The 60948-nt window shown below is 37.2% G+C and overlaps 1 protein-coding gene and 1 long non-coding RNA gene across 2 annotated transcripts; both read right to left on the reverse strand.

Moving 5' to 3' along the window:
- Positions 1–31667: 31667 nt before the first annotated feature.
- LOC140236129 (uncharacterized) lies at positions 31668–33876 on the reverse strand. The gene is made up of 3 exons (XR_011901754.1): positions 33792–33876; positions 31824–32167; positions 31668–31777 (listed from the first exon to the last, which is right to left on the reverse strand). It is a non-coding gene; the product is annotated as an uncharacterized lncRNA (long non-coding RNA).
- A 722-nt stretch (positions 33877–34598) lies between these two features.
- Positions 34599–43443, reverse strand: LOC140235923 (retinol dehydrogenase 10-like). Its single transcript, XM_072315916.1, has 4 exons — positions 43227–43443; positions 42562–42670; positions 36242–36374; positions 34599–34859 (listed from the first exon to the last, which is right to left on the reverse strand). Exons 1-4 carry the CDS (start codon positions 43441–43443, stop codon positions 34599–34601), a joined length of 720 nt encoding a protein of 239 aa, XP_072172017.1.
- Between the last annotated feature and the right edge of the window lie 17505 nt (positions 43444–60948).

A 60948-nucleotide genomic window follows, 5' to 3' on the forward strand; every position in this document is an offset into this window, starting at 1 on the left:
CGTGGGTAGAGTAACTCATACTCTACATGACCATACATTTGAATTTTCACAAGGTCACCCATGGAGGGCGCTATTTACAAAAATATAAAGAAATACATAGGAAATATGCTAAAAACATGATTTTTCGGTACAATTTCTTTATCCCCATTATATATGTCTCATTATAGACCAATCATTTTCATATTTGCCACAAGTGATAAGCAAGTGGAATTTTATTATTTGTTATGTTTGAAATTTCTCAAGGTCATCACATGGGGGCGCTATTCATATCAACATAGTGATACATTATGAGACCTGAGATGAAATGTTTGGGATGGGTACATGTATAGTTATGACATTTCATATTTGCATAATAGTGGAATTTTGAGATTGCAAATTGATAATATGATAAACTAATGATATTAGAGGCATAACTTGGGTGAAGGAATCAAAATAACTCAAAATATAAGGGCAATCTGTAGAAAATATTATTGTTTTCAATTACATCTATTATATCTATTGTTTTATGCCTTTGTCATATAAAAACAAAGGAAATAATAAGAACAAAGGAAATTTTGCTTCTTCAACAAATTTCAGCCAAGAAATACCCATTTCATACACCGTAATGCTGTTAAATGAAATGGGAACAGAAAAAAGATGCAAAATCTGACTGACATGGTTGTCAGTTTATGGTTGCCATGGCAACCAGCAACATCAAATATAGCTAAATTATATATCAAAATGTTCGCAATAAGATCTTAGGAAAAGTCACCAAATTTGGTTGAAATCGGATTAAGGACGAAGGAGTGGCAAACGAAAATCTGGTAGGGGGGGGGGGGCACAATGTGCCCCCCCTTGGGCTTTATAGGGTTAAGACGTGGCATTCTTCTTTTTTTTTTTCATCTCCATCAAAACTTTTACAAGCACTTTTTTTTTCTCATAAGATATAAACACATACTGTTTCATATGTCAACATTACAAGATAAGATAAATGACATTTATGGACATGAAATAGATAGGGTGAAAAGAAAAGAAACACACACGAGAAATGTGAAGTTTAGAGAAGGGAAAAATTGGGAGGGGGGGGGTGCCGAAGAAGCAATACTTGTAGAGTGCATTCCCCCAAACAGAGTACGTGAAATTTTATCACGGTTGGAGAACAGAGAGAGAGAAAAAAGAATGTCGATAGTGAAGAGAAAAAAGAATGTCGATAGTGAAGAGAAAATGTATTGAGTCAACAGAGTGGCTAAGTTTTTTGGATAAAATTAGAGAAAATTCAAATTAAACGTTCCGGTATTTTTGCAATCATCGAGAAATCAGCAGAGAATTATTCTTTTTTTAATGAAAAATATACTTAATTATGACGTTCAAACGAGTTTTTGTAAAGACCTTTTTTTTTTTAAGGAGAGAAATTTTTAACTCGACTTTAAAACGATTCAAACTCTGGCTATTTTAAGCTATGCCTAAATCTATTCCAAAATTTCGTATCCAATCAAGCAACTCGTGAAGTCTTGAATTTATTGTTGACCATCAAAATGTGAGGATATGAATGTGAAAAAAAAGAACGTTTGAATCATCTGCAAACAAAAAAGAAGATAAAACATTAGGAACATGTTTCATATCATTTATACGTTATCAACAAAAGTGACACATTTTAAGTCATATGCAGCTGCATGTTGAAGATAACAAGAAATAATTATAATCAATGAGAAGGTAGCATTTCCTTTCACCTCCCATTTTAAGATTGTCTTAGTATTAGTTTCTTATTTTACGAGTTTCTATTTTCCTTGGTTGTTCACCTGCGCAAAATTGGGGTTGATAACAGAAATAATAATAACAATAATAATAATAATAATAATAATAATAATAATAATAACAATAATAATAATAATAATAATAATAATAATAATAATAATAATAATAACAATAATAATAATAAGGTCTTAATTACCCAGGGTAGCCTCTTCAGTGTTGCCACTGCTCTACCAGAGGGCCCTGCCATTATTATTACCCTAGCGTTGCCAGGTACCCATTTATACACCTGGGTCGAGAGGGACACAGTGGGTAAAACATCTTGTCCAAGGACGTAAGCACTTGGCGGGATTCGAACTCGGGTCCTCCGATCGGGAGTCCGGAGTTTTATCCACTATGCCACAGCGCCCCCACCTTAAGAAAGGTATATTCTATTTCCACCCTCCCAGCAGACAAGTAGACGGACTCAAGAAACCTGTACATGAGTTGGAAAAGTTGTTATGTACATGTTTTTGTTCTTGTTGTTCATATAATATTAAGTGACCGTGCATCACAAAACGAACAAAAAGTCGCATACAGTGATCTTATGTGAGGTGTGAAAATAGATGAAATGGGTCAACCTGACCAATCTTGAATTTTTCATATTTTTTGAAAGAGTAAGTCTTTTGCTATATTATATTTAAGTTTGGATCATAAAGAAAATAGGAACTTGTATTTTCAGCAGTTTTCTTGAACAATTTTTTGGTGGAATAGTGAAATTAGGTGTTTCTCATAGAACCCTCTTCTCATTCCTTAAAAACCCTGTCCATACTTTTCATTTTAACTCTTCATGTGCCATGATGGAAACACCCTTTGTGCCACATTATTCTGAGACACTAACGATTTCATGCTTCGAGAAAACATGTTTTTCAATTGTATGTAACTTCTTTAGATTTCTGTTTAGCTGGGGCAAATAGTGATTTAGGTTGTAGAGAATATGCCAAGCTTTGCTTTGATGTATTATTGTATGAAAAATCTATGATTGTTTTTCTTTCACATCACCAATAGTTGAATTACTGCAAAGGCTGACTTTTGCACACAAAATAATGACAGAAACTTAGAAATTACTCTCAAATTCAGTAGAGAACACCTGTTGATAGTCAATCACTACATGAAATGCAAGCTATTATGTGAGAGGTACGGAAGCGTGAGAAACGCTTTCATTGTACCGCGGCATTTGGCGATTTATCGATCGGATTAGGCGGATTAGCGCGTTTGAGCAGAATATGTGAAGTTGGCACGCCGTCGACAGAGTCGGACGTGCGAACGTGGTACATAAACTTTAGAAAAAATAATGCTACTGCATTGAAAGTTGGCAATAATCATCTACAGATTATGTTAACGTAGCATATTTAATTTCAGCTCAATCTGAATCTCTTTATTGTTGTTGCTTCGATGGTTAACATCCTGTCTTTTGTTAAATTCATCCCACAGCTTGCATGGCTTGGTAAAGCGCATGAAGATGATGAATAGACCTTGTACGTCAGAGGCTCTTTTTTTTTTCGTTCACACTTTTCAGAGAGTGTCCTTTCTTTCCAATATTTAGATAGGTTAGAAGAGTCCATTTAAATTGAGTTATGTATCATTTTAAAGCTTAGAGTCTCCTTTTTCAGAATCTGCTCTTAACTTAAGATCCATATCTGGCGACTTTTTGTTGGTTTTGTGATGCAGGGTCACATATGTGTTCTTGAAGGGGCAACCAAGTTTAGGTTTCTTCAATATAGGGGTACAAATCAACAACGAGAACAACAAAAACAAAACTTTTATTATACAGTACTCTCCGTGTAATCGGGCATCGCTTAAACGGGTACTCCATTTAATTGGGTAGTAATGTCAGAGTCAGTTCCAATGCACATTAAAATTACCTGATAATCGGGTTGCCTCATTGCATAAAAGGGTAAATAATTTTCTTCTTATCGAATTTCTACCCACATTTTATCACAGATATAACACTTTAAGAAATCATGTATGTCAAATTTTCTACAGCCAATCGCATTCTCTGCTTAATTTGCCAAGAAGACCGATTATTTGGGGAGTTATTAAACATGAAAATACATGTATGTGTACTGACTTGTAACACGAAAAAGAACATTACACATGTAGCTGGCACTCACAATTGCACAGAGACAGACAGACACCTACGCTCCTCCCTTGCTCCGCAACAACATTCACAATACGAGAAGCTTGCAACGAAAATCAGGCCATGCACCAGCTCCATATAATTTTGCTTTTCCCCAGTCACTTCTCGAAAAGTACGTGACTAGGGCACGCGAAGAGACGTGTTCATTTCGGAAAACGCCTGCGTGTTAGCGAGGAGTCTAATAGTCAAGCGACAAAGTTTAATGAAGACATATTTGTTCATAAAATTTGTCCATAAAGACGTATGGCACACAAAAGATTAAATGATCTTGAGGATTTATTAAGAGTGAATTCGATTTCAAACAATACTCATCTCCATTAAAACAAATACTTTCTCTGATTTGTCCCAGACCTTAGATTTTACAGTTTCAAATAATGTGATAAATGAAACAGTTGTAAAATTGATTGATTGGCTCAGTATCAGATCAGGGAAGGGGAATTCCCTCCTCCATCCCCCTTTTTTGTTTGTCCTTTCACTCCCGCAGAAAGGTTCGCCATATGCTTGTCATTCAAACGTTAGTTAACGTTAACCCTATAAAGCCCAAGCTATTTTGACCCTTCCCAGGCCCAAGGGGGGGGGGGGGGCACATTGTGCCCCCCTATATAACTTTGTTATTGTTTGATGTTTCATCGTCATATTTGGCACATGGGTAGAGCAACTCATACTCTACATGACCGCATACTTGAATTTTTTCAAGGTCACCCATAGAGGGCGCCATTCACCAAAATATAAAGAAATACATAGGAAATATGCTAAAATCATGATTTTTCTGTATAATTTCTTTATCCCCAGTTTATATGTCTGATCATGGACCAATATTTTTCATATTTGCCACAAATGATGTGTAAGTCAAAACTCATTTTTTGTTATGGTTGAAATTTCTCAAGGTCACCACATGGGGGCGCTATTCATAACAAAATAAAGAAATACATTATGAGACCTGTGATGTATTGTTTGGGATAGGTACATGCATAGTTATCATATTTCATATTCCCATAATATTGGAATTTTAAGTTTGCAGATTGATAATGTGATAAACAAATGATATTAGAGGTATTATGTGGGTGAATGAATCAAAATGACACAAAATAGAACAGCAATCTTTGGAAAATACTGTTATTTTCAAGTATCTCTATTATGTCTATTGTTTTATGCCGTTGTCATAGAAAAACAAAGGAAATAATAGGAAAAACATTTCAGGGCCATAATTACTTCACATTTTGCTTCTTCAGCAAATTTCAGCCAAGAAATGCCTATTTCATACATTATAATATTGTTAATTGGAATTGGGACAGAAAAATACGCAAAATCTGACTGACATGGTTGTCAGTTTATGGTTGCCATGGCAACCAGCAATATCAAATATAGCTAACTTATATATCAAAATGTTCGGAATAAGATTTTAGGAAAAGTCACCAAATTTGGTTAAGATTGGATTAAGGGCGAAGGAGTGGCGAATGAAAATCTGGTAGGGGGGGGGGCACAATGTGCCCCCCCCCCCCCTTTGGGCTTTATAGGGTTAAATGAACTGTTTTCAGGCTGCCTGGATTAAAATTACCAACATATTACATATTGTGCTAATTGGATGAATAAGCTTTAAATCATAATCTAAAGAAGGAAACATATGTGACCCTGCACCACAAAACCAACAAAAAAAAAAAAGTCGCCAGACATGGATTTTTTTTTTTTTTGGGGGGGGGGGGACAGATTCTGAAAGAGAAAGGGACAAAAAAACACAGGATGTAAACCAGCGGAGTAACAACAATGACGGGATTATCAGATTAAACTGAAATTGAGTATGTTCCATTAACACATTATGTTCATGATTAATGCCAACTTTCAAACCAGTAGCTTTATCCTTTCACAAGTTATTAGACTTGAAAGTGAAGAGTGTGTGAAGGATTTTAAGAAATACAAAGGGGCGTCTAAGAGATACCTGATCATTCTACTCTCCCCTAAAAAAGGGTTGTAGAAAAACTGCTAAAAACACACTTTCCCATTCATGTTATGATACCAAACTGATGAATAGTTTAGAAGAAGGATAGCTCTTTCAGAAAATATGAAAAACTCAAGATTGACTTGGTTGACCCATTTGACTTTTTTTGATTCCTCACGTAAAATCAATGGGTGCGACATTTTGTTCGTTTTGTGATGCGTAGTCACATATTGTCCAAGGCTAAATCAAGGGAAAGTCTTCTACCAAACAACTTTGTATTCGTTGTCATGTACCTGGTATATGATACCATCCACTGGACTAGTGTATGTATGTAAATTTGCTCATTATGCTACTTTTGGCATGTTTTGAATACTTACATCATTTTAAAATGGAAAGTGTTGTTATAAATCGATTTCTCTTCAAATAAAACCCTTAAACATTTTATCTGTGTTTTCCGGTATGTTGAATCAGAAGTAGCAATATATTGTATATTATGCTAATTAGCTGAATATGCTAATTAGACTTTCAAAGTTAAGTGCCGAAGACTGCTAGAAGTTGGTAACGAAGCATAGTTTACCGCACTATACATTATAAAACACAAATTAACAAAAAATCGTCTATACTTAACAACTTTTCAAGGTCATATGTATTATACATGGTACTGCACCATCTACTGGAGGGTGCACGTCACGAGACCGACACCCACGAGTCATACAGCCCACAAGTCATACAGCTCACAAGTCATACAGCCAAGGAGTCATACAGCTCATAAGTCATACAGCCCACCAGTTATACAGCCCACGAGTTCGACACTGAGTAAATTAAGCCCACGAGTTCGACATCATGTAAAATAAGCCCACGAGTTCAGCCTATGAGTTCGACATTACGCAAAAAAGGTTCACGAGACCGACACTAAGCAAAAAAAGCCCACGAGACCAACATTACACTTAAAAGGCTAACGAGACCGACACTAGGCAAAAGAGGTTCACGAGACCGACACTAGGCAAAGAAGGCCCACGAGACCGACAGAGTGAACAGCGCCAACTATAGACCAATTAATTGTATAGGGTGTCCAGATAATGGCATAACGAAGGTATAAGTGATGGAAAAGGAGAGTTGCTAGGGTAATACTCCGTCAATTGCCCTCCCTCATCCCCTGAAGGGTTCATAAGATCTTTAATTGTGTTTGCGTATGTGAGTGTTGTGAAAAAAAAATAAACAAAATTCAGTAAAAGTGCATGAGATGTTTCAACATTGCTTTCGAAAATGCCAAAACACCCTCGTTTCCATATCTGCAAGGCCCACAACAGTACACCTACTTCGAAAAAAAAATAAAATTATGTGGATATTCAAATCGACCAGCTAGAAATATACCCAGGTATGAAATGAAGTTCACTACAAAAACTTATTCATAAAATGGTCGATGTTGTAGTGCACACCGGCTTTACATGATATGGGGGGGGGGGGGGACTAATCATCTGCAAAGGTGTTGAAATAATAAAAAAAAGATACAGAAAATAATGTAATCGTCAATTAAGGCAGCGTTAAGAATTTGGAAAAAGAAGATGCATCCATGAATGTAACTCTTCTATTTCAAGAAAGATGTACTCTTTTGAGAAGAATAAATTTGCAAACACAAGCTACTGAAATCGAGGTGAATCGCTGCGATAAAAAAAAAAGTTTTCATCCGCAGAAATTCATATATTAAAGCTAAAGAGAAAATTACAAATTGAGCTCTAAACAGGCAGATATGATATCTAATAAGGCCTACTTAACTTGTGAAGCGAGCAAGAAAAGGGCGAAAAAAGTAGAAGTAAAGTCTAAGTAGAAATTAGTAATGCCTATTAAATATAGCATGATGGCATCTAAAAGTAAACGATTCATTATTCTTGTTCTCTATCACTTTTTCATTCTTCTTTTTTTTGGGGGGGTGGGGGGGGGGGGGTATTCCTATGAAGAGGACAATTCTATTACAAGAAAAAATGGTAACAATGTAGCTCCCCGTAGCGTGACTGCCCCCTAAAAGACACACGTGTAGAAATACATACTTAATGTCGTTGATCTGTAGATGGTGCTGTTATTAGTTAGTAACAATCTCTCGCTCGACAGCGTAATGAAATTGCACCCGCCAGTATGTAATTTTCCTCTTAATGGAACATCCTGTACAGGTACATTATTTGTAATTGATATGTAGATGGTGCTGTTCATCCTGTCGGTCTCGTGCTCCTTCTTTGCCTAGTGTCGGTCTCGTGGGCTTTCTTTCCCTAGTGTCGGTCTCGTGAGCCTTCTCTGCCTAGTGTCGGTCTCGTGGGCTTACGTTGCCTAGTGTCGGTCTCGTGAGCCTTTTGTGCCTAGTGTCGAACTCATGGGCTGTGTGACTCGTGAGCCGTATAACTCATGGGCTGTATGACTCATGGACCTATTTTTGATGTCGGTCTCGTGGACCGTATGACTCGTGGGTGTCGGTCTCGTGGGATGACCCCTCTACTGGGCAATGTACACTGTGCAAATTAGCTCGTGATGATAATTTCTTAATTGAGACACTTATATCACGTCAGATGGATAGTTTTGCTATGAATGCATTCCTTATCATAGAAAAAAAATAAACATTTAATTAACCATGCTGGCTGGTTTCCAGGTTTCAACCTGAAAATTTGTTACATATTGCGCAAATGCTTATTATATCATTAGGCTAAGTAGGCTAATAAAAGAAGTTGCCCAAAGTTGCCAAGATGGCAACCAAGCTGAATTTACTTCAATACCCTTCTAGAACACGAATCAACAACAACAAAATCAACTTGTACTTAACAACTTTTCCGGGTCTGAAACATTTCTTCCCGACTACAGCCAAAACATGGGTGTACAGGATTCTAGCAATGTTGCGATTAATAGGATTCTACCCATTTTTTGCAAAATAATTCCTAAGAGAAATTCCTGAAAGAAAAATAGTTCTGTTCGCTGGGAATTATGTGTAGCAACGTCATTATTTGGATTTTGGTAAATGTTGCTTTCCATATATTTGATATATTAAAAAAAAACACTTTAAAATTAGGCTACCAAATACATCAATTTTGCTATTAATGCATTCTGATTTTTATTAACGGGCAATTAAAAAAAAAAGACGGAATCTTTATTTTTAGGGGGATTAATGTACCTGACAATAATTAATTTATTCAAAATCATTTGAGTGGTAACATCATTCGGTTCTCAATACATGCAGTGTTAGATGTACCCCAGACATTTATATCAATGATCATTCGTCGACTTTTTCCTGTTGCTCTTCTCATAAGAGTAGACATTAATTTTTTGTTCGGTTTCTCTTCTAACTTGCATTTAATACATTTCTTATTTTACCGTCGGGGAAATAATATTTCATACCTTCTCCGTAAATGGCAATGCTTTTGAAATCAGGGGCATCTCCTCTATTCCCAAGTTGAACTTCAGTATCACTTGCCGAGATGTTATCGATAGCCTGACGATGTATTTCATTTCGAGTTGCCCAGTAAAGATACCTGTAAAAAGGTAATAAAAAGTATAAGTTTCTCCTTTTATTAGCTTTACCTCTTCAGCTAGTTTCAGCGCTCTTAAGGAGACCTCCGGATGATTTTCAGATAAAAATTCATAACAAATTGCATTGAAAAAGGCTGATAACATGGCAGCCCCACCATAAGAATGTATGAGTTGGGGCTCAAGGAAACAGAACAAAAGAAGAAGGTAGGCATACATTCTTTTACACAGGTGAACTTGTCAATCAAGCGGTATTGCGATGGAATTATAGTGCTCATTTCTGAAAATAATACGTGGAGCTTCTATAGGGGGGTTCACACGTACACCAATTAGCGGGATACAAATCTCGAGATTTGCATCGCGGTCGGTATCAGCTCGAGTTTTTTTTGCACGTGTGGACAGAAAAAAAACCCCGAAAATTAGCGCGATAAGCATCGCGATGCTAATCCCAAGAAATCTTGCGCTAGTTCCTCAATTAGCGGGATAATTCGCCCCGTGCTGGTACGTGTGAACGGTCGGGATTAGAATCTCGACTTTTTATATCCCATCATGCAATGCGCACATCACAACAGCGAGGCCTCTGCGAAGAGGGCCTTCACCACAACAACAGCGCGGGAACCACACCGCTGACGCGCAAATAACAATGGACAAACGGAAGTGCGCACAGGCAGTGATAGGGAAGGGCGCTGTGTGACCCAGTTTGCAGGCTTTGCTGTTATCTCGATCGGCAATTAGCGGGATAATTCTGTACGTGTGGACGCTTGCAAAAAAACTCGAGATTACGAGCGCGATCGCTATCGCGCTAATTTTGAGCGTGTGAACGGTTGCAAAAAATCTCGAGATATGGAAAGCGATAGTCATCCCGCTATTTTGAACGTGTGAACCCGGCTTATGTCATCAACATTGTTCAGTATGATTTGTTTAAAAATTTTCAAAATATTGGTTTCTCTTCAAATTCAAAATTGAAATTCCAATGATATTCCATTCCTACAATGACCAGAACCAATTGGTATTTTGATTGCGATGTTGCTTTTCAATGCCATCTCCTTACCTGTATTGTACAAATGTTTACTGTTTGTCGTTGGTGTTGTTGTTGTTGTTGTTGTTGTTTTGTTTTGTTTTGTTTTTTGTTTTTTGGGGGGTACCTTAATTTCTGGCATGAATTTTGATATCTCTGTTGATGTATCTCATTGTCCTGTCCCTGTTTCTTCTCTATGCTCTGGTAAATATAGAACATTATATCATTCCTTTTTGCACCATTGTACAGATATAATACATGTATTTGCATGGGATCAGATTACTCTACGTAAGGATATGGAACTGCTACCAAAGCAACCTTTTTATGTTGTAACTACGATTCATTTCTTGGTGAAGATTGTTGAATTTGAGCTTTTCTGAATTTTCATGTGATAAATCTGAATTTTCATGTGGTAAAAGTAAAGAAAGATTAAATTGCATTATCTGTGTTGGTAATATTTTTCAATTTAATCATTTCTATGTACTTATTCATTTTCTCAAACAATGCTATATTTAGGTGGTTATTACGAATGTTATATCATCAGATATGACACTGATTAAAGTTGAAACAAGAATTATGGCCTATGCAATACATGTGATGTAACCCAGACATTTCTTTTTAATCATCTCACTATATCTCAATATAACCTTCTCAGTAAATTTGAACGTTAAAGATGAAGCTTTATGTATTTTTCTACCTCCTCAATACACAACTATCTGGCCATTTTGTAAGAGTACCGCAAGTGTATGTTATGTTACAATGTTTCCACAATGTATGTATTTCGTAATGAACGGTATTGTATGTGTAGGGCCTCTGATAATAACAGTGTTTAGCCACTGGCAGAGCTACCCTACTCAAACAAAACAAAGAAATGAATAAATAAATGAATGAATTAATTAATTAATCATACCGCGGAAAATGAAGAGTATTATGATGCATGGGCTTCATTCTTTGAGTATGACACAAGTGATAACAAACAGTATACTATACCCATAATTCTGATCTGTTATTAGAATTGCTGAAAAATAAAAATTTGGATCAAAATGTATATAAACAGTATTATACCCCTAGTGAATTTAACCATAACTTTAATCAGATGTATCAGCATCACACTTTTGGTTATTTTGATTGTCGTAGTATTATTAAAAAAAAAATGACAGCATTGAGTCATATATCTATATTTTGAAATATAAATTCGAAATAATAGGATTGACTGAAAATGGCTAACAAAGTCACCTTCTTTATAAATGTATCAATTGCAAGATTTTATTTTCAAACAATAATAGAATTTATGGAACAGGTGGAACAGGCTTGAATAACCTCAAATCTGTTCGATGTGTTGTTAGATTAGACTTGACTAGAGAATACAACAATTGTAAAAGTTACTCATAGAAATACTACGTAAAGGCGAGAACAGTTTAATTGGAATGATTTATCGTCCACCACATGCTTCCATGCATGTTTTTTTTATTCTTTTTATTTTTTTTTATTTTTTATTTTTTAGAAATAATGCAAGTGTTTGATGAAATTGATATTCATAAGTTTTGCTTTTTGTATTTTGGGAAATATCAATATTGACCTTTCTCAAATTACTCAAAACCTAACTATTAATGCCTGCTTTGATTGTGTGTCATGTTTCTCATTTTATCCAGTGATAAGCTCCCAAACTCGTAAAACAAACAATTTAAAAGTACTCTCGACAATATATTCCTCAATACAGGTACTCTTTATACACCTGGTATACTTCTTTGTGACGTAAGTTACCACCTGTCGGTCTTTGTCATTATGACTGAATTTCTACCTCCAGAGGATAACTCTGAAACTTGTTTCAGTACAAAATGCATCAACAATGAAACTATTCATAGATTTTATGATGAAAGTCAATGTATATCAATAGAAATCACACTTTATGTGAATGAATCTTATGCAAGAGATAATAGATATATATATGAGTGTTTTCCATTAAATGAAAATACCTGTAAAACAAAAGAATAAGAAAATTTGGATGACTTTTCAGTTACAGAACTTATCTCGGATAAAATCTGCTTTGTATAAGAAGTATTTCAGAAACTCAACTAAATGCCGTAAAAATGTTTATAAGCAATTCAGAAATTATGTTACGAATAGGATGAAAAAGTGAAATGTAAATATTATTCTGACAAATTTGATATTGTGAAGATTGATACTCGGAAATATGGCAATGTGTTAATGGGCTCATAAAAAATAATGAGAATAGACATTTAAGCTCACACTGAATAAAAATAATAGACAATGAGTTGGTCACAGATAAAGTTGAAATTTCAAATGTTTTCCGATGATTATTTTTCAAACATTAGTTATAATTTGTCAATAAATGAAGGTTTTAAAGATGATGGTGCGTTTATGTCCTTTTAAGGCACCCCGTGTATTCATCAATATTCCATAAGCCCATCACATGACATGAAATTTTATCTATTGTTTCCGAGATAAAAAAAAGTAACACTAGTGCAGGATCTGATTTTATAAGTATCCGGGTTGTGAAACAAGTTATACCATTTATTGTGAGAACATTGTGTGACATTTTCAACATCAGTTTATCAGCTGGCATACTCCAAAATAATGTGAAAATTGCACGTGTAATCAAAAAATATTTAAAAAGGTGATAAAAGTATTATGAGTAATTATCGTCCAATATCTATTCTTAATTAATTTGTTAAGATATTTTAAAGATGTATTTACAATAGAGGTCCTGCATTCCTTCAAGATTCAAATACACCCATTACAAATCAGTATGGCTCCAGAAACGGGCACTCCACTTCTTCCGCGGCATCAAAATTTATGCAAAATACCATTTAAGGGATTGAAAACAAAGAATTTACTCCGTCTTCATTGACATGTCAAAAGCCTTTGGCTGTATTGATCATAGTATCTTATTGCATAAGCTTAGTCATTATGGTATACGGGTATACCTCTAAAGTGGTTTGAAAGTTATTTACATATCAAAATGGGCAACAATATACTGTAATAGAAGGTTTCAAATTCAGTTATAAGGTGGTAAAATGTAGAGTCCCTCACGGTTTCATTCTTTGCCTTCTTCTATTTGGATTTTGTTCTCAATTGTTACATTATAATTTATTGTTTGCTGATGGTGTAAACGTTTTTATGAGTGACGTGGATATATCATTATTTGAAAACATGAATATAGAATTGAAGAAATTAGATGTATGGATGCAGGCAAATAAGTTAATTTTGAATGCAGGAAATTTCATGATAATCATTTTGGACTCGTGAGTGTACTGATAATTTCGTCTTATATTACAATATTGATATTATAAAACGAGTAATAAACATACTGTTTTGGGGTGTTATGTCGGATGATAAACTGTCTTTGAATAGTCATGTTAATATGCTTTGCAACACACTGTCCAGAAATATTGGTATATTGCGAAAAAGGATATTTTTACCTAAACATGTGTTGCAATTCGTATATAATTCGTTCATTTCATCTCGTTTGAGTTATTGTACTTTCGCCTGTGGTCATTCAACTAAAAAGAATGTGAAACATATTCATTTGTTGCAAAATAAAGCTATTAGTATTACAGCTCACTCACAATATTTGTCGCAAACTTTTGCATTATTCAAAAAAACAAAACAAAACAAAACAATGTATGACCAATTCAAGATGAAATCTGCTTCCAAGCAGGAAGTTTTATGGAACGGTATTTATTTGGCGCATTACCAGCCCCCTTAAGCATCGTTTTCATCTTAACATCTTTCATCAAGAAAACCAACAAAATGTTCATCCTCCCCGCTACCGAACCGAATTAGCCAAGTCAACATTTTTTTTTTTTTGTTTTTAATCAAGGTTCCATTATGTGCAATACTTTACCAAAGGAACTGAAAAACTGCAAATCATTACGGCAGTTTAGAAACAACTTCAGACGCATTTTCCGTATTTAATAGAAATATATTTTTGTATATTCTGCCAGTATTTTACTCTTCATTTTTCCTTCTTCAGCCTGCTTTAACTGCTTACCATTTGTGTTCTATATATTCTGTACCTACATTTTAAGTTGAGAAAGTCTTGTATTTACTTTGGGGCCTATTCCCAACAAGCCTGAAGGCTTGAGTTGGTCCCCCACAATGAATATGTTTATACTATGACTTAAAATGTAATGATTGTTGTTTTTAATGTGGAAATAAATGAAACGAAGTAATAGGAAAAGGAAATCAATTCCATAGCTTCCCTTGAGTACAAATGACTTTGATTTGATTTTGATTTGATTTGATTTTATTGGTTCCTGCATTATATCATTGCTCCTGTAGATACATACACATATATCATATACATTGATGGTACCATACATATAAATGGATATACATAAACATAATTGCTAACAAGGTAAGATTCTTCATTACCTTTAGAATATACAGCAATACAGTTCTTCATTGCCTTTACAATGTACAACAGAACATATCAGTGATGCAATGAATAACGCAGAAGGGCTACAGCTTAAGCATTGCTTGATTTGCATGCAGCCCTCGTACATAATACATATTAGGAAAATAGGGGGGAGGGATGACTTGCATAGAGATAGGATAGGAGAAAGGAGAGAGGAGAGGTCTATCTGCTTTCGCTAAGACCAGGCGTCCACTAGGGCGCGGACAAGACTCGGACAGGTCCCGGAATGCAAATTTGGTATTCCGCACTCCTTCGGCAACCTGTCCACACGGTCCTGAACGTGTCCGCTCACTGTCCTAAACATGTCCGGGCGTGTTCCACACCTTCGGGAGAGAGAAAAATTTCCGCGTCCAAATTTTGATCGAGACCAAAATTTGGACGCGGAAATGAACTTCCTGACACCTTCGGCGACTTGTCCTGACGATGTCCTGAGGATGTCCCGCTTGTCCGGAACCCTTCCGCTCCTTCCGCACACGCTCCGGAAAGCTTCCCGCGGTGTGGGGAAGCTTCGCGAATGAAAGCGGAAGACACCAGGAATGTTTCAGGACAGCGCGGAGCCGATGCGGATCTATATATGCAAGTGTCCGGAACCGATGCGGAAATTTTGTTATCCAGACACAAAAGTGTCGACACTTTCCGCGAGCGTCATGCCAATGAAACGCAAAAAGAGCAAGAAGGGAGGCGAGGCCCCCATGCAAATATCCCCATCACAGGCACACCTTTCGTCTAGTGATGAAGAACAGGTAAATCTAAGGAGTTCCCGGTCCCAGAAGGCAAAGAAGAAGGTAGTAGAGACTGTGCCAATAGTAACCAGAAAGAAGTGAAATCAGCCCTCCTAACCTCCTAATAAGTTTATGAAGAGTTTGTTTGCAAAAACCGAAAAGTCCATATTTGCCAAATGGAGATATTTGCGATTAAAGGTCAAGAAAAATAAAGAGAATAAAAAAAATGTGCTTCTTTTGACCATAACTTCAAAAATGTGCCTTTATATGTAGTGACCAATATATCATTTAAAAGGTATTATTTTGCACTTTATGACAGAGACCGTACTTCAAAATCTTCAAAAATGGACTTATCGGTTTTTGCAAACAAACTCTTCTTATGTTGATTTGATCTTTTCAGAAATTATTTTTCATCTGAGTGACTTTCATGGTTCCCATTACTTACTATGGTACATTTTCCTTTATGTTGTTTTCTTATTTTATTTGCAAACAAACTAGGCTGTCCCATGTGACAGCTAGCCCAGCTGAAAAATCACAAAAGTATGTGGAAATACACTCAGGAAAAAAAAAAAGCATAGAATTTTTGGCTAAATGTTAATGTATTATATAAACATGAACAAGTTGTTATACATACGTAAATGCTCTCCAATGATACAATATATCAGAACAAAAGACAAATTCATCACAATAAAAAGCATGAATTCAATTGTGGTCTCATTACAATGTCATATCTTTAAAGCCCAAAATAACAATGAAAGCTAAAGATAATGGAGGAAAATGAAGAATTTTCTGTCAAATCAAAATTCAAGTGAAATAAGAGAAAAAGCAATAAAGTATGAACTCGAAAAATTGTTTAATTTCTTTCTTTCTTTTTTTTTGTAATTTTTGCTGAGTGTATATATTTAAGTACACTCTAAGCATCACAAATCATTTCAAAAATATTCTTTACCTGAATGATTTTTGTAGTTGTTATTACCTAATGATTTTATGTTCTCTTTTTGTTTTAGTTGCAAATAAACTCGATTGTCCAATTTGACAGCTCAGCTGAACCCCCCCCCCCAAAAAAAAAAAGTAAATTAAAGTAGGTTAAAAATATTTCCCCATTTTTACATTCATTGAAAATAGGCTATAAGCTCTCAGCATGAAAAAAAAAACAACTTCTCGGACTTGAATCATTGCAAAATGTTCAAAAGTGATCAAAATATGAGAGAGTTAGAGATGCACAAGAGTAAAAATGAGAGAAAGAAAAACAAATTTAATGATTATGGTAAGTTTGGCATGCTCTGCAGAAGTATCAGACAAAACATGTATATACTTCACGATGGATAAAGCACAGGTCTAAAAAAGGGAATAAAGAATATATATATATATATATATATATATATATATATATATACATATATATATATATATATATATGGTTCAAAAAGTTTGCGAATATCATCCATGTGACTGTAGGCAGAGAAAAGATTGTTCTCCCAGATGAGACAAATAAATAAAAAAAAAAATGAGTCGTCAGCCGACATGCAGACAGTCCTATTCTTCGACTTTTGGTGGTGACATTTGTAAAATGATATTGACCAATCATATCAAAATATTAGCAGCTACTGCGGAAGCACAACAAGGAGCATCAATGACGGCTAGCAGTCAAATGAGGAAAAGTCAAAGTCAGCGCCAAATCTATACCTTTCCATTTTCCTGGTACTGTCCGCAGTTTGTCCGCATGCCTAACTTATGTTGTCCGGAAGGCATCCTGATTGTCCGCGTTCATTCCTGGTGTAATCCTAGATGTTTCCGCGCTGCCCGGCTACGATTAGCATATTCCGAGGTATTTCGCGCTCTTCCGGAGTAATTCATAGGAATGTCCGCAGTCAGTCCGCGGACAGTCCGCGGACATTCCTAGGAATATCCCAGGACAAGCCGATTCACACACTTATTCCGCGTCTGACGCGGACAGGATGCCGAAATGACAGAATTTGCTTCCGCAACCCTTCCTGGGCTTGTCCGCGCCCAAGTGGACGTCCGCCCTAATACACAAAGTTACATCACCTGGATCACTGAATAGTAAAACATGGCAAAATATTTTATCACCGAGGTACAGGTGAACAGTTACAGATCATGGTCGGTTACATAACATTACGCAATAAATTCTGAACGGCGATAATTCAACGAGGAAATTTAATATACAATACAATACAATTGCAATGACATCATAAGATCACTGATATCCAAGGAGCAGCATTGTCTTTACAGCTTTCTTGAAAGAATACATAGACTTTAAAGTTCGAATTTCTGAAGGAAGAGAGTTCCAAATATCAGGTCCAGAGTGTCTGATAGATTTCAGAGCCATCACCGTTTTAGGATTTTGTAGATGAAATTTATCAGATTGCCTTGTGGGTTAAGAATGTATATCCTTGTTTAACTGAAATAATGAGAAGAACGAAGATGGCAACAAAACGTTTGTCCATTATTCGTAATTTGAGATGTTGACACCTTCTTTTGCTTACCAATGACGTCACTAATAAGTGGCTGGCATATTTCCAGTAGCATTTTCAAAAGCTTCCGTATAATACATTCTGCGGGAAAGCCTGATAATCTGTGTAAGTTTATTTCTTTATGATTTATATCGTTTAACATTATCATTATCATTATCCTTATTGTTAGACTTTCTTTTTGCAGTAATTATCCAATCACCTGATAATATGCAACCTGTCATTCCAATGTACGTATTAGCAATGTTTCAGGAATGTTACAACTTGAGAAATATAATCATTGTAAATAGTGACATAGGCTAAACATAAGCTATACACACACACACACACACACACACACTCACCTTTTCACGTCGTCAATTGCGATGCCCCTTATGTCGAAAGTACCCCTGACAACGCGTTCGAAAAGCGTGGAGTTCTGAAGAGAAACGACAATGATGTCGTATTTCTTACCCAAACCACGCCATTGCAATTCCACGCTAACGAAGAGAGCGCGCTTTGATTCAGAAAGAGCAAGATGGTAGCAATTATCACCTGGGGAGAGAGAGAAAAAAAAAAATCCGTCATTGAATGAATTACTTTCTTCCATTTTTATGGAATCGTCATCAACCCTTCGGCAACTGAAGTTTTCGTAAATATAATTGCCCATGGTTCCCTGGAAGGTACAGCAATATTGCTCAAATTTCGACAACTTTCTAAATGATGAAAAAACAAAAACAACTTAATTCATGTTTATTTTTGTCTATCACAAGGTTTCACTTATTTGAACGCCTGTAAAGACCAAGAGAATGGCGTGTCACACAAATAATTCTGATAAACCTTTTTTACCTTTGATCTCTTTAAAATTGCGTTATTACATATTTTATATGAAAAAAACATGAAAAATGGATAAGCGTTTGGGCGTTTCACTGACTAATGGGATGAAGATCGATTCCAAACCATGCTGTATTTGAAGTGCTTGCTTCCAAAAGGCGCTAAATCCAGGATTTTTTTAATGGATTTAGCGCCTTTTGGAGGCAAGTTCTTCATTTGGTCCCAATTATACAAATGAAGAGTTTGTTTGCAAAAACCGATAAGTCCATATTTGCCAAATGGAGATATTTGCGATTAAAGGTCAAGAAAAATAAAGAAAATATTAAGAAAAATTTTGTTTCTTTTGACCATAACTTCAAAAATGTACCTTTATATGTAGTGACCAATACATCATTTAAAAGGTATTATTTTGTACTTTATGACAGAGATCGTACTTCAAAATCTTCAAAAATGGACTTATCGATTTTTGAAAACAAACCCTTCAAATATAGTTAAAACTTATGGCAATCGAACAGAATCAAGACGTTTTCTAATAGGTGGACTTAATAACGAAAACTTATAACGAAATTTCGTTTTAACGAAGTAAAACTTCTGGTCCCAAAATTATTGTCCTTATAGTCTATGATACAAACTCCGCTTATAACGAACACGGTTATAGCGAAATTTTCGTTACAACGAAGTCTTTTCCGGCCGCCACTGACAAAGAAAAACGAAAGAAATGTGCTCCATTATAACGAAATGCCGCTCGCTCTCAAAAAATACGTATAGCGGAACAAGCATTTATAGCGTCTCTGCAAGAGCGAACGCTTCACATCACTGTGTGTTCGCTCTGTGTGTCACGCACAGTTTCCGAGAGGGACTTGCGTTATTGTTATACAATAATATTATATAATTATATAATAAAATAATAATATAAAATATGATAAAATAATAATATAAAATATAATTAAATAATAATTATATTATAATATACAATAATATTGTTATACAATAATCTGAAATTAAATGAGGTTCGTTTTATTGTTCCGAAGGTTCTTTATTACAAAACACACAGATTCTGATATACCAAAAATGTCCGTTAGTTTGGAAATGAAATAGGGTTTGTTATTACGAACATTTTGGCGTTATTCCAAAGGTTCGGTATTAAGGTTCGTTTAATCCGATAATGAAATATGGTTCTTATTACGACGGTTTGTTAGTCCGAAAATGATAGGAATTCCAAACATTCGTTAATCGGAAAATAAAAAAAAAAGTTTCGCTATCCCAAAAGTGAAAAAGGTGAGTGCAGTAACAAAACTTAGGGATTACAAACCTTATTATCATCTTAAGATAAGCCAACATTCGAAATAACTTAATTTTTCACATTTTTTGGATTAACAAATGAAGAGTCTGTTTGCAAAAACCGATAAGTCCATATTTGCCAAATGGAGATATTTGCGATTAAAGTCAAGAAAAATAAAGAGTATAATAAAAAATGTTTTGCTTATTTGACCGTAACTTCAAAAATGTACCTTTATATGTAGTGACCAGTATATCATTTAAAGGGGAAGGCTAGTAACTGATCAGTGGGAATCAGTGGAAATGCTGGGAGATGATTGTTCCAATCCTTATGGGATTCATTCAAGAGTTCATTGTATATCTATTGTTGTGTGAAAATGATTTGCTTCAGAATGGTCTCATATTCAAGTAATGTGCAGTTTTAATGCTTCCAGGTTAGCGTCCCTGGTCAGTGACGGAGCATTAATCTGCACATTACTTGAATATGAGACCGTTCTGAAGCAAATCATTTTCACACAGCAATAGATATACAATGAACTCTTGAATGAATCCCATAAGGATTGGAACAATCATCTCCCAGCATTTCCACTGATCAGTTACTAGCCTTCCCCTTTAAAAGGTATTATTTTGTACTTTATGACAGAGACTGTACTTCAAAATCTTCAAAAATGGTCTTATCGGTTTTTGCAAACAAACTCGTCAAATCTTCTTCGGAATAACGAAACTTATTTCATTTTCGGATTATGAAACCTTCAGAACAATTTAACAAACCTTCGGAATAGAGAACCTTTCTCAGTTTTTGATTTACAAACCGTTGGAATGACGAATCTCATTTCATTTTCCAATCAACGAACCTTCGGAAAATATATTTCTATCTAAATTATGAACTTTCGGAATAACGAATCTTCGGAAGAGTGAAACTTCAGATGAACAAACATTCGGAATCCCGGAATTGGCGAAACTTCGGAATAAGCAGCCTTCGGAGTAACGAATTTTAGTAAGAAACAAACCTTTGGAATAACGTACTGTAGCCGAATCCTAAATCATCATTTTTTATACATGAATGCCAGTACAAACAACTTTATGCTCTCTTTTAAATGTAATATTTAAACCAAATTAAAAGGGTACCATCCCATTTCACATAGTTTTCCAGTGTATGATATGAGTATTCAACAAACAGAATATGATATATGCGTGGTTTCCTTGAAAGAAAACTGCCGGTCGCGAGCATTTCGTTATAACGGGAGTGCACTGTTTTTGCGTTAGTTCCGCATTTACCAACATACAATCATCTACACGCATTATCAACACTCGAACCTACTAGTGTACACCGTTTCTGGCTCTCCGGCGCTAATGCCAGCCCGAAGGATTTGACCTGTTGTTGCTGCTGCAGTGGTAACCGTTGTCCAATAGACTATTTGATCCTGTCGATCATATGCTATATCTCTTATGTTCCGGCCTACCGTTGGAAGTGTGCGGTATATCGTAAAATCCACTTTCGTTCCTTTTGCCACATATATGGTTTGGCCATTACCCACGATTACAATGGTGTCTTCTGTATGCGTGAGAAATACGAAGAGACACAAAGGGAGTGTAGCAGTTATGGTGGTCAAATGAACCATAGGATTAAACATGGTTAATACAGTTAATGGAGTACCAGGTGTTAGTTATTTGCTCTGTTGTTGTTCCTTGTTGTTCTTGCTTTGTAAGGTTTTGTTTTGTTTTGTTTTATTTTGTTTTGTTGTTGTTGTTGTATATCGTAAAATCCACTTTCGTTCCTTTTGCCACATATATGGTTTGGCCATTACCCACGATTACAATGGTGTCTTCTGTATGCGTGAGAAATACGAAGAGACACAAAGGGAGTGTAGCAGTTATGGTGGTCAAATGAACCATAGGATTAAACCTGGTTAATACAGTTAATGGAGTACCAGGTGTTAGTTATTTGCTCTGTTGTTGTTCCTTGTTGTTCTTGCTTTGTAAGGTTTTGTTTTGTTTTGTTTTATTTTGTTTTGTTGTTGTTGTTGTTGTTTTTTTTTTTTTAGGGGTGATTGCCTCTGATACTATCTATTTTTGCCGATTATGGAGATATCCAATGCGGGGACAAATAGGAACTTATTATTCTTTTCTTTTTCTTTCAAAAAACATCCCAAAGTAATGGAATTACTTCACTTGTTTACATCGAAAAAAAATCAATATCAGTTTGCATTCATTGTAGCTGAAGTATTGGACAATACTCGATAGCTCTTTCTAACTAGTTGTAATTGAAAACATTGGAAAAGGTGGAAACTGTTATTTTGTTTTAAGGCAATCATAAACGCCGGACAAATGTCGACAGTTTTGGGATAAGAATCCACTTTATCATTCTGCTATATTTCAATTCTTTTTCCATTTTCATATTGATAGGCCTACACCAGACAAGTGTTAACAAAGTTTGAAAGTGTCTTTGATTGAATTGGCACTGCAGATTCATTAAATTGAATGTAAATCGCCTAAACCATCCACTGAATATCTTCAATGATAATTGTGCATACCCTCGTTTTAAGATAGGGCCCTATCACAAGTTGTATTTCAGATATTACGTCAGAACAGTGACTCGTTCGAAAGAAGGAACTATAATATAAATGCTCCTGGTTTGTCCTGAATAATCAAATGGTTTTCACTGAATAATTGATTATTCACCACCAGTCAAATACAGGAGAAATGATGTTCGTTTCATGTCCTGCCATGTTCTGTCATGTTCTATCATGTCTCCTAACCCTTTCCATACTGAAATTCCCATAAACTTAATACACAGGTCACCAGGTTCCCGCATGGAACGGGTTAACTGTGTTTTGCTAATATTACCTGCGGGGCCTTTCCGTCTGGGTTGGGAAGAGACGAGTTCTCGAAAAGGCGGGCGATTCATGCGCGTTACAATGGGTTCAAGTTCAATCTCACTACCGTCTGCGCAGATTACAGGTTGGCATGAGGCAGAATTCGCAAAGAGATACCGCACACCCACTGTGAGTGCAATTTTTTTAGTTCACAGAAGGGTGAAAACATGCAAACAGTCAAAGAATTACATAAATAATATCCTACACGGCTCTTTCGTATCACCCAACCTTCTTTGAAGGTATTAAGGGAAAGTACCATTACTGTAAAATAGTGTCTGCATCTGTCCACTGTTTATCATTAACTTTTCATTGTGTTTGTGTGCCTGATTTACGTAATTAGCAAAGACCAGCCGACCTTTAAAAAATAGGGAAAAATTAAAAAAATCGAGGAAATGTTAGTATGTTCTAGTCAACTAATCAGTAGATACGCAATACGCCATTGTTCTCGAAGAAAAGGCATTTCTTTCTTGAACTGTTTCGACTTTCAAAGGTATTCATGCATACGGATTTGTTGATGTCTACTGACGTTATTCAAAGGTCTCACGTATCTACGCAATGGAAGTGCATCAACATAATCCATTATAATACTGGATTTTAAGAACGCCCTTTTTATGTCCTCGTCTATGTCTGTTGAAGTGAGGAGGGGAACTGTTCGCTGACAAATAAACAAATGGACTGTATAGTGAGGTACTGGGAGAAACTCACCTGCAATGCTGGCAATCACAAGACAAATTGACGCTTTCATGATGGGACTGCTTCTGTAAGATTCGAAGGCACCCTATGTGAGTTCAATCGCGTCAGTTTTCCAACAATATGATGGACAGGGTACTTTTCCTGCAATTTGTAATATTACAGAAACGTGGATTCTTGCTGGGAATTGTATATTATTTTCATTTTTTTTTTTACGGAAGATTTAACAAGAACAAAAAAAGAATGCAATCTATAAAGAAACTACGAACATACTAGTATTATCTGATCTAGCCTGGCAGTAGACCTTTCACAACGGCACAGCTTTTAAGCAGGCATGCCTTTTATACAACAAATCATTTGACATTTTACAATGTCATAATAACCTGACAGAAATGAACACACTGACCTGCCACGTAAACGTTACATGCAACCAAATATCTAACAGGAAGAACATATTCCGAAGTGGTTGTCAAATTTCAACAAAATACCCAAATAAACTTTGGAGTTAGGGTAAGGGGAGACAAATCCACCACACGAGGAGTCAGAACTTCTGGAACCTGAAAGACAGGATTGGATTTTTAAGAGAAAGTAAATTTCAGCTAATAAACATATTTATCATCGAATCTGCAGTAGCAAGTCTAAATGTGCTGTTTTATCTTTTCTCTTCTTTCTTTTATTTTGGTGGAGGGGGAATGACTCCAAGGTACTAGTAGCTTTCCCAAAGCATTTTTCAACGCAAATGGCAGAATTGGAGCTGCAGGAAACACAAGAAGAACTGGAAAAATCGCTATTAGCAGTGAAACCTACAATATATATATATATATATATATATATATATATATATATATATATATATATCTACATATATATATATATACACATTATATCACTCATACTAAAAATGATATGACATCAATGCAGATATTCCTCGATATACAGAGTAATTGACCATGAGGATTTAGAATAATTATACTTCTCCCTTTCGTAGGGTCAAGTATATTGTCTTACGGATATGATTATCTAACATCATGGAAGCTGTAACGAAGAATACCTCCAGCGAGCGAACCTACCTTCCAGCTGACTACCGTCATCGGCGATTTCTTTCCATACTGATTACAAAACTCAAAGGAAGGCTGTAAGTACTTTCGATGCCTCAGAGTTTCTGTTGAAAGCATAAGTATTTTTTTTTCTTTTATTACCATTACTGTTAACTCATGTTTGCGTGCCGTTGCAACCATGATACGTGTTTAACATGTCTCACATGAAATGCCGATGTGATATTAGCCAAAAACTAACTTATCATTAGCACTTAATGAGTGCGTGATTTTCAAAGAGTGAGACACTCCCTCACTTTGAATGTCATTACGTGTAAACATTTAGGTAAAGTACACCATGAGCATTTTTTTTCTTATGCGTAACTCTTTGAGCCAAAAAGGAAATTCACCTACATGTACACGACATTGTATCTACTCAACGTGTCCGTAATTCTGCTTTCTCTTAAGGTGGCTATAATTTTGACAAACAGAAATATGCACATTTTGCAAATTTAAAAAAAAAAAAAAGTTTTATCATGGTATAAAAGAGACTGAAGTTCAGAAAGAATTCAAATAAAAAGTGTTTAACATTGTAGTATGAGAGGCAAGTGACCGCAATTAGTGATCATTACAATGCTCTTTATGACATACAGTACCATCTCAGAAGCACCTATTAGCCGTTGCTCGAAATTGATGTATTCACTAAACGAATGCATATTCTATGATGAGCTGCAACTTTTTGATGAACATATGAGATATGAATGTGTTATCTAACATTCTCATTCATCCTTGAAAGACAAAGTTGTAGTGAAGCTTGTTAAAGGAAAAATCAGATAGATTATATGATATTAATGGTTGAATAAAAATCGACAAATCTATACTAATATCAGCTAGTTTCAACTCTGATAGATGCATTAAACTGTGCAATACATTTTAAGTGGTGTTTGATTTTTTTTTTGGTCGAAATCGATGGCATCAGGTTGTTCTTTGTCACATTTTCGAGGGTTCATTAATAAAAATATAATTTGACTAAAAGAAAGGCGGCAGGTTACTTCATTATTGGTTCATTATTTTGGAGATTTGCGTGATGGAAGGATGTAACTTTTCCTACTGTTAAGAGACAGCCTTTTCAGCTTTCAGCTGATGCATGCAATATCATGTTTGGAATGATTATAGGACATGCGCTCTGGCCGGAAAGCCCCACACTGGAGCAGCATTTGCATTCTACACTGACAGGGAAATCTTGACGCGAGACTTATTTATTATTATCATGTCATTAGCACCCTGCCAAAACACAGGACCGACTTTGACACTTTGTGTTTACCTTTTACTGTCTATATCCATGACTTCCGACAACTAAACACGTACTTTCAGGCTCATATAATAATGGCATCAGAAACCGTCCACAATCACGATCAAAACAGCGTGAATTTCACAAGGTTAATCGTTCCTTCGTTAGATAACTGGAACTGTACATTTGTTGGAAAAGTAATTTCCAATAAATTAATCAAAAGTCAGGATGAATGTATTTTCCTATGAGCGATCAACAACATTATTATAATACACTGCAAATTCCAATTTCGGATCAAGTTAACAACATAAAGACATGTTAATCATGAAGATAATTCACATTAATCTGTCCGTCGTTTTATGTGAGAGAATTCTAGACATTATGTATTGTTCTTATCCATTATGGCAACGATTAAAATACCTGAAGTATAAAACAAAATATGATAACACATAATATCCTGCTTGAATATACAAAAATTAAAAAAAAGAAATAGAGAGGTAGAATATATCTTAATCAACGTAAAAAATGCAAAAGAGAAATACCATTTAACTTACTCGGGGCATAGAAATTCTTCCTCAAGCACTATCAAATTAGAACAAGGAATCAGATGATGCTAACAAATTAGTGGTTGCTATGATAGGAGGATTGACAGATGTGTGATAACTTGAATGTAACATGTTTGTCATGACGGCTTCCATATTATCAAACCATATCTGCGTCTGTCACTAATTAGAATTTCTTGTGCCACTGTCGTTGTTGCTTTTGTTATACTTTCTTACAACAATTGTCTTATTCCATTCAAGTGCTTCTGGTCTCTAGGCAATGGATCAGTCGAGATGGTAAAGTCATCTATTGAATGAAAAAACAAAGGTTTTAGTAAAAAGTGTGACAGGTATTAATGAATTATTTCATACACTCGGCCTCTTTTATACCCAAATTATTTGTAGATTTCGTTTTTGTTTCATTACAGGTGTGTGAATCCGTTTTAATAATCTGCCAAAAAATGTGAAAACTACTTCAACTTGCAGCAACACTTCTTTGAATACTATCACACTATTTATTTATTTTTTCTATCAGATATTTCTAGTCAAATTGCCAAAATTTTCTCACTGTGAAAAAAAAAAACCTTGAAAAAGAAAAGTTCAGGTGAGAGAAATAGCTTTACTGAAATAACATCGTCTGGTATCTTTCCTATATATTCTCCTACGCTACACTATGCTATACCTCTATCATACTACGCTATAAAACTACACTATACTATACTATATTATATCCTCTCATCTGATTGGTTAAAAGCGGAGTCATGAAAATAGCTGTGCCCCATTTTTGATCTACTGTGCCCGGCACCGGGGCACAGTACATCAACTGTGTCCTGTAAATAGGTTTGGAGACAGTCGCGACCCCGTACACATAGATCGCTCATGATGTACGCACCAATGATACGACCGCCGCGCATTCGATCAGCGTGCTGTAAAAGAGACTAGCGGTCACTGTGCCCTGTAAATACGTTTGGAGACAGTCGCAACCCCGTACACTGTATATACCTATGTACACATTCATGTACGCACCAATGATACGACCGCCGCGCTGTCGATCAGCATTGATTATGAGTGCTGTAAAAGAGACTAGAATCTATATTTTCGGTATCTATATTTCGGAATCTATATTTTCGGTATATAAAACAAATAATGACTGCTTGATATTCGGGACACAGTTAAAATTATGTAGGCCTTCGGTGATGTGAAAACCAAAACCATGCCCTCAGCTTCGCTTCGGGCATAGTTACGGTTTTCACATCACCTTGGGCCCATAATTTTAACTGTGCCCCTCATAGCAGTCATCATTTGTATACTATACTATACTATACTATACTATACTATACTATACTATACTATACTATACTATACTATAGGATACTCTATACTATAGTACTGGGTGTTAATACTTAGTTGTTCGAAAACTGTTATATTATAGATAACACTGCCATTAATGTATGTATGATAGCTGAATTGTGTACATTTTAGTTGGACATGATTTGAATATGAAAGCATAAATTCGTTTTCATGGAATTAATAATTAATTTTAAAATCAAGACCCAGATTTCGGTCATATTTGAACCCTCAGTGCAAAATTTAACTTTTCACAGGAACAAAGATTTGTATGTGAGTGTTATTTGTTTTCAATGACCCTGGACAGTAGACATGAATTCCATGAGGAATACCACCTTTTCGGAGCTCTGCTGAATAGGCTCCTGGTCTCTTGCCCCAAGGCTTATTGATGTCTTATCAATAATTCATGATGGATTTCCCTGGACACTGTTAGTCTGAATTCATGATAAAGAGTGAAAATGCATGCACACGAAAAAAGTAAGCATATGTTCTGTGCTTGATTACACTATATTCAGGGCTCGACACTAACGGTGGCCCGGTGGCCCGGAGCCACCAAAAACCACGTCGGGCCACCAAAATTTCAGAAATTAAGAATTTGGTGGCCTGATCGGGCCACCAAAAAAGGTCGGATGTTTGCCTTTGGGCCACCAAAAATAAAAGTTAGTCTGGAGCCCTGCTATATTTCAGGATCAATAAAAACTAGGTGTAATGGTGGAATTTCACATGAATATAAGAGCACTCAAACCATGGCCATTCAGGACCATTGCCTGAGTGTTAATCACAGACTCTTATACCCATGACAACTGTGCAAACTTAAAGTTTTGTAAAGAGGGTTAAAAACAGAGCGAAATCTTAACCCTCACATAGAAATAAATCTTGAATTGTAATAATGAAACTCAACTGAATTATGCTTTCGTATTTAAATGACCTCCGATGAAATTGCACAGTATTAGAGTATCGTTCCATTTATCACTGCCAGTGTTAGAAATTTCGAACTTTAAGGATCAAAAGTGGGAAATGTCGTTTATGTAACACACTGTATAATATATAATTGTTATACTTAACTATACTGACTCAGTAATTCTATGCGAGTCTGTTTCGCTTAATATGGAAAAGACAAATAAAAATGATATGAACTTCCATACAAGAGGTCAAGTTTCAAGTTAAGAAAAGTGATTCATAATGTTTGAGAGAATAAGTCAATGTGTAGTTTTGTTAATGTTGTCAGCTTTCTTTCTTTACTGATCACAAAACTCAAAGCAATACTAAAATGGATCCGGTGTCACTAAAGCTGCTTCAAAAGTTATTATTTTTTTACCATGTTTCTTGGATGTCGTTATGACAACTATGTTTTTGTTGCTGATTTTTTGCATTAACCGCCGACCTGAAAGGCGCCAGTCATTTCTCATTAGCACTTCATGAGCGCATGAAGTTGCCAAGAAGTTTCTCGGTGTAATGCCATTAGAACGTGTAACTTTATTGGTAACGTACAGCAAAGTGTTTGTACTTGTTTACCTCCGAATGGCGTAAAGATTTCTCATAGTTGAACTCCACTGTTTCCTCAACGTGATTGTAGTTTTGCGGACAAGACCAACACTGTGATTTCCAAAAATTCCTGTAGAAAGCAAAACTTGTTAGTTTTTTCATTCATTATCATCATTACTGTTAACACATGTTTGCGTCCCGTTGCAACCATGATACGAGTTTACCATGTTTTGCTTTCAAAGCCGATCCGATGGTAGCCAGGAATTTATAAAAACTTCATGAGCACGTGATTTTGATTGAGTGAAACGCTCCCTCACTTTGCATGTCTTTACGTGTAACCTTCTAGGTAAAGTACATTAGAAAACCTGAATATAAAAACGACCCACGTTCAAATTTGGCCATAGTCTTTGGAGACCTTTGATTAGTAGTTTTGCGGACAAGACCAACACCATAATTTCTATTGACATTTCGATTTGCATTATGGTCTCCTTGACCACGACAGCCCCGTTTGCCAGAAACACGGCTAAGATGCCCCTGCACGCCGTCTGTCTGACTGAATTACACACACATGTTTCACTTTCTCTCCAAATCACTTGCACGCACCTATCTGAACTGTAACTTCCGTGGTAGCCGGGATGACCTTGTAAACATATCATAGTCTCAAAAATTGATTCATTCATTCCTTCATTCATTTTATTTAGTCACTGTACTGAAATCAGCTACGACTGTTTTTCAGTTGGCCCGTCCAATCAAAGCAAGTACATAACATAATATATCATCTATAGATAACAAATAAACTTACATATCAACAACTAACAAATTATATATCATAGACAAGGCACAAAATAGAAGAGACAGAATATAAAATCACAAAAAAATACATTTTCATTAAAACTTCACTCTTTATGTGCCGAGCTGTTCCTATATTCTGCTAAAAGGCACATGAAACTGCCCAAACTGATATGAAATCGCCGAATGCCATAGCACAATGAAAGCGCTTGTTGCAATTCCATTCTGTTACATGAACCTTCGCATTTTATGTGGCGACTGACTATGAAGCGATGTTTCCTCCTGGGTTTGCTAGCCGAGTAAATTTTTGGTTTCTGTCACAGCTTTGTGAGTAATTGTCATGTCTGTACAATGATGCAGTTACTGGTCTTTTGAAAGAAAAGTACTTATAAATTTGTCATACCATCTATAGTTTGTTCTGTTATTTTTAGAGAAAAGAAGAGAGAGAAAAAAGGGGCCCTATAAAACAAATTATTTGCCGAAGACAACACTGACATAAAATCACACATAATATACATCTTAAAGATATCACACGGATATTAGATATAGGGGCCTAACATATAATGTCTCCAGGAGGGAGCTCATATCGGAAGTCTCCAAAGGGAGCTCTTTCAAAAATATCCCCACAAAGGAGCTTATGAGAATTTTAATTATTACAGTAATGTTATTGAGTACCAAGAAATAATAACCATCACTCAGAAAAAAAAGTTCATAATAAAGAATAAGGTGTCAAAACCTATGCTGAAAAAAAAATCAGAATGTTTCCACAAACATGACTACGTTGCTGTCACCTTCATTTTCCTCCATTTCTTGATCAAAATGTGATGAGTTTTTTTTTTTTTCAAGATATTTGTCAGATTTGCATGGTGATTTGAACAGAAAGCCAAAAGCCAAAAGCCAAAAGCCAACTTCTATTGTTTACAGATTAGGTCAGGAGACAATGGTAGATGGTCAAGTCAATACTGCTCTCTGATTGTTCAATTTCCCGATGATGCCATTGTAGTAGTACCTTTTGAAAACTAAGTGATTTTTTAATGTGATTTTTAAACGCTTTCTGGTTGGAAATTCAGTTCTTTGTTAGTATAAGTGTAAAGAGGTCCTAAAAATGAGTACATAAAGTAAATTTTCATTAAAAATGGATGTAGTACCTGTTGCAACTGAGCTCTTCATTTTATTCTCACCTATGGTTTAGCTAGATATGAAGTTTAATTTTGTATTCTGATACTAGTGATAGCGAGGTTTAGTTTTATCTTGGGTCAAGCCACCATGGTGCCCCCAGTGGAAGAAGAAACTCGGCCACACAGCCACATGAGGGTGACTTTCCTGGACTGGTATTGTTTAACCGGTTTTTTGTGTTCTTTTTTTATATATCGGATAAGTGCATGCTGTATTTTTTTTTTTTTTTTTTTGCGACGACTCGTAAGGCACTCTACAATTAGTATACGGTTGCCTTGCTCGTGTGTACGTGCACATCACTGGATACAGTACTCATTACACGGTATTAGCTTAGCGATATTCCTGTAGTTATATACCTCATAAGTGAGATTTTTATCACTGATTGGTGAAAAGCATATCATGTGACAAGGTGCAGCTCCGTCTATCTTGCCTCAGGGTTTTCAGGTCGAGTGATAGTAAGGCAAAAGTGTTATGACGTCATGGCCCCGTCTCCTCTAGCGGGCTGACGATTGGCGTGCCAAGCGATGACGTCATTCCCGTCAACCCCGCCCGCACTCAATCTAGGAGGACGTGAAATCACCTGAACACGTGCTCTTGGTTCTGGCGTTGGACATGCTGGAGAATTTGGAACTAGTTCCTTAAAATTACGTCATCACGTCGACGTCCTCGTCCATAACGTGAAATCGAAAAGTCTCTATTTATACCCTCCTCATCCTGCTATACTCTTAGTCATTCTTTGTGTGGCTTGGATGCCTTCTGAGACGAGACTTGAATGTTAATGAATTCCATCACTGCCATGCGAGCTTCGTAGGGAAGAAGTCTGTAAGGAGAAAAAAAATGACGAAATTGCTATCGCTATCATGGAAAATGACCTAATGATGATTATGAAGTATTAATGATGCCTACTAACGTTACAAATGACGGTGGTAATGATGAGAAAAGTGATGATTACTGTGATACTGGCCTTCTTTCTTCTGGCATTACTCTCCAGGTGCCCATTACACATCTCAAGGGATACGGAGAACGGGCATTTTCCTCTATCGGTCCTCGCCTATGGAACTCCCTCCACTCTTTTCTACGTGAAATTGACTCATCATCATCATAATTATGACAATCACGATGATAATAATAACCATAATAACTTGATGATAACAATGTCTTTAATGTCATATCAGTAATACAATAATAATTATGTTCCTTTCACATCAAATATATTTATAAAAATGTAGATACAAATGAACGAAACACTGCATAAATAATTGAATACATTAATAACTAAGAAAAATAAATATTTCCACGAGCCTGAATACTGGCCTCCATGCAATGCTTAAGGAAAGTGAATAACTGCATCGAGTGTAATAATTCCTCTCTTTTTTCAATAAAAAAACCCAAAATTTTCTTCTTGCAAACTTGTACATTATCACACGTGCCTTCACAGAGCAGATAATATGTAATATGTATCAGCATTCCATACAATTGTATATATCACTTTCTTGTCGCTTTCAACGCTCTACACTTCTAATTATGGCTAATAGTCTCTGTTGGTTTGATCTTGAATGTATCGATTGATCTAGGCTTTTGTTTTTAGTTGTCTCGTCTCTTTACTTGTATTTCTGCTTCTTCCCTTTCCCCTCTTCCACTTCTTTTTTTCATCCCGCACACTTGTAGTTAAGTTTTCACCTTTTTTTTTTCCTCCTGTGAGGTGCCAACGTTGTACAAGCATAGTCTTTTGAGTGGGTACCTCCACTTTTTTTTTTCGCAGAATGTATGAATATGTTTGTATGAAAAATGCCTAATTTTGTAATGATTATTGACAAATGTTATTCTTTGCTATCTATGTATCATTCCTTCAAACGCATGTCGAATCTATATTTTTGTACATTCTGTTGAAAGAAGTGAAAATAAAACCTTTGAATTGAATTGAATTGAAAATAACTAACGGTCTCTTTGATTGCTCTGGTTGCAAAATATGATCAGGCTTTTCGAAGATAAAGTTTACTGCTGTTGGTGGAGAAACAGAAAGAAGAAGATGACATCATGCAATTGGACTCCAAGGAACTTTCCAAGGAATTGTTGTGTTGCATGGGTATAACGAGGCAAATGACAGACAAGAAGAATTGAATGTCTGTCAGTTGACTAACAGCCCTATATATACTTGTGGAAAGCTCTTGTTCTTGTGCGCAAAATGCCACACTACGCTGTTCAACTAGCTGCCCCTGTATTCTGGCTTTGGTATAATATATGTTTTGATTTTCATACATGAATATGGCAGCTAAGACTGCCAATGTGAAACGGTCATTGACAAGAGCTGAATTATTTATCCTTTCGTGTGATTTTTTTTAGAATAAATTGCAGCTACTGCTTTTTCAACTGTGAAAGGGTCCGTCAGTCACATGACCAGTCTTTGTCCCTTCACGTGACCAACGGCCCGCGATGATACATACCCTCTCCCCAAGGAGACGTAACGGTAGATTCGAGGGAAGTAGACGAAGCGGGCCTCTCTCAGAACCTGGTCGACGATAAAATCTGCTGCCTCATGAACACTGCTCCACCCAAGGAATCTGATTGATTGACAATTTGATGTCAGAATACATATTTCTGGAGTGGACATGGTAACTGGTTTTCAAAAAACCAATTTTCTTTATGTAGGCCTCACCATTATACTCCTAATCAAGAAGTTGTTTAAAAACAACAACAAGAAAGAAAAGTGTGGATTAGGATTAATTTTCAGAATAATTTTTCCTGCTCTATTTCGCATTTTTTGCAGTTGATGTATATGTTTTTCACATGGGGACTCCCAAATCACATCTGTATAATCTATTATGCGGAAGAATAACATTGCGGTATATAAATTAAACAAAAAAACAACAACAACAACAACAAATGTCTCAAGCGATGAAGGAAGGAAATCATACGGTCTACTTTTTCACACAGAAATTTACATGCACGTCTCATTTGAGTTCGTCATCGATGTAAAGTCCTAGGTATTACAAACTTTTCACCTGATTAATTTCGTGAGCTTTTATACTCAAATACAATCTGTTGTATCTTTTCAACATACGTTTATTACCAATAAGCATACTTTCAGATTTGTCATAATTAACTCTCAATCTGTTCTTACGCATGCAACTAAGACAAGTAATTCCTCATTCAAAGTTGTCTGTAGGTACTGTAAGTGTTTGTGGATCTTTGTGGAAAAAAAAATAGAAACTGATTATTGCACTTCCCTACTCGAATCGTAAGCCATAAAACTACGTCACGAACCTTTGCTCTATAGAATGTATCAAACCCGTATCCATGGTGTGTGGGCAAACAAGGGTCTGTTTGATGCCAGACTTCTTGTACACATCCCTCAGCTCACGCTCCAACGACTCGTCGAACCCGAAGACGGCAAACTTGGAGGCGCAGTAATCGGTCTCTCGGTGCATCCCACTCTCGCCACCCGTGGAACATGTGGTGACGATGTGACCGCTGTCCGCCTCCAACATGGCCGGCAGAAAAGCTCGCACCATCTAACGAAGAGGGTTTTTGATAGAATTATGACCGCTTACGCCTTTACATTTTAACGCCTTAACAAATTTTGTTCACAGAAAACCCATAAATGGCAAGTGATTAACGTGACACACAGAGGGTTAAACTATGGCAGATAATACCTTAGGCGTTGTTGTTGTTGTTGTTGTTGTTGATTTGTTCTTTTTACTTTTTAAACTAGCTGTTTGCTCGTTCTTTTTTTTTCTGTTTGCATATCCTCGGCATCTCTTCCATATCAGATTGTGGAAATAAATGAAGTAAAATCGTTGTTTTGGAGGGTTTTTTTTTTTCTCACAAATAGGTATGACCCTTAGTCCTAAGTGAAACCCACTGTTATTCAATTAGAATCAAGACAGGATTAAAAAAACCATGAATACATTCATCAATTCAATTCGGTTAATAGACTACGCAATGTAATTAAGCAATCTGGATTTGGTGACCACGTTTAATTTTTCTTTTCCCCCTTTTTTAATGAACATTGTATATCGTAATTTGTGGAAACCATAATTATGCAAGCTTCGCTGTTTAGTGCCCCCTTCTCCATCATTCCACAATTTATCACTAAAATACCTACTTCTGCAATCCCCGTCAAAAGTATAATGCACTCTCTTTTACTATTAATGTTGATATTTCGTCACTTTTCATTCGCATTGTGTGTATGTGTTTAATTATTCTATTCAATTCAACTTTATTTTTCATTTCCAAAAATGCTTAGTTGCCAAAAAAGAAATGCAAAAAAAAAAAAGATTTTATGCTGAGGAGGAGAAAATAAAATACACTTGAATTTAAACTTAAATATGGTATACCTTAGTATATATTATAACTCATATCTTACAACAATGAAGTTGTCTACAAGTCAATAGTTGGTCTGCTTCATAATCCAGAGGTTTTGGGCTTGAGTTCCACATGGGGATGAGCTCGTGTTGTGTCTATTCAAGATGTATCTTTCGCTTAAAACATGCAAATCACATAACAGATACTCAAAAAGGGTGCAAAATGGACTTTCTATGTGTGCGACAGTCCCAACTAATACCGCATCATGGAAAAGATCTCACTTCACTTCTCATGTAGAATATGGTGAAAATCTCGTCAGGTCATCTAGTTCACTCAAATTGAGGGGGAAACGGTGGATAAAGCATATTTGTTCTTTCTCTTGTTGTGAATGTTATCTAAAGTTTGCACTGTACCACTTTATGTCGCTTAGTGGTATTTTATCTCGTTGAAATGAATAAGACAAAAAAAACAAACAAACAAATCCCTTTAGTTATAACCCCATGTAGGTGACACGAAAAAGCTAGTGGATATTATACAACCTAAAGAAAAACATCATACGAGAACAAAAAGGATAATCCTATATTCTCACCCAAAACTGAGAAATTGTATTGACGTTCATTGTTCTCTCGATCTCCTTCTCCGTTAGCTCCAGGATAGTCTCGCCCACCAAGACCCCAGCGTTGTTGATGAGCATGTACACCTGCCCAACTTCATTCTGCACCCTACAGAAAAAGATAAGTAAATTATAACTCGGTGCACATCTCCAGTTTTCTTCCCTTCTAATATTTTCTGTCTTGCATGTGGTATTTCAGTTGTTTTGGTCGTTTTGACTTGCATCTCACATTTGAACGCCGCACATCGTAAAAGCTTTCTACATTAAAGTTGGGTCTCTACAAAGTTCATTTCAATGTAAGTTACGTAAATCTGGTCAGGTATGACGATGTCAAAGTTATGTGAAAAAATTGTTGATTACATATGTGAACGTGCATCACGACACGAACACAAAGTCGCAGTCCTTGATTTTGCATGAGGACCTCAAAAGGGTATAACAGGTCAACCAAGTCAATCTTGAGTTTTTCATACTTTCTGAAAGAGCTATTCTTCGTCTGCATTATTCATATGTTTCGGGACATAAAACGAACAGGAAAGTGTGTTTTCGTCAATTTTTCCACAACCGCTTTTTTGTGGAGTAGAGCGATTAATTGAGCATGCTCAATTTCAGCTTAAACTGATAATCTCTTCATTGTTGTTGCTGCGGTGGTTTACATCCTGTTTTTGTCCCTTTCATCGCACAGCCAGCACGGTTTCTAAAGATTAAGCGCTTGAATAGACCCTTTACTTCAGAGCCTCTTTTCTCAATTCACACCTTCCAGAGTGTGTACTTTTTTTTCAAATATTTAGATAGGTTAGGAGAGTCCATTTGTATTGAGTTCTACACCGTTTTAAAGCTTAGAATCTGGTTTTTCAATATCTGCTCTTAACTAAAAACCCATGTCTGGCGACTTTTTGTTGGTTTTTGTGATGCAGGGTCACATATAATAAGTAAAGGAGCACTCGAAGAGAGTAGACCCGACTGAAATATTATTTCAGGGGCAGTTTTATTCAACACGGTTCCATGACAATTGCTCCCGCGACAGTTGTTCCGATGAATTATATTATGTACGCCAAGCCAAAGATACTTTCCATATACGAAGAACCCTAACCCTAATCGTAATCCTCCCATCAAACTAAGCCTGAAACCCTATCACAACCCAATCACGAACCCTAAGTCCTTGAGGGAAAATAATAGGGAGCTGTAGATTTTGACGCGCGGACGTTTGAGACGACGCTTGCGCTGGACGTTCTCCTCTCCCCTGCGTCGTGCTGAAAAGTAGCTTTAGATTACGCTGAGACGCAACGTATAACAAATAAAATGGCGCCCCCATATGATCGGTGCATGAAGTAGTTCTCTACGTTGCAAACTGTGCGGACGTAAAAATAGCCCAGTACGCGTAGTGAAAACTTCAGGCGACGCAAGCTAAAAATAAATTGACTTGACTCGCGATTCTGCGCATGCTCAGAACATTTTTTTTTCTCTGAACGTTCCCGTCGCGAAAATCTAAAGGTCCCTAATACCATAGCAATTAACATTGTCGTGTCACTCCTCAACATAAACAAAGTGGTATAGGGACATACAGACACATTTCGGAGGCAAGTTTAGTGAAAATTCGACCTTCCATGGCTAAGTTTTAGGAAGATAATAAGCTTATTTCATATCGTTTATAGCCTTTGACATTTAATCTCACTTTGGTCAAAGACATGTCATCCTTTCTTGAGCTATGGGAAGATTAAGTTTTTCATGTCTTTATAAGCCCTCTGACTTTTGTCCTTTGACTTAATGACCCTATATTTTATTGTTTCTTTCTGACTTTATTATAAAGCACCTTGCAAGTTTGATGAGAATCCGAATATCTGTTCTTGAGTTATTTTGAGATTAAACCTATTTTGTGCTCTTTTTGACCCCACAGCCTTTGCCCTTAAATTTGACCTCATGACCCCCAAACTGAATCTTAATTTTGCATTTCATTATAAGCTTATCATGCGTGTTTTGTAGAAGTCTGGTGATCATCCATTTAAAAGATCAAGCTTATCAAGCTTATTGTATGTCTTTTATAACCTTTGGCCTTATAACCTCAAACTTTTTTCTTACTGCATTTTAAACACACCCTGAAGCTTGGTGGAAATCAGATAATCCACGCTTGAGTTACTGTAAAATCAAGCTCGTTTATGTCCTTAATGACCACATGACCTTTGTACTTTGACCTCAACCCCCCCCCCCAATTAAAAAGTATCTTTTGTACTTTCTTATAAACCCACCCTGCACATGCAGTAAGTGAAAATCTGATCATCTATGGAGTTACTGGAAGTTTAAGCTTGTTTTTAGTCTTTTTGACCCTCTGACCTTTTCCTTTTGACGTCATGACCTCAGAAGCTTATAGCAGTATCACATGACAGTATTGACAAAAGGAATTGCTAACACTTATCGGTCTATCCATATTGAGAATAAAGAATTTCGGATTGGTTATGATATAACGTCACCAACTATGTAGGCCCATGTTTAAAGGGAACGCAAACCCAAGGAGCAATGTGGATTGAGTGAAAGCAGTAACAGCAGAACACATCAGTGAAAGTTTGAGGAAAATCGGGCAATCAGGCAATCGATGCAAAAGTTATGAATTTTTAAAGTTTTGGTGTTGGAACTGCTGGGTAAGGAGACTACTAGAGGTTATGACGTATGAGTGGACTACAATATAAAGAAAAAAATAAAGGGAATTAAATAAAAATTCATTTTTTCACGAAAATTACACATTCCATCAACTTGATACTGACATATGTTAGGGGTAGCACTTATTCCCCTGCTTTCTGAAAGCGGTTAGTCAAGTACTCTTTCATTTTGCCAGAAAAGGGAATTTTTGTGGAATTCCTTTCATATTTTCTTTATATTGTTGTCCACTCATACGTCATAACCTCTAGTAGTCTCCTCATCCAGCGGTTCCAACACCAAAACTTTAACAAGTCATAACGTTTGCATCGATTGTCCGATTTTCCTCAAACTTTCACTGATGTGTTCTACTAATGTTGCTGCTTTTACTCAATCCACATTGTTCTTTGGGTTTGTGTCCCCTTTAATGCTTCGCAAAAGCTTTCCATCTAGCCCATATCCACTCGCAATGGCCTGAAAAGTGTTTGTCAGATTATTTCATTGACGACAGTGGATAGGATTATACATCTATAGGTGTTTTATAAAACAAATTGAAATTATGGTCTTTATTAATGCAGTGAAACAAGGTTGTTCAGCCTCCATACCCACTGAATAATTATGCTGTCTCTCTCGCCATGCAGCATTGTTTGTTCCGTTTTGTTCATATACCGTTTCTTCCTTTAATAGCATCACCCTCTACGTCATTACTGCGACAGCCGCGAACACGTGTACGAGAACATGTTTAGGTGTAGCCCATTTCTCTGGCGGGAACGTCAATGATTGACTTAAGTGCTAACGCGTAGACCATTATGTATATCGCGTCCTCCGCTCCGGCGAAGGGGAACAATGGCGTACCTCCGAGTCCAATTTTCCTAACGCTACTAAATGGTACACTGCAGCGCTCGAAAGCTGTTACTTTGCCAGGCGGCGAGGGCAAGCAGGGCTTGCGTCTTCGTTTTATCCCGCTTCGTGTAACAAAAGATTAAAGGGGCATCCCAGACGATTTCCATAATTCGACATCATGTAGGACACAAATAGGCAGCCCCAATTATAGATTTGTGGAATTTATTGTGGTCACTGAGCAGAGAAACCAAGAGTCACTTATTTCAGAAATGTAGCGATAATTCCATTACAATACCGCTCGCTTCACAAGTTCACCTGTGTAGAATCATGGACCTACTAACGAATGGACCAAGGAGGTTCAAGAGAATGGAGTCACAACTGTCGTATTTCCTTTGAAGTCACGTTCGATGCCGCCACTCGAAAGTATTTGTAGCATTAGTCCATGGGCCAGGCCAGATATTGGTACCATCTGAGGTGGCAAAACCTTTTTTGGTGTCATTTTGTTTGTCGGGCATAGATATGCTTATCAAGCTATGATAGCATTTCCAAATGAGTAGCTTAGTCATAATAAATGAATTTTTAACCAATTTGGTCTCGTTTTTATATCCATATACTTCTGAATCGAAACTAAACCGCTATACAAAGAAGAGCACTGCCTTCTACATGTCCTCAGGTGTTCTGTTGTAAACGCGGTGCGCTTAGTCTTTATTCAAGGCAGCGAAGGGAATATCCATAGGGTTATGATGTCCACAGCTGTCACGCGGTGCGCTTAGTCTTTATCTAGACCAATGTGCCGTTATCATATCTAAAGTTCCTCTTAAAAGGGATTATCTATACTGTTTTTATACTACCCTATCAACAAATACATCAGTTTTAAACAAAAATCACTCTGTTCATTTACAATATCATTCATTATAATGTATCGTAGTGTACCGGTACATTGTTTTTGCATTATCTTATATTGTTGGAGGGAAATAAAGCGACATTGGCGTGGTATCAGCGTTTTCACCGTAGCGTTTTCGCCGGAAAATGATAAATAATTGAAAGATACGGTAAAATTCACGAGGAATTGCTTTTGTTGTTGTTGTTGTTGTTGTTGTTGTTGTTGTTTTTAGATAAAAGGATATACACTGTATCATACGCTTTGGATATTCCCTTCGCCGTCTAGAATAAAGACTAAGCGTTGTGGACATCATAACCTTTGGATATTCCCTTCGCTGCCTTGAATAAAGACTAAGCGCACCGCGTTTTCAACAGAACACCTGTGAACATACCATAGAGCTGCATTTTACCGCTCTATGGAACATACAGAAGACAGTGCTCTTCTTTGTATAGCGGTTAGTTTCGATTCAGAAGTATAGGGATATAACAACGAGACCAAATTGGTTAAACATTCATTTACTATGACTAAGCTACTCATTTGGAAATGCTATCATAGCTTGATAACCATATCTATGCCCGACAAACAAAATGACACCAAAAAGGTTTTGCCACCTCAGATGGAACCAATATCTGGCCTGGCCCATGGACTACATACCACAACTGCACATGCATTTTTCTTTTTCCAGCTGTTATCTTCTGCGCATTAAGTTTTAATAGATTTTTCAAAGCTGCAATGTGTTTTACCCCGGCTTGCCGCCGGCGGAGATCATAAACCATCGAAGCGGGGAAGAATATTAAAATGCTTTTGTGCGCTTTTGACATAGACAGGGGCATGCATCAATCAAGGAAATGATGAATGTTCATATCTAGTAGGTCCATGGTAGAATCCATGCATGTATTTTTTTTTTTGTTTCCTTGAGGCGCAACTTATGCATTCTTATGTTGAGGCTGCCATGTCATCATCCTTGTTCGTTGCAATTTGTTATAGATTTTGAAAACATTTTTAGATTCCTCATCCCAATTACTATAAATTCTAAAACTTTGTACTCAGTATAATCAATTTATAGTTCAAATGCAAAAAATCTGAAAATCATCTTGAGGTTTCCTTTTATCGTATTTCTTCAAACACCTGCGACGATGATGAAAATCTTCCGTACTATTTAGCTTATATACATTTCTTGGAAGACGAGATGCTCAGTTCAACTCATCTCATTTCACTGAACGCAACTTTGTAATTAAATTGTTTTGTAAACATCATTGAAAACTGATTGATATAATAACACTATATTATTATACCACCTGTATGCCCTTGGATCAAATGTATTGCCAAAACACGTTAGAGCTGTACCGCATTCAACAACATGTTTCACAATATTCTTGGTTATTTATCATTTATTGGTTTGTTCTTTCTTCATATCTTTTCCAAAAGTCATTACAGAAATGTATGTAGAGTAAGCCTACATGGTATGCAATACCTCCAAGGAGAACAAAACCATTTTTTTTTTTAGACTGAACTAAATTAATTTGTTTCATTTTTTCATGAAATAGCTGTCAAAGAAAAAAGAATAGATGCAGTGGCGTATTTCATGACTTTTATTATTTAGTGAATTTGAATAATTACGCAGTACCCGCTGCTTGCTATAAGGATTAAAACCAGGACTTGCTGTGGGGCGGAAGCTTGGTGGTTTAGTGGAGATGTCGCCTGTCCGGAGATCAGGAGGTCGTAGGCTCGAATCCTCCTCGAGTACGTACCCCCATGATTTCTTTTATCATGGCTACTACTAAAACTCTGATCTCGATGTAGGTCAATTTGTCGGTCAGTTGCAATAAAAAATTTTCGACTCAAGAATTTCATGAATTTGAATTTCACTTTCATAAATTTGTCTATATTAAGTGCACAGGTATGAAATGCATCAAGAATTGAAGGACATTGAAAAATTCACCTGAGAGCCGTTGATTTAACCCCCTCCTTGTCGGAAACATCAACTTGGTAGAGGTGAACCTCCTTGTCGGGGTGGGCTTGCTTAATCAGATCTGCAGTGGCTTGATTACCTTAACCCGTCAGAAAGTTGGAAAGGTGATAAAACAGCACAAGAACAGGATTATTGTAAGGACATGAAGAAACAAAGGGATCAAAGGGATGCATTGATGAATAGGGAAAGGAGAGAACAGGAGAGTTATCATTACAGGACGGTATGATAACGATTTTGCAGTATATAATTCTGAAAGTAGATATGATATCTCAATTAAAACAATATTTTATTTTATTTTATTTTATTTTATTTCATACTGTCAATGAACAGGTCATTGAACCAAATTGAACTTCTTTTTTTTTTCTTAAACATACCATCTTGAGAATTAAGGTAATTTGTCAACAACAGAAATAAATATCTACAGCTTGTATCTAAGATTAATGAATGTCATTTTGTTATAGTATTTCATTAGGCAGAATACACCATGAGGTTGAACAACGTTTGAGCCATCTTTGGTGCATATACCACATTGTTCTTTGGGGTCACAGAATTATAGAAAAGTCCCTCAATCCAATGATTGAGATGAATTATTCAGAAGGATGTCTAGCTAAATTTGGTAATTATTATTGGCCAACCTGAATCCGAGATGTCCCAAAGCACAAGCCGGGCTCCTGCAGCGGCAAACCGTAGAGCCAGCTCCCTGCCCAGCCCGCTACCGGCTCCCGTGATCAGCACCACCTTCCCTTCGACAGAAACTTTTGGTGGCTGAACGAAGAGGCGATAAACCGCTTTCAAATTCGCCCACGTTATTTTCGCCAGCAGAATGAGCACATCACATATGTGGTGAAACATTTCGAATATATGCTGTTATCAAATGTCGAAATCTGGCACAACAGTTTCGAGCCAGGTGTACGTTAATCGACGCGTCCTGATTTAGTCCTGAAACAGGGCGGGAAACGACTCACCGCGAGGTTTTGTCTGGTTTGTGCATGCATACAATGTGTACATCTACACAGCGTACTAGCGCAATGTACATGCATAGGTAGAATACTGTAAATGTGCGATTCCCTTGAACATCGCATGTTACTAGTGCATTATGCAAGTATAGTAAGAACCCTGAACTCCCTTCCATGGAGCGGACAATTCATGAGCCAAAGTGTGCAGCGGAGCGAGACGCAATTGTGCGGACGCAGCTGCTCACAAGTGGATTCATAATAGCTGAAACCCCAGTTACTGAGATACATGCTCGAAATGTCGTCGTTTATGGTAAAGCTGAATTATTATGTGTACTTGTAGTCATTCATTATACTATAGGCTTAAGATTCACCACAACACATTGACTTGCCCTTACTTTTGGTGGCGGGACATTGACACAAAATTAATCTTTCCTTATTAACCCTTTGGCCCGAATTCACGAAGGTGGTACAAATGAAACCATGGTTTAAACCATGGACAAAAACCATGGAGTGCCAAGTGTCGCACGGAATATTTGTTTACGAAATTGGTCATTTCGTCGACAAAATGACCGTTTCGTTAACGAAATGATCATTTCGTGGACGAAATGTTCATTTAGTTACAAAATGTTGTCATTTCTTTACAAATAATCATTTCATCGACGAAATGACTGATTTCGTAACAAAATATTCCATGCGACACTTGGCGCTCCAAGGTTTTTGTCCATGGTTTAAACCATGGTTTCATTTGTACCACCTTCGTGAATTCGGGCCTTTGTGTGCCACATTAATTTCTGGACATAGATATGTGTGTGAAATGAGTGCACATTAGACTCTTTGGCACAGAAAGGAATTAAAGTGCAAGCCTGTCATCTATGTTTGGGGACCCCGGGCCATCGGGCCACCTGTAATGGCTTCTTCCTCTCCATCTGCTTCTTCTTCTTCTTCTTCTTCTTCTTCTTCTTCTTTTCTTCTTCTATGGAGTTAAGTCTGCCATATTCAATTAACTGAACGTTCAGACTGTGTGTGTTTACCGCAATTTACGCCCATTTAGTGTGTTATTTACATTACGATACAGTTTATTCACAAAATAATATTTACAAGCACACTTCCGCACATAGATAGGAAATACGAAGAACAAAGACTGGCCACTGTTATTAACTGTCATTCGGTTACGAAAAGCTCTCACAGATGACGCTGCAACAAAGTCAGAGGACAGGGAATCCCAGCTCCTGATTTTCTCGGAAAGAACGAATGACGATAAGATGCTGGTGGTTCTCGACGACTTGGTAACGTATTTGATATTATAGTTCCGTGTCGAAAGATGAATAAGATTATTGTGTATTTTTAATAACATAATGGATTACTAGCCTGCCATTCTCTCTGCACGGTTGTAGGGTGGTCCAATCAGGTTCTTGCAGCATTTTGGTGAAACTTGGTGTTTTATTGTAGCGATTCATAGAGTGAATCTCGCAGCTCCTTTGTGGACCATTTCCACTTTGGGGATGAGGTTCTTGGATGTGGGGACAAAACAGAAGAGGCATTCTCTACGGTTGGATGAACTAATGTTTTGTAAGCTGTAGCTTTAAAGAGACTGTACAGTACTCGCTGAGGTGGAGATTCATGTTTTTAACATTCCTAAGTGAGATAATGAGAAACCTCTTATGAAATATGAAAGAGCATGTAATTTTAAGAAGGATTCAATGTTTATTTGATGAAAATTGGTTTTCAAATGGCTGAGATATAAAAAAAAAGTGATAATAATGAAAGGCGACAGGCCATGCCTTTTATTAGGATCTCTTTGTTCCACTTTGTTTTTGGATATCTCAGCCATTTGAAACCGATTTTCATCAAATAAATTTTGACACCCCTTAAAATTGAATGCTCTTTGACATCTCACAGAGTAGTTTCTGAATATCTCGCAAAACGTTAAAAGCTAAATCCTCACCTCAACCAGAACTGTACACACCCTCAGACAATTTCATGTGAAGGTTGTACCTTAGAAATGCAAGGACGTTATTTGTTTGTTGACAGTATTATTAATGTATTGGGACCACTTCAAAATTGGTAGTTACACCAAAAAGGCCTACTTCATGGATTTTCCTCAAGAGGGGAGTTGCTCACCCAGTACCTCGCGTTTGTCTGTGCTGGAAACATCATCCATCTTTTTGCCCAGTTTCCAATTCTGCTGAGATCGTGTTCATTATTTTGCGTTTGGTTTTGGTTGTCGATGTTTTAGTAGGAAATTGCACTATCGGCAAATAGGCAGATCAGATGAGATGTCAGGCATATGCAAGTTTGCGTGTGTACTACGTTTATTTAATTCAATACTTATTCTAAAGTTGATTTTAAAGTGCATGACAACCAGAAAGACATTACGACACCCAATCATTAACATCTGCATTGAAGTAAGGTGTTGGGATCTGCTGGTTACAGAGTCTAGAACCTTATACAACAGTAGTAATATTGTGTGTATTTGGGGAGGGGGTATGGGGAGGGTGATACACATCATGCAGACGTAGATTTGCTTTTACTTGACAATGCATTCTCAATACGTACTTACGTTAAATAATAAACCTTTTATGCTTCAAATAGGCCTAAATAACAATGAAAGAACAACCAAATAAGCACACATTGTAAAAAAATTCTTGACCGCTGAACAATTTTATCTTTTTTTAATTTTAATTTTGGTATACATCTATAAAGGTTTAACCACAGCATATTGCACAGTAAGTCGCCTTAAATACATCGTGCAATGTCAATACGCACTTGCGTATATAGAGTGCAAAGCATTTGATGTTTCAACAGTACTAAAAAAAAAACAAACTAGAATTCCATTGAATGGAATTGCAAAGGCATTTCATTGAAGAACATCCATAGCAGTCTGTATAGGCGTACGTTCGGACATCTTACATGAATTCAGGTTGAATGATTTGACATTTTTAATTGTACAAAATAGATACACAGAGTCAAAAATATTGAAAATATTTATCTTGAATATTGCACAATGACATTGATATTAACTACAAAAACAAATAGAATATAGAGTTTGCGGTGTATACACATACGGGATAGATGAAAAAGCAGTTGTTTATGCTATAAATGTCATTCATCAATAAAAAACAAATCTGTATGATTATGCATTATATTGTTTCTCAAACATCGCTATTCTACTTCCATGGATACACATGAAATTATCATTACTTCTACATATATACTTAAAATTCTCTTTTGATTCAACCTTTTCTCATCTTCTTTTTTTTCTTTTCTCTCTCCTTCCTCCTTAGCCTCATTTACCTTCTTCCACTCTTCCACCTTCAATATGATCTTATTCCCGAAAACAATGTTCACATTTGCTTTATCGTTTATCATGTTTTACCAATATTTTCATAATAAAATTACCATTTGGGACAGAGCATCACAAAATAACCAAATAGAAATGTCGCTAAGGCGAATGGTGTGCTTCCACCACAATACATGGTTCTTCCAATAGGTCTCCACAACATCTTTACAATGAGTGACAACAGTTTCACATAATCTAAAAAATATCAGAGCGACAAGTTTGTCACAAAGTGTTGATTTTTTAAGTATTAAAGTGTTAAAATTTCACCCCTGCCTTTGATGCCTGACCTTTCACCCTTACATGACCCTAAAATTCCCAAGAGAATCACTGTCAGGCAGTACATGGATAAACATATATTAATCTTCATGATACCTTGGTCACTTCAGAGATATGGAGGTAGAACAGAGTTTAACATTTTCACTTGGCCTTTGATCCTTTAACCTTTGACCTTCTGATAAAAACCTTTCCAGTAAATCTCTATTGGGCAATGCATGTAAAGACTTAAGTGTCAGGAAATTGACACAGGCATTGCGTACATATGAGAGAAATAGTGAATTTTTGAGGAGTTGACCTTTACCACTAAACATTGACTTTTGACTCAAGACCCCAAAATTTCCAAGACAATTACTGTCAGTCGGTGCGTGCATAAGACATATACTAAGTTCCATGAAGATAGCTTGACAAATTTCCGAGAAAAAGTGAAATATTAACATAATATTCACTTGACCTTTGACCTCATAGCCTGAAACTTTCTCTAGAAAATCTTTAATTTGAAGAAAAAAAAAAACTTCAGGCATTGCACATATTATGGTGGAAATAGTGAACATTTCACCTTCGCTCTTGAATATGTGCACCCAAAAGTTGATAGGCACAACTATACGCCCACTCATACAAATGCCAAGATTCGTTGGGATACCTCAAACGGATTTTTAGTTACGCTGTGCACAAAATTGATTACGGCGATTGGACGGACGGACAACCCGAAAACATGAGGCCTCCGGCGTCATTTCGTGGCGGAGGCATAAAAAGTCGCAACCCCTGATCTCATGTCAGGACTCAAAATGGATGTAAATGGTCAACCGACTCAGTCTTTATACATTTCTTGAAAAAGCGATTCTTCTTTTACATAATTCTTAAGTTTTGGTTCATAAAGCGAATGGGAAAAACAAATTACAACGTTTATATGAGTATCTGAATATAAAAACGACCCAAGTCCATGGAAGACCATTTCGAGTAAACTTACAAAAACCAGGATTATCTTTTTTATTTGTCCAATAATGTTCTATTTAACAGTGATGGGAAGGCAACATTGTACATACAAATCAGAACATATATTATTATGACAATTAACATTTACATTAATTGTGGAGAGGCCATTTTGTGTGATGGACTTGGGTCGTTCTTTGAATCATTTTTTTTTTTAATGGACTTGGGTCGTTCTTTGATTCATATACATGCTATTCTGCTATAGAGATTAGATTACGAGAGAGGGCGCTATAATATGAATGTAAGAATGACCCAAGTCCTTCATTCTTACATTCATATAAGATTTAACTCATTCATTTCAGGCACTTCCGGGGTAATTAGGATTTATCATTTATAAACAAGATGAGTCCATGCATAAGCTACAATTTCCCATGTCAAACTGAATTTGGCCAAAAATTGGACTTGGGTCGTTCTTATATTCAGGTCTTCATAATGTTAGAGGACCCAGAACCTACAATACAGTCTAACATTCAAACTAAAATCTGAAATGTTTCCATAAAACTTAAACAAAATGGTTGGCAGAGGGTAAAAAAAAAATAGCACTTACAGGATTGAATTATAGATGAACCTTAAACCTTATTCTCCAATAGCCACGCATTATATCATTCTTGATAAATAGCCCAGTAATTTGGTTTCGATTCATCTTATGTGTACGGACAGTGTAAAGATGCAACCAGCAATCCAAGTAAAGATTATCATACGTTTGATAAAATATTCAAGTTGCAAATACGCCTAGGTAATAACCATGTGTCAAGAGATACAAGTAGTCATTTTTTTTTTCATTGATGCCCAAGATCTGTAACGAGTTCTCATAATAGGCACTCTGCACTTGCAGAGAGCACACGTTTCATTTCAACTTGAGGAAGAGGAACTTATCTGGATGCCTCTGCATCACGAGGTTGTGTAGAACCGCTGCTGCCTCCACCATGTCCCTTACAGTGTCGGGCTTTTGCTCTAGAGTTTTGAGGAGATATCTGAATAGCTGGCAAGGATCCCAAAGGCATTTTCCACCGCTCTCCTCCCCCGTGAAAGTCTGTAATTGAAGATCCTCTCTTCCCTGGTCATCCTCCTTCAGCAGTACGGCTTCATGAGGTACTTTCCGAGTGCAAAGACGCCATCACCCAGAATGAAGAAGGGCATGTCGTCTCAGATATCATTGGGCAGGCTGGGGGAGCCCTAGGACTTCTCGTTCCGAGAAGTTGAACAGCCCAGAGTTGTCAAATATCTGAGCATCTGACACGACATGTGTTATTGTGTCCTTTTCCACAAAGTTCGATACTCACAAACTTGTAATCTGCGTCTACAAGAGCGAGCAATGGTATCAAAAAGCAACCTTTGCAATTGTAGAAGAGGCTGCTAGTGTGCGGTGGCTTCTTAATTGATAGCAATGTGTTTGCCATCCAGAACCCAAACTATATTCCATCTCTGCTCAAACTGGCTAGCTGCGGCATTCCAGGCCTCAGGAGTCACGGGTGGGCTGAACCTCTCGTCTTTGTACGCTTCCAGAATCATCTTCGAGATGCTGGAAACTCTACACCTGAAGGCATACGCAATGTTGAGACCGATAGCTGTCACCTGTTACAAGGTGCCTCAGTGTCACTGCCAGCTTCAGTCCAGGTGAAACAGGTTGACTGAAAGTGATGTGTTCTCTCTCCCTCTCTATTGCTCGGGTTAACCTGTGCAAGACTTCATTGAAGACCCACAGTGTAAGCCTTGTGTAGTTTTTGGAAAGTTACTGGATCATCCAGTCTCAATTGGGTGTTTAGAAGGCTGGAGAACTGACCAAATTAACTGTTGTCTCATTCCCTCTGTGAACCATGGTCGTACCCAGACTGCCTGGCTGCAGCTCTCCTGGATGACCTTTCGTGGTTTGGGTTGTGGCTGGTCTAGCTGCTCATCTAATTCCTCCCTGGCGGTAATGTAAGCAAAAAGTAACATTGCAAGTGTTACGTCGTCTTCCTCAAGTTCTGTCATTTCCAGCGTCTGTTTGTTGGGATGTTAACTCCGTAGAAGTTCGAGAAACAATGAAGTCCGCGGTCAGTGGGCTGTATCTATACTAGTCAGGATCCAATTGTGGCTCAAATCGTCTTTGCTCCCGATCCCGATTACCAAAGATATCGTATCCTATCGCAACAGCGCGCATTGGTTCAAGAAGATCGTACTGGAACGTATCCAGACGTGTCTGCACGTAACAGATCGGAAACCCTGATCGTTATGATCATGTGAGATCGGGACCCAATTGGCGAGTCAATCGGGATAATTGTATCGTATCGTATCTAAGCGGGAAACCAGATCGTGGCAGATCATATTGCTTGAAATAGACCAATCGTGACCATACCGCATCAAAGTGCACCAACTCGTATCGACTCGCATCACCTCGTCTCCAAATGTGAAATTTCACATGGGTTGAACGAAACTTCCACGATCAGTTGAGATCGGGCAATCGTGACGTTCGGAAGCCTGCGTTACAGTGTATGACAACATGTATTAGTGACGCATTTAATTACACAAAAGGTTAGCTTGATTTGCTTGCAACCCTTACAATATAATAATTCTCGAGATAAAAAGATAATAAAAGGGAGGAATAATTTCCATCTGTCTCATAGTTACAAAGATTCCACCTAACAATATTCATGATTAATTTTTTACAACTGTACATAATACATATCAGCAGCATATTCCTTTACATCCCAAGACGATACATGCTCTGTTTGCTTACATACAATACGGACTGTATTGATTTTGCGCTATCAAGTTTCGTGTTTAGTATGAGTTCATTAAAGAAGACAATTAAATGGCCAGAGTGGACCATCCAGGCCAACCAGCCATGTTGCTTGACAGCAAATGAAAAGAGACGTTCTTAAGAACGCTTGTAGATCAACATTTAAGACAATTTGTGGAGCATTTGTGCATGCACTACAAACTTATTATACCTTTTAGTATTGCACGTGTATTACACACTCGTGTGATACGTGAAACACATGGTCTCATGATTTATAATCAGAAATATTTACTAAGTATTTAGTATAAAGAAAACTTGCAAACTCGTAGCCCGAAGGCGTAAATACATTGTAATGAAATATGAATACCTCCAAATTCAAAGAGAACACAATGAGCTGTGAAAAAATAACATCAAGATCACAAATGAATATGAATAATTCTTATATGGCACAAAAATATTACTACACATTTTTGCCAAAATACAGAAGTATGATACACGCCATCTTTCATCATTCTACGCAACACATATCCATAATATAATGACATATTCTTATGATATATATTACATATATACATAAATAACCAGCCCAATTATATTCTAAAGATATCCCACACGCTAAAAAAAGGGAAAAATCGTGCTCACACTTCCTACAAATAATAATGAAAAAAAAAATATATATATATATATCGCACTGAATGATGAATCTCTTTAGAGCAGAAAGGGTATATCTCTTATGAATTTCAAACATGCGTAATTAGTGGAAAGACATTATCAGTGAAAGCTCACTTCTGTTTGATAGTCAAACATATTATGACTGTCATTACATGCATTCAGAACACGACTTTTGTAGCCCGAAAGATAATATGCATGTGATATACTGGCACTGCTTTTAGAGCTCTGTATGACTGTAAAATCTAGAAATGTAACTGACACGCAGGTGACAACTATATCAGGATCAGAAAATTGCATTGCTATATCTTAGAATATAATGACATTATTTTATAATATCACTTATTGTCAATTATTTTTGATAGTGGATCACTTCAAGTAAAACTTATTGCATTACCTTGTCCAGAGCTTTTCATTACGAACAAGTTTACCTGTTAACTTGTAGGGCATACTGTTACCCTCCTGTTTGGATTATTTCCAACTATTTGCAATAGTACATTAACATGGTCAATATTGTGGCACATGTATACATAATCTATACATTTCTTAGTATTAGATACTTTCTTAGTTCATGATTGCACTTCAAATAATAATACTGATATAATACCAATGGCCAATTTTAGCCAAGATCTGATTCCCGAATCTGATCAAAAACCTCTTTCATGTAATGTGACTCTCCTGCGAGGATTTTTTTTCTTTTCCCCAGCTGAGACTTACTTTAGCATGTTCGCAAATGCACTATTATATGATGTAAATACACATTGTGCGCGTTTCTGAATTTGTTCTCTCTGGGTGTGTTTTTTTTTTTTTTGTCACACACTAAATATGTGTACTTTCTCAGGTCATGACTGCACTGACAATGATTAAACTTCCATAGTCTAATAGGATCATTTAAGTCTATTATGTTTACTGTGACCTTCCCGCGGGGAATTTTCGAGCTGATGTGCACAATAACATGTTAAAAAAATTCACAGTACAATGTTTAGCATGCAGGTAAAGGTTTCACAGTGCATCACGTATTCTTTCTTGGGTATTTTGTGACCATGAAACGGGCCTCCACACTCTCGACACTTCGGTAATGATGTGTTTCACGTTTTGAAGAGAATGGGTATAATACAAGAAAACTCCGGTGGAAAAAAAAAATCAGGAAGGATCAGTGGTCTATTGGCTTCCTCGAGAGAGAAGAGTCTGTCATAACTCAAGTTCACGTGGAAATGAATTGGACCGGTATCCTTGTTACAGTTCATACCACCAACTATCCGTTTTGAGATCAGCAAAAGGGTCGTCGATCCAGAAGGGGGGGGGGGGGAGCGCCGGGGGGTTAAGGCTTTGACCAAGGTCTCGTAACTAGAGAAAAAAAAATCACTACAAGGGAACAAGTACACTTTGGGAATGATTTAAAAATCTTTCGAATATTCCACCAAAAAGTGTGAATCAGATCGTATTATTTCCATTCTACAAATGCAAATGCTCCGTCGTGTAGGAGGGGATACGCCTCCGACACCCTTCCCCGGCGTCTTCCATAATTATGTACAGTTAAACTCGCCTAAGTCGACATCGCATATGTCGAATAATCGCGTAAGTCGATGATTTTAAAAAGTCCCGATTTTTCCCCATTGACTTACGTGTATTAATTCACTCACAAGTCGAATTTTGTAAGTCGAATACTCGCCTAAGTCGATGAAATTCCAAGAACACTTTCACGGAAAAAACATTGAATTCACTGTGCCTAAGTCGAATAAGATTTTATTGTGTAATAAATCACTGTCAAAATCACGAGACGCCAGTTTTTGTTTACATACAGTATATACCAAAAGAAACTTTGCGTTGATAAACATTAACGTTTCATTAACGCAAGTGGTTTCACCTGAATCGTTAGTAACGCAAACTAACGATCGGGAAAATGAACGTTTGTAGTAACGATGACTTACGATCCCTACCGCAAATTAGCGATGTTTCGTTAACATTAACGATGATAGGTAACGCAAGAACTCACGCCAGATTTTGGTTTTGTAACGAGACCTGGTGAAAGGACGACGTGATACCCCGGCCGAGTGTAGCGATGTATGCCTTATATTTAGCGGAGTCTTTTCGCGAATCGAATCACGATTTCGCGAATGGTTAATTTGCGACCGGGGTCACCAAAAACGCACGCCGGGCCACCAAAAAAGCCGGATGTTTGCCTTCAGTTTTGGAAATGAACAGCGGTAACAATCGGCTCCATAAGATGCTAGAATAAATGTCAGATGTTTGCTCTTAATTTTGGAAATGAATAACGGTAATATTCGACTCCGTGTTATACTAAAATAAATGTCGGATGTTTGCTTATACTTTTGGAAATGAATAATGGTAAGATTCAGTTCCGTACGGTGCGGAAATTAATGTCAGATATTTGATTTTGCGGTCGGAAATGAATAAGGATAAAAAACGGCTCCGGAAGATGCTGAAATGAATGTCGAATGTTTGCTTTGACGTTCGGATATGACTAATGATGATATTCAACTCCATACGATGAAAAAATAAATGCCGGGTTTTTACTTTTATACGTTCGAAAGTAAATAGCAATAACATTCAGCTCCGGAAGATGCTGAAATAAATGTTAAATGTTTGCTTTGGCGTTCGGAAATGAATAACAATGGTATTCAACTCAGTACGATGATGAAATAAATGCCGGATGTTCGCTTTTACGTTCGAAAGTAAATAGCAATAACATTCAGCTCCGGAAGATGCTAGAATATATGTCGAATGATCCCTTTGACGTTCGGAAATGAATAACAATAATATTCAACTCCGTACGATGATGAAATAAATGCCGAATGTTCGCTTTTACGTTCGAAAGTAAATAACATGTAACATTAGGCTCCGGAAGATGCCAAAATAAATGTCAGATGATTGCTTTTACGTTCGGAAGTGAATAACAGTAACATTCTGCTCCATAATTAAGATGCTGAAATAAATATCAGACATTTGCTATTTAACATTTCGAAATGAATAACGATACAATTCAGCTGCGTTTGATGGTAAAGTAAATGTCGGATGTCTGCCTTGACGTTCGAATATGAAAAACAGTATAACATTCGGCTCCTTTACGATGCTGAAATAATTGTCAAATGATTCATTTCACTTTCGGAAGTGGACAGCAGTAACATTCAGCTCCTTTAACGATCATAAAATAAATGTCGGGTGTTTGCTTTTGAATTTGGAGATCGACTAACGGTAATATTCTGCTCCGTACGATGCTAAAATAAGTAACAGATTGTTTCTTTTACATTTGGAAATGCTTAACGGTATCAATCGGCTCAGTTAGATGATAAAATAAAAAGCGGATGTTTGCTTTCACGTTCGGAAATGAATACGGATGATATTCAGCTCCGTAAGATCCTAGAATGAATGTCGATTGCTTGTTTTTACATTTTAAAATGATTAACGGTAACATTCGGCTCCGGAAGGTGTTCATACTTGTAAATTGTGGATGATTGCATTTACAATCAGAAATAAATAACGGTAACTTTCGGCTCTTTACGATGCTAAAACAAATGTCGGATGTTTACAAAATAAATGTCTGTAAATGCTCCCACTTTCTCATTTCAAACGTCAATTTTGGCCACCTAAATAGGCATCAACTTTTATAATAATCTATAAGCCTATTTGCTAAATCTTATAGAACTCAGAATAACAGAATAAGATTATTAGATTTCCTATTTATTTATTTTAGACGTGGGTACCGTCCTGTTTCACTTCAGTGATACTTAATATTTATTTTTCTATGTTTAGTATAGGACCGATTTAGTTTTGCTTGTTTGTTTTTTTCGGGCCATCAAAAAATAAAATCAATCATTTCATAAAAGTAAAAGTTAGTGTGGAGCCCTGGCCTGCATCAATGTGGATAAAGTTTCTTGCTGAAGGGCAAAATATCGGGCACATCGCACCAGCTCTCGGCTCCAGAGTAGACAACATACATGTACTAGTACATTATACATATGTATATGTGGTGTAACTCTAAGTCGATTTTTTTCGACTTACGCGCAAGTCGAAAATCGCCTAAGTCGATGTGTTTTGCTCAGTCCCGAGAAGATCGACTTATGCGAGTTTAACTGTACTTAGTACACGGTCATGACACACACGCAGAAAAAAAGGCTAATACCGCAATTTAGTCAAACAGCTGTCATACAATCTGGAAAAGGAAAACAAACAAATTCACCAAAATAATGTGCACCAGATCGCTGAGTTTCAGGTCTGAATATGCAAATCTCCCTCTGATCCCCCGCCCAACATCTTCCGCTCCCTGGCACATTATCATTTTCAAAGTTTCGTCCAGCCACCCCCCCCCCCCCATATCGTAAAAACGGATCTACGCCCCTGATCAACAAGACCTTGGTCAAGCGAGCATACGAAATCAGCGACCAAACCCACCTACCAGGGGAACTGAAGCATATCAAGCAAGTGTTGAAACGCAACAGCTATCCCTCATGCAACATTTCCCCTGCGCTTCCGTCATTGCGGAACTAAAGTGGAACCCAGCCGAGGTCGAGAGTTGTCCTCCCAGACATGAGAGCAGCCTCCCAAAAGATCAAGAGGATTCTGAGAGAAGCCGAAATTGAAGTTCGTCACAGAAAAACTTCAATCAATCCTCACCACACCAAATTACAAACGACACTCCAAGAACTTTCTTTACCGCATTCCCTGTGCATGCGGTATTAAATGTATACATTGGGGAGAGCGCGCGCGATCCTTGACCACGCGGTTAACCCACTCCATACTGAATTCTGACATCTCCATCGACTTCCCATTCCCATATGGAATGGGGATAAAAGAGCACCAGGCCTATGGCCGACGAGATTAAAGGGATAAATCTGCAATTATCCACCATGCCCACACCTGTCAACACAGGATCCTATGGGATGAAAGCAAACTCATCACTCAAGTCCCCAGCTGATACCAACGACGAGTCAGAGAAGCTCTGGCGATTGAGATGCATGATACAGTCCCCCAAGATAGTGGCCTACTACTACTACTACTACTACTAATTCGAGGACTTGGGTTCCATAAATAAAGATGCGCCTCCAAACCTGTCTATCTAACATGACTGTCCTTATAGGTCATTAGTACTTTCAAGGCCTGCGTCCTTCTTCAGTGCACTGATGAAAGTGGCCCTATTTCTTCCTCTTTTTGCAATTCCCTGTTTAGGCTCCCAGAGTATACGAGTGAATTGGCGAGATAGCTCAGGATGTCGCGCACAGTGTCCCGCTAAATCTCATCCTTCTCTCACGCACCTTGTCAGACACTTTGCGCATTGTATCATACAAGTCATCATTTCTGACGTGGTCACTCCATGACACATTAAGGGCTATCCTGAGCATGCGTTTGTACACTCCGTCCAATGCTTTCTCTCGTTTGGCTGTAAGTGTCCACGTCTCTGCTCCATACAGTAATACAGACTCAACTGTTGTGACAAAAAGTCGCCGTTATATGTCGTCGCTAAGTTGGGATTTCCACACTTTCCTCATACAGTGCAAAGCATTCCATGCGTGGCCACGTCGGATCCTGATGTCTTGTTCTGTCGAGGCAATCCAGGAGCCCAGATACTTGAAGTCGTTCTTCACATCGAGAACTGCACCGTCTGAGGTTGTGATAGTGGTGTCGTCGATATTAAATGCCATCACCTTTGTCTTCTTTGCACTGACCCTTAGACCAATCTTTCTGAACTCCTTTTCCCCTGGAAACAGCAGCTCCCTTGTCTTTTCAGTCGTATCTGATATTAAGGCAATATCGGCAGCAAGATCAATTTCAGTGACCATTACAGGCGGAACACGACGGCTTTGACGGGACACCAATGTAAATCCAAGCTCCTCTTCCTTGCCATTGATGGCAAGCCTCAGATCATAGTCAAGGGTTACGTACGATAAACAGAAAGGGTGCCAATGTGCCTCCTTGAAGTACCCTAGCCAGTATTCCAAAATACTCTGTCTCTCCATCAGGCGAGCACGTCTTTGCATGCGTCTTGGAGTAAGTGACATAAGCGTTTTCAGAGAATCTCTACGAGCTTCCCCCTGAGCCTCCATCTGAGCAATATCTCGCTAACTCTACTCGATAGAGAGGCTAAGTAACACCAATTAGCCCTCAGACAATTTTGATCCAATAGCTGGTTACAATCAGATATCCTATACAACTGTACAATGTGTGCAGCATACGGTGACACCAGGATCCCCTCCCCCGCAGGAGGTGACTGTGTGCACTCTACCATGGCATGCCTACCTACTGTGCTCCTTTCAGCCAATGAGAAATTTTCCTAACAGGAAGCCCCAAACCCTTGAATCCTTCCTAAGGATCATTATAATCCGGATTTTCCTTGAATTACTCATTCTCTTGAAAACAGTGAGAACATGCCTGCAGAAAGTTCGAGAATTGATAGGTCTTTTTCAGGGCCAGATACGCACCCAAGAGTAGAAAAAAAAAATGATTGTATTTCAATATTCACAATTCATTTTTCATTACAATTTCACTCATTTTCATTTCATTTATTTCATCTTGAATATTAATAGGACCCCCATGCCGGGTGTAATTAGCAATACTATCATTGCTGCCATTGGGATCATTCATGGGAGCTTTGACGTACTGTGGTGGTGAATTCTCTTCTTTACTCATATTTCGGTTGATTCCATTCTTTGATGCAAGGTTCTTTTTTTCACCCGTACAGGCACAGGTGAATCTCTTCATAACGTTACATTTTATGACAACAAGAACTACTAAGATTGCTAGTAAAATGGCTAATATTGAAATGGCAGCTGTATTAAAACATTGCCCATTGCCACAAGGGCATTCTGTGTGTACCATTGTTAGCGGACTGATTGTAGACTGCTGTAAAGTCATTTCTCCTCCCGTCTGAGGGTCATTATTTTCGGTAGACATTGATTCAGTCTCTTGGGAATATGCGAAGTCGAAACATGTTTCTGGAGATTTCCCACACTGTGGTGTAAATGAACAGCAGGCGATAGAAGACCCAACGTCCATCCAGTACACACCTTCAACGTGATCCACCAAGTGTTCAGGTTGACTAAGATATGGCGCCTTTTTGCCATTTTGGAAACAGGCAATAGATCCCTGTGGATCTGAATTCATTCCTAATGGAGCAGAGCAGTGTACCTCCATCCAGTCCAGGGAATATGTTGACGTCGACTTTACACACTCAACCGGTTCAGGTGGAATGATTACATTGATATACGCGTCTATTACGTCATTATGTTTTTCACCATCTCTATCTTCATTAACAAAAAGTATATAAGGGCCTTTATCTTCTTTCCGCACATCTCTTACAGTCAGAGTCACAATCAACTCATTCTCCTTGTTTTTTGCTCGCACTGTAAAACGATTCGCCTGTCCAGCTTTAAGACAATGCTCCCTGATCGCTTCTCCATTTCTATAAAATAAACATTCAAGATTCCCCCCCGAGTACATTTCATAACCATACTCTGAATCGTTCTGAAGTGACAAGCGAAAAATTATTTCATTGTCTGTTTCCATGCAGAAGTTGTAAACCTGGATTGCAGCTGATGGATGACAACTCAAAATCATCAACGTCAAAATGAGTAGGCCGATCTTGCTGACGGGAGACATTGTGTATCCTCTTGGTAAGCTGCTTCGTTGTGTCTGGCAAATGTAGCAGTCTGTGACAGGTCACTGAATTTAAAAAAAAAAAAGCACACACACACAACAAAAGAAGATATATTTGTAATTAGTTTTGTTGAACTTGATAACAGGGAGGACAATATTTTGGTAAAACATTGGTCTAACGCTGGGATAATATCATTTAACAAGGTGGAAAAGTGATTGTTATATCGTTTTTCTAACGTTGGCATGACATCACAACAAGGTTGAAAAGTGATTACTAGAACGTTTCTCGTTTGGGGCAACGTCAAAACGAGTAAGAAAGGTATAGTATTCAGTAAACACTGTTTAAACGCTTTTCCAATGTCAGTCTTTCACCGTTGACACAACATAAGTCCGATAGCCTAAAGGATATTGTGCCAACGTCATATTTCTGACGTTGTCTCAACGTACACACATTATACGGAGACAACGATAGCCAACGTATAGTATTACTATAACTTCGAAATTGCATTAATAAATTTCTAGGTGTCTTAATCGCCATAAGCATGATGATCTTGATTTGCTGGATTTGGAAAACTCAAACTGATCATTCATCTGAAGCGTTGTTATGAATTACTAGAGAAATAAATTTGACATCCCTGTCTGATTGGCACTATATGTATTCCGTCCTAAAGGAGGTTTCTCCCGTCAGAATCATGATTTCGTCATTCAAGTTCATTTTCCGAGCATTCATTTTCACGCATTAAACGCTAGAAGCATTTAATTAGCTTTCATATAATCTCAATTACTAAATTTCACTATCCAAGTCATCAATAAATTATAAACATTCATGTCAAAACTACAAGTGCCAGTTGAAGCAAATGTGCACGTGAAGGACAAAGGTGTTGATAAAATAATTACGTTTGAATTTGACAGATTATGATATGATGAAAAAGGAAGAATATTCTACTCGAAACTGCGAAGAGGCAACTTCTTCAGATATTCAGTTATTCCATTGTTGCAAATATTTCACCTATGAAACTTTATGGACTGACTGTGTTTGGGGACAAACTATGCAAGGAAACAAGACGGAAAAGATATTACAAATTAGACAAAGCTGAAACACCGAGACGTTGAAATAGGATGTGTGTAAGCGCCCACGGTAATTAATGCGAGCCAGTACAAATACGAAAAACCTGCTTCTGTAACATCACTAATCTCTTTAAAAGGTAACAGATGACTTGTCTCATAATCATTTAATATGAGGATACGGACAGTAGTTGAATGAGATGATATAGTGGTGCATGCAAAGCATTTAATGGCAACACCGCACTTGACTTCCCTAGCTTGATGACAATATTCCCTCTTTACTTAATAGCCAGCTGATAATGTCAATAAAGAATGACAAAAATATAATTAAAAACGTGTCTCCTTGGAGGATAGGGCCTGTGTAATGACAAATATTCGGTTTGACCATCCCTACTTAGAACGAGACAAGTGGATTTGATATTTTATTACAGCAGTAGTCAGCACTGCATATGTCTCTTCTAGAGAGAAATAGTTACATGTACAAAAAAATAACATAACTTTAGTACATGTGGACACCATCAGACACATTCGTTTTGTGCAGTCTATAACATAGCTTATTCTATTTTCTGCTTCGAGATTTTGAATTTTTCAATAAACCTCGTCATAAAAGCAAGTATCATGAGATGATGCGTAGCTCTTCCCTTTTCGTAAGCCATTCTGGTTGATTTGTAGAGGAGGAGGGCGATGAGGGGTGAGATTGTTAAGCAGAATGATTCTTTGCAGCTATA

The sequence above is a fragment of the Diadema setosum genome, chromosome 12, assembly GCF_964275005.1.
Source record: "Diadema setosum chromosome 12, eeDiaSeto1, whole genome shotgun sequence".
NCBI classification, from domain to species: Eukaryota; Metazoa; Echinodermata; class Echinoidea; order Diadematoida; family Diadematidae; genus Diadema; species Diadema setosum.

Excerpts from the sequence above, each read along its gene's own strand:
- LOC140235923 (XM_072315916.1), bottom strand. The coding sequence starts at position 43,443 with ATGTTTCACCACATATGTGATGTGCTCATTCTGCTGGCGAAAATAACG. Across the intron at positions 42,671-43,226 it reads TTGGGACATCTCGGATTCAG|GTAATCAAGCCACTGCAGAT; the intron begins GTTGGCCAATAA and ends TGACGGGTTAAG. Across the intron at positions 34,860-36,241 it reads ATACAATTTCTCAGTTTTGG|ATGGTGCGAGCTTTTCTGCC; the intron begins GTGAGAATATAG and ends CCTCTTCGTTAG.